Below are 72089 nucleotides of genomic sequence, written 5' to 3'. Positions count from 1 at the left end.
CCTCGAAGCCGTCCGAAAGTCGTTCTCCATGGCCTCCCCAAACTCCTCCCACGCCCGAGTTTTTGCCTCAGCAACCACCAAAGCCGCATTCCGCTTGGCCTGCCGGTACCTATCAGCTGCCTCCAGGGTCCCACAGGACAAAAGGGTCCTGTAGGACTCCTTCTTCAGCTTGACGGCATCCTTCACCACCGGTGTCCACCAACGGGTTCGGGGATTGCCGCCACGACAGGCACCGACCACCTTACGGCCACAGCTCCGGTCAGCCGCCTCAACAATAGAGGCACGGAACATGGCCCATTCGGACTCAATGTCCCCCACCTCCCTCGGGACATGGTCGAAGTTCTGCCGGAGGTGGGAGTTGAAGCTACTTCTGACAGGGGGCTCTGCCAGACGTTCCCAGCAGACCCTCACAACACGTTTGGGCCTACCACGCCTGACCGGCATCCTCCCCCACCATCGAAGCCAACTCACCACCAGGTGGTGATCAGTTGACAGCTCCGCCCCTCTCTTCACCCGAGTGTCCAAGACATGTGGCCGCAAGTCCGACGACACGACCACAAAGTCGATCATCGAACTGAGGCCTAGGGTGTCCTGGTGCCAAGTGCACATATGAACACCCCTATGCTTGAACATGGTGTTCGTTATGGACAATCCGTGACGAGCACAGAAGTCCAATAACAAAACACCGCTCGGGTTCAGATCGGGGGGGCCATTCCTCCCAATCACGCCCTTCCAGGTCTCACTGTCATTGCCCACGTGAGCATTGAAGTCTCCCAGCAGAACGAGGGAGTCCCCAGAAGGTATGCCCTCTAGCACCCCCTCCAGGGACTCCAAAAAGGGTGGGTACTCCGAACTGCTGTTCGGTGCATACGCACAAACAACAGTTAGGACCCGTCCCCCCACCTGAAGGCGAAGGGAGGCTACCCTCTCGTCCACCGGGGTAAACCCCAATGTACAGGCTCCAAGTCGGGGGGCAATAAGTATACCCACACCCGCTCGGCGCCTCTCACCGGGGGCAACTCCAGAGTGGTACAGAGTCCAGCCCCTCTCAAGGAGATTGGTTCCAGAGTCCAAGCTGTGCGTCGAGGTGAGTCCGACTATATCTAGCCGGAACCTCTCAACTTCGCGCACTAGCTCAGGCTCCTTCCCCTTCAGAGAGGTGACATTCCACGTCCCAAGAGCCAGCTTCTGTAGCCGAGGATCGGACCGCCAAGGTCCCCGCCTTCGGCCACCACCCAACTCACACTGCACCCGACCTCCTTGGCCCCTCCCATAGGTGGTGAGCCCATGGGAAGGGGGACCCACGTTGCCTCTTCGGGCTGTGCCCGGCCGAGCCCCATGGGTGCAGGCCCGGCCACCAGGCGCTCGCCATCGAGCCCCACCTCCAGGCCTGGCTCCAGAGTGGGGCCCCGGTGACCCGCGTCCGGGCAAGGGAAAACGGCGTCCAAAATTTTCATTCATCATAGAAGGTTTGAACCGCTCTTTGTCTCATCCCTCACCTAGGACCAGTTTGCCTTGGGTGGCCCTACCAGGGGCATAAAGCCCCGGACAACAGAGCTCCTAGGATCATTGGGACACGCAAACCCCTCCACCACGATAAGGTGGCGGTTAAAGGAGGGGTATTTGAATGATTATGTTTTTAAAAATATATCTGTATTTAGCTTTTAAAATTTTCTTCTTCAGACATGTATGATCAATCAGCAGCAAATAAATTTCTTAGTTCAGCCTTGTTAGAAATTAGCCTATGAAAACATAAGGCTGGGTGACAACAAATGAGTGCTGAAAAAACACCAGTTAATGAGAAGACATACAGGGGCCAGCCTTGCTAACAGGTAAATTTACCTAGTGAAGTACTAGGAAATGGAGGCACAAAATATTTTTTAATGATTTTAGAAAAGAGAAGCAAGTTGTAAAGGCCACCCTAGTTGCCTCCCAAGGGAATGCTTGCCTATCAGCACTGGCACATGGATGAAACCAGTCCTGCAAAGGCTGCTACTCTACAGAGGATGCACTTGCACATACACCCACTTAGCCTCTATAATAATAATAATAATAATAATAATAATAGTCATAATAATAATAATCATAATAATAATAATAATAATATATTATTATTATTATTATTGTTATTATAGATTTGTTGATATGTATTAATTTATTTATTTGTGCATGGTTGCACACATATTAAGAAAAATGTGCCATTCTATTCAATCATCCATCCACGCACCTATTTGCTCCACCCTGCTTATTCCATTACAAGTTTGCCAGCAGAGAAAGTCTACCACAGCAGCATGTGATACAATGCAGAAGAGCATCACTTCTTGCATTCAATTAAATTTAAAAAGTGCCAGCTGCCATCTTTTTGATTCCTAAAGGAAGTGTAACAATGCTCCACCATAGCAAGCTTGCTGCAGCTTTTATGGCTTTCTCGGCAATGAGCACTGCTCATGCAAACAAAAAGCTGGTTATGAGCTCATTATATACTGTAACTGAATCTGACTTGTAGCACACACCCAAAGTGTGAAACAACCAGAAGTCAGTAAAAAGGTATATGGGGTGCTATAGTATTTATTAGCATGATCAGCAAAGAGGAAAGTTCAATATGTAATAGTCACTAATTAGTTTTATATTGCATTTGCAATTTTTATTTTCTCATATTACAAATAAGAGGCTCCCTTATTTTAAATTGTATGTAGGGTTTACTCAGTCAAAGTGGCCATCCTCAATACATTCATTGGCAAACACACCATAAACTCAAGTCTGCTGTACTGGATGGGATGAACTGTAATATGTAACAAGTATTGTAACACTGTAAATTACTTAAGCCACTTTAATTTTCATGGCTTTCACCAAGACTGATTTATTTGTTAAACTGCAGTTGACATTTCATTAGAACACTATGTTTAAGTCACGTATACCTGGTACATTCCCACATTTACAGCATAGCGCAACACAAACTATTATAGGGGGCTAAATAGCACTGTGACACTTTTCACATAGACCCTTATGTTAAATAGCATGTCAATTTTGCCAGGAACAACACAGGTAAATCTGTCAGATTTATTGGAACACTTTAGAAGGATGAAGTAGGTTATCCATCCATCCATCCATCCTCTTCCACTTATCCAAGGTCGGGTCTCGGGGGCAGCAGCTTGAGCAGAGATGCCCAGACTTCCCTCTCCCCGGCAACTTCTTCTAGCTCTTCCGGGAGAATCCCAAGGCGTTCCCAGGCCAGCCGGGAGACATAGTCCCTCCAGCGTGTCCTGGGTCTTCCCCGGGGCCTCCTCCCGGTTGGACGTGCCTGGAACACCTCACCAGGGAGGCGTCCAGGAGGCATCCTGATCAGATGCCCAAGCCACCTCATCTGACTCCTCTCGATGCGGAGGAGCAGCGGCTCTACTCTGAGCCCCTCCCGGATGATTGAGCTTCTCACCCTATCTTTAAGGGAGAGCCCAGACACCCTGTGGAGAAAACTCATTTCAGCCGCTTGTATTCACGATCTCGTTCTTTCGGTCACTACCCATAGCTCATGACCATAGGTGAGGGTAGGAACATAGATCGACCGGTAAATTGAGAGCTTTGCTTTATGGCTCAGCTCCTTTTTCACCACAACAGACTGATGCAGAGCCCACATCACTGCGGACGCCGCACCAATCCGCCTGTCGATTTCACGCTCCATTCTTCCCTCACTGGTGAACAAGACCCCGAGATACTTGAACTCCTCCACTTGGGGCAGGATCTCGCTCCCAACCCTGAGAGGGCACTCCACCCTTTTCCGGCTGAGGACCATGGTCTCGGATTTGGAGGTGCTGATTCCCATCCCAGCCGCTTCACACTCAGCTGCGAACCGATCCAGAGAGAGCTGAAGATCACGGCCTGATGAAGCAAACAGGACAACATCATCTGCAAAAAGCAGTGACCCAATCCTGAGCCCACCAAACCGGACCCCCTCAACGCCCTGGCTGCACCTAGAAATTCTATCCATAAAAGTTATGAACAGAATCGGTGACAAAGGGCAGCCCTGGCGGAGTCCAACTCTCACTGGAAACGGGTTCGACTTACTGCCGGCAATGCGGACCAAGCTCTGACACCGATCGTACAGGGACCGAACAGCTCTTATCAGGGGGTCTGGTACTCCATACTCTCGGAGCACCCCCCACAGGATTCCCTGAGGGACACGGTCGAATGCCTTTTCCAAGTCCACAAAACACATGTAGACTGGTTGGGCGAACTCCCATGCACCCTCCAGGACCCTGCTAAGGGTGTAGAGCTGGTCCACTGTTCCGCGACCAGGACGAAAACCACACTGTTCCTCCTGAATCCGAGGTTCGACTATAGACTTTTCCAGGGAGGCTGAGGAGTGTGATCCCTCTGTAGTTGGAACACACCCTCCGGTCCCCCTTCTTAAAGAGGGGGACCACCACCCCAGTCTGCCAATCCAGAGGCACTGTCCCTGATGTCCATGCGAAAAAAACAACATTAAGCCCTTTCTTGCAGTTGAGTTTTGCACACCCCAGAATCCTTTGCAATGCTCTTTCACACAGGCTAGATATGTTGTGCTTAAGCAATTTCCCGCATGCTCCTAACAGCAAAGCTCTCAAAGTGGATGCTGCAGTGTATCCACTTCATATCTGGGGCAGCCTGCCTTATCGGTAAAACTGTACCACTGTGTAGGCCTGTCATTTCCAGGGGAGTTTCTGTACAGACTCTGATTCATTTTTTCCAGTTGATGTCATTCTCTTCAATAAAACACATTCAGTCCTGAAATGTAAGCTTTCCTGTAGGTCTTGTTGTTAGTGGATTACAGAACAGAAAATCCTTGTGCGATGAGCACTCTAATTCATAACTAATGTAGACAAACAAATTAACTAAATGAGTTACATCTATAGTGAAATGCATCTCATTTTAATGCACTGTATCAGTGCATGTTTGATGTTATCTGCCATATCATTTAATCTGTCTCACAAAAGGAGGAACCGGGTTTTGCTGTTTAGCACATTATTTCTCTGCACAAAGTGCCTGTCACCACTTCTGCTAATGGCAAACTGAGTTTTTCATAAACACTGCTGATTTGCCTATCTTAGCAATCTGCAGGCTAGAACTGTAAGAACTGTAAGTGCTTCCTGCACTTTGCAATCTGGAGTGCAACCAGTTCATTGGTCTTTATGGTGGACTTTTGCTGCTTCAGATCTTAGAGATTTCTTACAAAAAACAACTGTGAGCCTATCCTTTGGCTACACATTGTGATATTTGCCCGGACACCACCAGTCGGAGACCACATCTTTATCAAAATACTTCTTTTTATTTGTCTTCCCACAACACACAAGTCAGTCCCGCACAACTCCACAGTGCCTCTAGCCCCAGTCACCTCTCTCCTGGGCTTTCTCTTTCCTCGTCCCTGGGCCACCTGTCCTCTCTCTCCAGGAGCTTCGTCCTGCTCCTGCTCCCGACTCCAGCTCAATGACAGGAGGGAGGCGGCCCCATTTATCCTCACCCGGATGAGCTCCAGGTGCTCTACCTGACGTCACGTCCTGGTGTGGCGGAAGCGTCAGGAGATCACCCGGAAGCACTCCGGGTGACCCTGGAAGGATCGTCCTCCATCTGTGTGGCAGAAGTACATAAGTCCCGGACGCCATGAGGCTCGGGGTGCCCCCTGGCGGCAGGGCCAGATTTATATGAAAAGAGGCTAAAGGCTATTCCACTAATGAGGCCCTTTCACCTTCCATTTTTAAGTTTGTAAATTACATGAGAGATAATAAAATTTTGCTAACAATTTGAATGTAGGCCCCTCTTGATCTTGAGGCCCTAGGCTGAAGCCTAGTTAGCCTATAGGAAAATCCGGTCCTGCCTGGCGGTGAACAGAGGCCCCAACGGTCCTGAGCCTTCCTGCTTCCCTTCCGTGGGCCTCTTCTACTCCAGGGCAGTTGCCCCCTCGTGGCCCGGAGGACAAATGTGCCCCGTCTTGGTCCTTCCAGGCATCCCGGCCGGGTCTGACCCCCAGCCATGTACGACAACATGTTTTGTTACTAAGTACTGTGTCAGAAGTGCTGGCTTCATGCTTGAATTGCCGAGAACATCACAGCACACAACACAGTGAGGTCTTGGTTATTTCTTTGTCCAAGTGTAAGTAAACCTAAAAGTAATATAATTTGTGTAATGATGGTTTGTAGTGGTTCTTGCTAGAACTCCCAGTGTTATCCATATTAAACTCTACAGCAGAGCTAATGCTGATGACCATTATATTGTCCTCCACAATCTGAACAGACATGGCAGATCTGTTGAAATTTGTATCAGTCTGTTGTGCTACAGATGGACCACTTGCAATTTCAGAAGAAGTAGGACCAAAACAATGAGATGTTCGAACAAAGACAGGTTCAAAATTGTAAAGAATCAAAAATACTTTCATGTAAGCCTGTTCTGTTTAAATCCCCCATGGCTTATGTTTAAATTCCATTCTTTAAATGTTTTATGTTTATATTCCATTTATTTTTGTTCCCTTTTTGTCCTTCAATATTATCAACAACAACATTTATTTATATAGCACATTTTCATACAAAAAAGTAGCTGTAAGTGCTTTACATAATGAAGAAAAGAAAAATAAAGAAAAAGTAAGAAATTAAAATAAGACAACATTAGTTAACATAGAATAAGAGTAAGGTCCGATGGCCAGGGAGGACAGAAAAAACAAAAAAAAAACTCCAGACGGCTGGAGAAAAAAATAAAATCTGTAGGGGTTCCAGGCCACGAGATCGCCCAGTCCCCTTTGGGCATTCTACCTAACAAAATTGAAATAGTCTTCTTTGTATTTAAGGTTCTCACGGAAGGACTTGATGATGATCGTCAAGCAGACTTCTGGCTTTTAATCCATCAGTGTTGGAACATCACGGTGCTTTGAGTAGATGGTGGTGGCGCAAGCCGCCACCATAAAGAAACCGGAAAAAGAAACAAAAGAGAGAGTAGGGGTTAGTACGGATTTTAGAGCCACCATGAATAGTTATTAAAATGAATTGGATATACAGAGTATCAGGATTAAATTAAAGTTATGAGAAAGCCATGTTAAAATAATGTGTTTTTAGCAGTTTTTTAAAAATGCTCCACTGTATTAGCCTGGTGAATACCTATTAGCAGGCTATTCCAGATTTTAGGTGCAAAACAGCAGAAGGCCACCTCACCACTTCTTTCAAGTTTTGCTCTTGGAATTCTAAGGAGATACTCATTTGAAGTTCTAAGGTTACGATTTGCAATATAAGATGTCAGACATTCCGATATATAGGATGGGGCAAGATTATTTAAGGCTTTATAAACCATAAGCAGAATTTTAAAGTCAATCCTGAATGACACAGGCAACCAGTGTAGTGACATCAAAACTGGAGAAATGTGCTCGGATTTTCTTTTCCTAGTTAGGATTCTAGCAGCTGCATTCTGCACTAGTTGCAAATGGTTTATGTCTTTTTTGGGTAGTCCTGAGAGGAGTGCATTACAGTAATCTAGTCAACTGAATACAAACGCATGAACTAATTTCTCAGCATCTTTCCATGATATAAGAGGTCTAACTTTTGCTATGTTTCTTATGTGAAAAAATGCTGTCCTAGTGGTCTGATGAATATGTGATTTAAAATTCAGATTACAGTCAACAGTTACCCCTAAGCTTTTTACCTCCATCTTGACTTTTAATCCTAATGCATCCAGTTTGTTTCTAATAACTTCATTGTATCCATTATTGCCAATCACTAAAACTTCAGTTTTCTCTTTATTTAGCTTTAGAAAATTACTATTCATCCATTCAGGTGAATCATTTATGTTGTTCATGTTTATTATTTAAATAATTATGTATTTTATAATAATAATAATAATAATAATAAGTTTAATTTATGTAGCACCTTTCATACACTCAAGGACATTTTACAATTCAATACACACATTAACAAGACAGTAGAAATTACATACATGAAAAAGAATAATACTCATTGAAAATATGTGTTTTTAACAGAAGTTTGAAATTAATAATAGATTTTTCCTCGCAAAGGCGGAGAGGGAGAAAATTCCAAATTTTAGGGGCTATCACTTTGAAAGCTCTGCCACCCATAGTTACTAACTGTATTTAGGTACAGTGAGTAACTTAGCGTCCGATGATCGTAATGTATGGGCAGGAGTGTAAGGAAGCAGCAGCTCCGACAGATAATGAGGGGATAATGAGGGGCTAACCCATGAAGGGCTTTAAAGGTGAGAAGGATAATTTTATATTTGATTCTTGAAGAAGAATCTTTTATGTCAGCCAAGGAACTATATACTTTCTATGTATGAGAGTACGTTCTGTGAAGTCCCTTGTGCTTTTTTGGGTGTTTCTCCAAGACGTGGGTCACCCGTCAATCTCTGGGACTACGCCCAGCCCTACAAAGGCTTATGGGAATTGCAGTCCCTTACAGTACATTATATGCACTTGGTAGTTGGTGAGTTCTGAGTTATTTGTAAATGGATTACAGGCTTACAATATTATTCTGATTTGTTTTTGGTTTATAATTCTTACATTAATTTGAATAAATGCTTATTAGATTTTTATAATAGACTTCATCAATTCGTTATACAAGAAATCACCATATAGGAATGTCTACACAAAAAATAGAAAACCTTAGAAAAAATAAAAAATGAATGAATTCATAACAATGACTTCTTCATGTCTGGACCTTTCAACCTTGATACAACACTTGATTCTGATATGTTTCAGTCATGGTGTGTTCCCTGGCATTCCCTGGTGTTTATTTTCCAATTTTGTGACTTCTTTGTTTATTTCAAAGTATTATCATTATTTCATAATATTGTTCTGTTTTTGAATAATTTATTATCCATTTGGAATATTTTATTCTCTGTGTTCCTTTGTGTTCTTATGGTTTTACCCCAAGAGGTGGGGTCACCCTGACATCACCATTCTTAAGATTTCCCTCTGCATATTTAAGTCCCAGAGAAAAGAATCTGCATTACAGTTTGGTACGAGTCTTTTTGTAAGCTTTGTTGGTTTTTTGATTTCTGGTTCCATGAGCTATTCTCTACCCTGGTACTTGTATTCTGCTTTTGTATTTTGATTTTAGATTTACTTACTGAAATGTTTGCTGTTTGCTGAAATATTTTGCTATATTTTCTGTTTTTGTGCATGGTGGCACAGTGGTAGCACTGCTGCCTCGCAGTAAGGAGACTGGGTTCACTTCAAGGGTCTTTCCTGCGTGGAGTTTGCATGTTCCCCCCGTGTCTGCGTGGGTTTTCTCCAGGTGCTCCAGTTTCCTCCCACAGTCCAAAGACATGCAGGTTAGGTGCATTTGCGATCCTAAATTGTCCCTAGTGTGTGCTTGGTGTGTGTGTGTGTGTGTGTGTGTGAGCGCCCTGCCCAGGATTTGTTCCTGCCTTGCGCCCTGTGTTGGCTGGGATTGGCTCCAGCACACTCCCGTGACCCTGTGTTAGGATATAGCGGGTTGGAAAATGACTGACTGACTAAATAAATATATTCATTTGTAATGATTCTTTGTTTTAATTTATCTTGTTAAGCCAGAATTTTTCATGGGTTTTCTCACTTAATTATCTAGAGAGAATTTGGGACTCTTAAGGCATTCAGAAATTAAAAAGCCAGTTTTAAGTAGACCTCAGTTTTTGTGATCTAGTTAGGCCAAAGCCTGTAGCTAGTTATTTGGGAACTGAGTGGTTTGGGGTTATTTTGTACCGGCAAATGGAGACCTTGGTCTGCTTTTCTGCCTTTTTGGAGACATCAGTCGCTTTTTGTTATGATTTTGACTACGTGATCATGAAAGATTTTTACAAAGCATTTATATTTAATCAATAGTTAACACTGGCTAATGTGGAGCTTAGCATTTCTGCATCATCGAGAAAGCATGCAAGAATCTGCATGAAGAGGGCAGATGCAAGAAGCATAAGTGAACGGATACATAACCTAATTTTATTACTATTATAGCTACATAATTTAAATTCCCATGAAAACATTCAAGCTATTTAAAAAATGTTTCTGTAATTTAGCCAAAATGATATTTTAATCCCATCTGTGCATGTCAATTTCAAGATGAACAGTTTCAAAAGCAATTATCTGGCATACCACTTGCAGGTTTTTTGAATACACTAATGGTATACATATCACAGTTTGAAAACCACTGGTCTATATAATTTGATATCTAGAGACTTCTACTAGTAATAAAAGTAATGATTCATTTACATTAGGTTAGACATCAGAGTCAGAGAGCATGAATCAGCTTTTATTTTACTTTATTTCATATAAATCTTTTTAAAAGCTTCAGCTGTGCTCATCTAAAATACAATCATTTCCATTTTTGGCTAAACAGACAACAGTGCTGTCTTTGTCATAGAGTTCCCTCCAAATCGAAACGTAAGTAAATGAAAGTTAGCTATTGCACCCTGATCCACACATTAAGAATTTTAGTGACTTTTTTTTTTTAATCAATCAGTCTAGCTGATTTTGTAGTTAATCACTACTGCTGCTATTACTACTATAATAATATAATAATGATTCAGTTAGAACATTAAAATTAGATAGTATCTAGCACTGACTTGAAAACGTTAGGTAAATAGTTTCTTGCAATGATCAATTATGTTAAGCATAGCTAGTGACATAGTGATGTTTCATGGTTAACATTGTAGTGCATATCAGAAAAAAAAGAATCAGATGGCAAACTAGCTGAGAAATCTGTCAGGAAGTGAAGTTCATGTAGGCTAAGAATTAAATCTCTTTTGGTGAACAATAACAACAATGCATGATATAACTGTTGTTTATTCTTTTCTCTAAACATTGACTGACTTTGAAGCCAGGGGTGTTCACTTACGTTATTTTGCAACTGAACTGATTCTGATTTTCCAACTATTTAGCTGAATGGAAATGTTTTTCCTTTAAGCTAAGCCAAAGTTGGGATTTATTGACTACTAGCTGGACATGTATGACTGACAGCGAGTTATGGCCAATGCAGTCCTCAGAATAAGTCATTTTTAGGTATCAATTGTAAGTGCAACCACTTTGAAATATAACTGACTCCATACGAGTACCTTTTGTTGCATTTCACTTTATTTTCTTGTTAATGAGTTCTTCTCATTTACAGGTCTTTTATTCTAAAAATTTAGAAAAGAACGCATTTCATCTGCTTTGAAAAAAAATCAAGAAGTAGATATTGAACATGGTCCAAAGGAAATGTGAATGAAAAAGGAAAATGTTAATAAGAATAGCTTTGATGTGTTTATTTCTTTTACATTTGTTATATTTTTGGTGGTTATTGAACAAGTCAAAGTTATTCAAAAAGCCAGTCCAGGATAAGAAGAATACCTTTATTGACACATATACAGTATGGAGCCACTCAGTACATGGAAAGAGATAACTGACTTACAGATGGTGGTAACACTTGTTAAATGCACTTGTCAATTACAGAAGAGCGTGTGATATATTTGCTAGTTACTGATAAACAGTACCCTTGGTGTCAGGAATCTGTTAAACTAAATTATACTAGTTCTCTTAACAATGCTTAATGTTGTGCTGAAGTAGAAGCAGGACTGGGTCACAGATCAAGAAGCGTTTATTAAAATGCTTTCTTAGAGTGTCAAAGGGAAAAGCTAAGAGTTAACAAGGACAGAAATCATTCAGTATAATCAATTTGTTAATATTATATTTGTCAGTAATAATTAACTTTAACAACAATCGTGTAGGAGTCAATGTAAAGTTGAAAGACTTGACAGCTATATTAGTGAAAATATGAATTACAAAATATACATACATACCATTAAAAGAAGGTGAAAAGGACTATCGGTAAGAGAGCTGATAACGAAGAGCCACAGGAGATACAGATTTCAGTACTCAAAACACCCGATTCAACAAATTTGCCTAATAACACCAGTAGAAGCATGACGAGGTTTCAAAACAATGACTTTCTGACTGCACATGTAAATGATTAACTAAAGCAAGTTAACATTGCTTTCAAATTAGAAAATCAAACATGCTATGTCAGGACAGCCACTACATTTTGACACACAGTATGAGTAACTTTTGGAGAGCTACATTCCACTATTATTAACTACAAACCTTTTAATGAGTTGTCCTCAGACATGTATTCTCATTTGAGAATCACAACTGGTTCTGGAAGACTAGCCTGTTATGTTCATATGATTTGTGGACTAAACTGCAGCATTCCAAAGCACAAAGTTCACACAAACCATGTATTTTTGTGTCTTCTCCATTTTGATGGCCAGTGACTTTTTATTCTTATATCAATTTATAAACAGATGATGTAGTAAATGTGTATTTAATACTATGATTCCCAAAGTGTATAGCACACACCTGCAAGGAGGTCACTGAAGGCCTACAAATAGCGTGTGGGAAATCAGTAAGAAAAAAATGCAGATTGGAATGAAAATGAAGAGGAAAACAAATTTGAGACAAAAAATGTTTCATGTGGGAACAATTAACAAACTGCATTACTAGACTACTGCCGTAAGCTATTATGAAGCCAAAATCAAGTGGAAAAGTTATATGAGGTCAGTGAAAGTGTAGTAAGCATATACAATTAGATCATTAATATATTTTTTGTAGGGGAGGAAAAGCAGACAATGTAACAACACAGACAGCTAATTCACGTGGAGGGTTAAAAAACAAAAATTAGAAAATATGACAATGTGTATCTTCTGCTGAGATTTTTGAGTTCTGCAGTGGCTAAAGAGCAGAGACCACTGTGTGTCTTGTACATGAAAACAACAGTAGCTGATAGCATGAAGTCCAGCAAATTAGATAGTGGAGTAGTTAATACGTGCCACTACAACTGATAAGGTGTCAATTATTATTCATGAGACAACAGCCACAAAAACTAAAAGCCAATCGAGACATAGAAGTGACCTATCTAATGATGTGGAGCAGCATATCATTAGTAAATTAAAATGTAAATACTTTGCTCTGTAGATGGATTTGATTTCATCCAATTTATTGATACAAAGTCATTTAGTGAAGATTTACTGTTTTGTAAGTATGACTCAAAACTGCAACACCAGACAAAGTTTTTAGGATAGTCGACTCCTACCTGACTAAAGCTGGACTTTAATGGAAAAACTGTTCAGTCACGCGACTGATGGGAGAGTAATAATAACAATATCTATCCGTTAATTCATTTTCTGAACCTTTCTATTCCATTATGGATCACTGAGTGATGAGTACAAACAGTTGCATACATAGAGCAGGTCTGGTAGGTGACAAACTATTCAAATATGAAAAAAATATGCAAACCGAAAAAACTTTAATTAAATCAATATTTATTTATACTTTTACTAGAAGCAATACTAACTTGCAATGCATTTTAAAACAAAAAAACAGACAACATGATGTGGAGTTCATGATACAGTTTATGTGATTCAAAAATGAGAAAAAAGTGAATGCCATGCTTGAAACAATCTGAAATCTAAACTGATAATTATCAGTGGTGGACCTCTGAATTGCTCCACCTTTATCCTGTTTGTTGTATTCTTCCATGAGGTTCTCCTGTATATACTGAAATAATTTAACATTATGCTCAACTCATTTCTGCTATGTGTATCTTTCAAAATGTATACATTGCTAATGGATACAACTCTTCAAATGAAAAAAAATATAAATGATTGCTTTTTGCTTTGTTAATATTAAATCGATTAGAAAGATAGAAATATTTCTTTAAAAAAGTCCATTCTTCTAAATAAAACAAATAGTTTAAATAACTAAAAGCAAGTTCTTAGAAACAGAAAATGTGACATTATTGTTAATATTTACTCTATGGTAAATAAAATGCACAAACAAGCAAAAGAAGGCAATTTTGCAATGTAATAACAATCATAATTTTTATTGCTAATTTGAGCTTTAAAATACAAGGGACATTCAAAAACTTTCTGCACTTGTAATAACTTTATTTATTAAGCAATTTCAAAAACAAATTACATCACTTTTCTACGTAGTCACCTTCGTTTGCGATGCAATTTTCCCAGCGTCGTACCAAATTTTTAATGCCCAATTACTTCTCCTCCCACCTTCACCGTTTCCAACAAAAATATAAAAGTGCTGAAACCTTTTGAACGACCCTCGTATATTTAGTAAATAGTATGCTTTATTTTGCACTACACTGTCTAGTTAGAATAACATATTACACAAATATGATCCAAACAATTTAAGAATTTGTACTTTATGAGCCTGGTTCGACTTGCAGGTTTCGTACTTCAGGTGGGCAGTTCAGGTTCCTTTGTTAAATTATAACAGCTGGCCTCTCACAAATGCACATTTTCTTTGAGCGACCCAAGCCAGAGGAGAAATTTCTCTTTGATATGCAGGCATGAGTGCCACTTCGTTCAAAAACATTTTGAAATGCATATCTGAAAAAAATGAAAATGGACCCTTTAATATTTGCAAAGCTATTTGAAGAAGCTCACACTAGAAATTTGATCATTCAAAAAACTGAGAGCTTTGTTTAGATAATACTAAGGAGTGCAGCACAGTTGTTCCCCATTGGGGCTTGACAACAAAATTCTACTATAGATATGCATACATTTAATATTATTTACATTATTTGAATCAATCTCTTTTCATCCATTTTTTTAGCCATACTTTTTCTGATATCACCAAGAACTACTGCAAGTAATGTGACCTAATTGCTCCTGTTCATGTCTCTGTTTTAATCTATTTAAATTAGGAATCAATTTTAAAATGAGTTCTTTGACAGAATTGAACAATCACGTAGCATATTGTACAAGAGTATTTAAAAACATGTAAAAACATAAAATCATGTTTAAAGTAAACATAAAAATTCAGGCAGCCACAAAAAAACAATGATATTGTACTCTATTAACAAATGATTCAAATGTTATTCTTACCTTTTGTGTAAAATCAAAATAAGATTATATCTCAATCAACTCCATTTGGTACCCTCACTAATTTAATTAATATATGTTTTTACTAAGCCTTATGTCCAAATAATAAAGCATCATTTTTAGATTAGGAAAAGAAGTAAATCAGCTTTGTTCTTTCTCCCTCTTATTCCATGCACAATCTATATAACCTTGCATGCCTCATTTATAAAGTACTGAAACAAATCTAAGTTTTAGTACAATCTAAGTTAAGTAGAAATTAGGGCCTTTTAAATGCTGGTGAATGTTTTTGAAAGCTTTGTAATGCTAAGTACTTTGTTATCTGGTACTTAAGATTATTTGTTACTTAGTGAGTGTTTCAAGATACTCTTTGTAACTAAATTACTACTTAATCTCAGTCATAAATTAACAAATGAACCATCCTACTCATTATTTTTAACATCTTTGATTATTTGGACTTTTGTCTGCGATTCTGTCACACAAGAGATTGAAGTTGCCTTAAGTAGATCATAAAAAACACACTGATCTGAACAACATAATAACAATTACAACAACAATAATAATAATAATGAGTTGATGTTACAATATAAATATAAAATTATAATGTAGGCTACAGACTAAAACTAAAGGCACTCGTTATATCTTGAACACCTGCAGACAATCTGAGTACATAACGAGTTAACTACTCAAACTTGCTATGTAATCAGTCACATCATTTAAAGTCAGAATCACCCTTTATTACCAGCAATGACAATGGCAGCTATCCAGGGAATTGTGCAACTTAACCAGAGATGCAGATGCAGCCAAAAAAGACAAGTCACGAGTCTAAATTCTCTTTTGCAGATGGACAAGAACCCCTTAGACCACCTCAGTAATCGGCACCTAATAAAGAAATACAGGCTGCCCATGAGTGAATAATGACCCTCTGGTGTAGGACAAACTGGAAAGAGAAACACATCAGAATTTTGCCCTCGGCACCTGATGCTAAATGTTCAAGTGATATGCAACCAGCCATCTGGGTCTTTTAACAGACATTGTGGCCAAGGAATACAATTGATGTTTATGTCTGCTTTGGCTCAGCCTTGGAGTGTGTCAGATGGCAAGGGATGGCGCATTTTCTGTTGGCTGGATACTGGGAGACACTGGGTATCCTCTTTTTGAATACCTAATTCCAGTGTTGAATCCCCAAACCTTTGCTGTGGAGAGGTAGAACACTATACGTCAAACCCAGGTGCTGTTGTGGAGTGAACTATGGGCAATTCCGCACGGGGTCTTCCATGAGCCTTAGAAAACATCCATCCATCCATCTATTTTCCAACCTGCTGAATCCGAACACAGGGTCATGGGGGTCTGCTGGAGCCAATCCCAGCCAACACAGGGCACAAGGCAGGAACCAATCCCGGGCAGGGTGCCAACCCATCACAGGCCTTAGAAAACAGCACTTCTTAAGTTTTTTCCCACCTATATACTGTTGTTTTAACTCCTTTTTTGTGAAGTGTTTTTTTTTTCTATTGCTACTCACCATTGTTCTTTTTTGCAACAAAACCTATGCCATGTTTTGAGCCCATTTATAGATATTCGACTAAAAGGTTTAATTTTAAAATACAGTATATGTCTGCATTTCATGTTTTATATTTTGTGATTTTTGCATTTTTTAATTGATTTTTTAATTATTTTTTTTACATTTGCTCATGTCTGGTGTGGTAATATAATATATATTTGGCAACTGAAATATGTGCAATAAATGTTCCTGTTATTGACAGTCAGCTTTTCTGATATGGAACGCTAAGCAGGAGCCTGAAAAAGAAGTACTTTAAACTCATTCGTTACATGTCAAATAACGAAAGGCTATTGTGAAACACTCACTCATTCTCTACCTAAGTTGTTCATTATCTTGTTCATTATTCACCAAGACAGATCACTTTCAGGAAACGCACCCCTCATCTTTTTTAAGGTCATGCTCCATCCTTTACACAATGCAGTGCTTCAGTTGTATAATCTCTTTATAGTATCCACATTACAATTCGCCATTGCCCTTCTTGTGCCTTTTTGAAAATATCCTAAGCTCACATTCACTGAAGCTGGCAGGAAATGTTTTCACACACAATGCTATAAACCATGCTCTCTTCTCTTCTCCCTTTGCTCTCCCAGCACTGTCTGTGTAGTAAAGCCCCAAAGCTGGGATTATATTGCCATTTATTCACCTGGCCTAGAAATTTGCATCTTGATATGTCCATTAGCAAGTTGTAAAAATAACCAGCAAATACTCCAAAATGCGAAAGAAAACCTTATCCAAGGAGAACAAAGACAAAAAGCCAAACAGAAACCTTAATGAATATCGAAATATGGGAAAAATCTCATAAGGAAATTTATTTCATAATTTGCTCTGCTTTACTTAGATAAAGTTAGCATTACTTAAACATAATTTCATATTGTTTTAATCACATGGTGTGGGTTATGTTTTAGATGCTATAATAGACAAAATTTATTTAAGTGGTATAGCATTCCTTACATAGCCTCTAAGCTTTACAATGATTGGCCAGCAACAAAGTAAATGGAGATATCAGGTTCATATATTTAAAAATTACTTTACTTTCATCTATTCCTCATATAGTTACTAGTGCAATTAGATCATTAATATATTTTTTTGTAGGGGAGGAAAAGCAGACAATGTAACAACACAGACAGCTAATCCACGTGGAGGGTTAAAAAACAAAAATTAGAAAATATGACAATGTGTATCTTCTGCTGAGATTTTTGAGTTCTGCAGTTCATGCTGCATTTGTATTTTAAAAATAATAATAATACATTTTATTTATATAGCACATTTCCTTTTAGCATGTCTTAAGCTGTTAATTTTTACTTTTTTTGCAGATGGCCTTATAAATCAGCTAGAGGCAAAATATGGCAATGCAGAACAGAAGCTGGTCTGTAAGGTGCCACAGTTGTTAGTGCACTGGCAATGCAAACAGTTTAATAAAATGGATATTGTCTATGAAGTAATTAATGCTGGATATTAAACATTACTGAAGGACAGTGGGGTAACATAGAGTGTAGGTCAGCAGACCCCCATACTCCCTATTTGCAATTACAAGAGACAAGTTTACTGAGGGTAGCCTGGCCCTTTAAGGAGATTTGGGGTTCAGGATTTTCACCAGGGTGTGCAAATTGTTAAAACTATGATTAACCTAACAATATCTGTACCACATTTTAAATATAAATATAAACAGTTGCTATTTGGATTTAACAAGTTTAATGAATGTTTATTTCCAAACACAAAGTGATTGCAATACTGAAGTCTTGCATCTTTACTGAAAAGCTGGTGTAGATGAAAAGGTCTAAGTTTAGATTTAGCCAAGCTGATTACTCCATGATGTGGACATTAGGATACTGTAAGAGCAATGTTTTATGCTAATTATTCCAGTAATAATAGAACAGTGTCTACATTTACATTTTCACTGTTCGTTTTTGTTGGGTCTAAATGTGAGCAGGAGGTTTTATGTCTATTTATTTAGAAACACTGCAAAGATGGACATTAATTCTTTTTTCAAACTGACATTGTGTCACCGAGAATTAAATCTATTTCATCAACATTATGTCCAAGGCTGGAGTTCTGGAAAGTGTACTAAAAATACACTTTTCACTGCATTGATTTACCTCTGTGGAAAAAAATAACCTGCCACTGCAACATTTTTCAATATGTCTTAGAGTATCCAACAGACATTGTATTTGACGAGTGACTTTGCCAGACCTTAAGATTTATTAATGTCATTTCTACTTGTTAAGAAATAGATAAAACACTTAATGAATATGTGTGTTGGTTTAACCTTGAGTCATGGTTACATCCTAAATAACCTATTTGGAAACAGAGCAAATGAGAAAAGGCATAAGAAAGAGTATTGCTCAACAGATTAAAAACAAAGTGTTGAATCCAATACATATTGCCATTTATCTAATATATAATTAAACACTAAGGTCTGTGTGTCTGGTCCCTCTGAATAATATGATTGCTCAGTTTGGCTTTGGTGTGATTGGTCAATTTTGCTTTGGTGACACAAAGAAAGGGGAATTGCTAGTATGAGACACACAAGGAGGAGTAACGGTATTGGAGGCATGCTGAGAGAGTCGCCGTCAAAGATGGCAACTATAAAAACACACAGGAGGTGAGAAAAGTGCCTCCGAAATAATGACAGAGACTGAGAAGCACGCTTTATGGGAACATGGTCAAAAGAGGGAGCATGAGTGAAGAGACATTCCCACATGCAAATACAGAGGAAAGTTGCTGAAGGTACATGCAGGGCAACAGATAATAATATTCTTAAATTATTCTATTATCTGTCTTAAAACAGGTACTGTGACTAGTATTTTAATAAATACCGCAGGCAATCCCAATCACTGAACATAGTTTTTATAGTTTCAGATACTATAGTACATCCTTATACCACTGAAGAAAAAGAAGGAGGTACTGGGTTTTTCCAATTAAGCAATATAAAACTGCTGAGTGGGAAACATAACAAAAGCAGTTACATTAGAAAAGTCATTGAGGAAGGGTGTTTAATTCAGAATAACTCCAGAGAGGGCAATAAGAATGGCATAGTACAAATACTGTATATTTTCTAATCTAATCCACACCCGAATCTAATCCGCATTCAGTTTTTGGTGATTTCTTAAATGAAAAAAAGTTAGTTTGCAGTTCTAATCTGTACCTTTCCTTCAAACTCTCCTTGCCAGCTCACGACACAATATTTCAGTGTTAGATGTTGAAACTTGGAAGGTGCTTGTTCCAATTTGTCGTGTACCATAGTTATGGAAATCTAAAAGACTCTCATATATGGCAAAGTTCAAACGTGAAGTTATTCGGTGCACAGAAGAGAAGGGAAACCGCAAAGCCGCTGCAATTTTTGGAATTGATGAAAGCAACGTTCGACTGTGGCAGAAACACGAGGCAGTGATCAGCAAGTGTGAGGTGTCACAAAAGAAATTTACTGGATCCAAGAAAGGGCAATTTCCTGAAATTGATGATGCAGACTTCACATTCTTTCAAGAGAGACGCAAGACTGGACTGTTTGTGAGTTATGATCTACTTCGCGAGGAGGCGATGAAGAAGGTCATATCTTTGAACATTCCTCAAATTCATTTTAAAGCCAGTAAAAAAAAAAGCTGTTAAAGCCATTGCGGATCCTGCCAGTGAGTTAACAGAAACTGGAAAAATCAAATGCGTAGCTCCTTCAAAAGTAACATGGTGTGTGTTGGCTGCATGGTAAGCCATCCTGGAGAGCATTATAGTCAGATCTTTCAAGAAATGTTGCATAAGCAATGCTTTGGACAGATCAGAAGATGACAATCTATGAGAAAACAATGGCGAAGATATATGATGATAGTGCCTGAAAGGAGAGCACAGGCAATGATTCAGTTATGAATGATAATGGCGAGCCGGGTGAATAATAAATGTTGATACTTTTTCTCTTTGCTTTTATTTTTAATTCCCTTCAGCTGAAAGACCTACCCCAAGAAGTGTAATAGCTAATAGCGCAAATATATTGTTCTTACGGCATGTACAGCTCTTGACCACGAATCTAATCTGCATGCGATTCTAATTTGCATTTGATTTTTTAGCCCTCTGAAACTGTAAGAAGGGTGCGGAAAATATGGTACTCAATATGGTATATACTGGTAAATGTCCAGTAGACTGTGTGTTCAGGAAACACGATAAACTGGTCTCTGATAGCACCTCCCAGAGGTTTTAAGAAGACCTAAAATGAGAGGGGTGTGTGTATGATATATAACCTGTTTGAATATGTTAATTCATATTCAGAAAAAATTAAGAAAGTGGAATTCCCTCTCTGAAGTGTGTTTTTCCACTCCTGTCTGCAATTGTAAAGATTCTCCACCTTACATTAAGACATCCATAGCAAAACTGTTGTGTAGACATTAATGTAATTTTAAAGTTACTCCTCTATCTGTAAGGATGCTTAATAGCAGTGTCTTAAGAGTAGATCAATTTAGTTTCTAAAACTGATACTTTAATTATATTTACCAATATCTCTGACTAGCAAGTCAAGAAAAATGTTTCTACAGCAGGCAGTTTTTCACGCAGAGGTAAATCAAAGCTTTGAAAATGTAATTAAAATATACAGAATATTTTATATGAGTTTTCCTCACTGGATATTTCAATAAAAGGAGAAGTTCCATTAAGGGATGTAAATGACTGCACCAACAGTGACTCAAAATACTGCCCATTTTAGTAAGAGATCTTTAATGGCATTTTAGCAACTGGATTTTTTGGTATACATTATTCAGGGAGCTGCAGAGTTAGATGTAATGGATTGTATAAGAAGGTTTCTGGCTTCTAGATAAACCTGAATAAAATTACACTAATGCACTAAATTACACTAATTACACTAAATTACACTAAAATACACTAAATTTGAATAGTCCATTTTTACTGTACCATATAAATGTTCATATTTAGGAATTTAAGACTACACAAATATTCATGAAGAAAATTAACCCACAATATTAATTAACAAATGTTTATTAATCTTGTGCCAATCAAATAAATATGTATCAATACCTCTACAGTATTGCATTGACCTGATTTTTATACTTAGGTATTTAGGAACAGCCAACAAGATATAAGAACATTTTATACAATGGAGAAAAAACATGATAATGAAATTCTGAGTCCACATACTATGTTTTCCAGTTTATAAAACAATAGAGTCTAGTTTCTTAGAAATGTTAACCATGCAGAAAGGCAATTACAGAGTTTAAGGAAAGAATGCACTGTGAACTAACATGCAGCATACTGTCTAATAGTACAACGACAAATAGGTTATTATAAAAGTAAGAGTGCAAGAAATACATTATTAAAAAGGAATTTGCATTTAACATTAAAAACCCTAAAAGATCAATTGCACTAATACTTGAATCCTCTTTTAGAAAGTATAAAGCAGGGCTCTTCCAATTGGATAAATACACATTCTCACATCTCGGAAGAAATGATGAAGTCAAAATAAATAACTTTTCCAGTTCCTAAAGTTTTTAAATATGTTCCCATTTACATAATTTGTAAGATTATGGGTGGTGGTATCCTCATTTAATTAGAAAAAGGAAATGACCCCATCTGTGGCAATCTCTCTTTCAGAGGTGTATGGCGGAGAAAGGTTTGGTGTTACTGCACTAAATTATGCCACCTGATCATAAAATAGATTTTAACAACAGATTGGGTGCATTTTAAGAATATCATCCCGTTCCTTTTAAAAATGTTATCTTGTTACCTCCTAAAACTTGCAAATTAGGAATGTTATCTTATATCCAGAGTTGCATTTAATTGTGATTATTTTAGTTAAATTTTATAATCAGTGATATGTTTCTAGTTGATTTCTACCAAATTGTATAATAACTGAAGAAAATTACATTTTACTACACTACTGTTCCATGCTTACTTCCTTTTGATGTGTTCAGGTAAGTCATAGACCAGATGCAATATGCTCCTTGACTGCAACCTAGCAATCCTGAGCTTTATATTTACCTCTTCTGTCGCATTCTTAAATGTATAATAACTTTTTCCATCAGCACCAGTGGATTATAAATTATTTAATTAACCAGAAGGGAAGTACACTGTGATAGTATACTGTGTGAAGAATGCCTCAAACATTGATTGATTCATTGATTCCTTTAAACACATTCTTAAATAAAAAAAAATAAAAGGCTATACCTACCTGTCAAGGGGTGATGCATCAACCCACTTCCAAATTTGACTGGAGTCTTTCCTTAGTCCAATCCAATAAAAGCCCTCTGCGTTCTTCAATATATTTTGCAGAAATTCCTAATGGTAAAGTCAGCCAGACAAAGTCTGTCAATTTTTATTTGAAATACTTGTTCAAGTCTATTCATGGGCAAAAGGGTTCCAAAGCTTGCATTACTCACGAAAATAAGACTATGTGCTTAGTATTGTAACGTTTTTAAATTATTCAATAGTCTGGCTTTTGCATAGATTTTGATATTATTCAAAGGTAAGTGTATTATTGTGAGTTATAACGACCAAAAAACAAAACAGGTACATTACAGAATTGTAGTGCACTAGGAAAGCAACAGATGAACTGACATGGACAGACAGAGCTAAAACAGTATAGAAAGAAGTAGACTAAGTACAATAGGTGTCACTTTCAGTAACTGCTACACTATGGATAAACTGTACATAGTCTGTAAACCAATTTTTAGTTTAATAATTTTTACTAAAATTGATCATCTTCCAAAAGTGCTTTATGTCCTCACAAGTACAGTGTACTTAAATATAAACAGTGTAAATACAGAGAGTACAAAATTAAGCCTTTCAACAGGCTGTTTGATTACATCTTGCCTGAAGAAGGGGCCTGAGTTGCTTTGAAAGCTTGCATATTGTAATCTTTTTAGTTAGCCAATAAAAGGTGTCATTTTGCTTGGCTTTTCTCAACAGGCTGTTTGTTAATGCATAGAAGTCAAAATGAGTTGAATGTTTTAATGCAGCGGTTGCCAACTACGGTCCTGGAGGACCACCATGGCTGCAGGCTTTCATTCTAACCCCTTTTTTAATGAGTGTCCTGTTTGTGCAGCTAATTATCTTCTTGTGAATTCATTTTAATTAAATTGCTTTTTTTAAGATTTGTTCCCCTGAATTTATTCATTGTTCCTCTGAATTGCTTCATTTCTTTCCTTTAATGGCACCCAAACAGAAATAAATGTAAAGTGAGGGAGCTAACAGAAAACCAACTAAGTCAGGGCCTCAAACTCCAACCAATTTCACTCCAACCAGCTGCTTAATTAGGTGCTGATTCTTGTTTTTAATTAAACCCATTCTTTAATTCTATGGCTTGTTGCTGCTCTCGTGGTGCATTAGCAGACATTTCTGAAATTGTTGATTTCTCTTTTCTAAGAGCTCTGTTAAAATGTTTTGGGGACCTGAGCAGATCGACATTCCTGAGACCTTCATCTTTCTTTATTTTCAGATATTGTATGATGGACACCAGTTGTTTTGGCTCATTTTGTATCTCATTATTGTTTGGCTGCTAATTAAGGACAAAGAAACAATTAAGGGGTCTTCAAGAGCAAGTCAATTAAAATTAGTTCAAAAGAAGTTAATTAGCAGCAAAAACAGGTCACTCATTAAGAAAAGGGTTAGAATGAAAACCTGCAGTCACGGTGGTCTTCCAGGACCGGAGTTGGCGACCCCTGTTTTAATGTTAACAATTTATTTCAATTTCTGTTAGATAGTAAAGACTGTTAACTTTAACTTCTGTAGTTTTGTCTGTTCAAAAAAGTTTTGCTGTGAGTGGCTGGAATCCTGTGTTATGCTCCAGATTTGATCTGATCGAAAATCACTTCCCATGATTTTTGAACAGATCTCGCACCCTTGGCTTGTATTTCTGTCTTTTTCAGTTGTGTTGTCATAGAACAAGATACCACCAGCCAGGACACTTTCTATGCTTATCCATTTACTTGACTCACATATCCTCTGGTGCTTCAGAAAGAAAAGGTGTTTGTGTCTTTGTCAAAATATACAAATAATAGAATTAGAACTTATTACAATGTACTTTCAAACTCTGGCAAGAAAGCATTGATTCTATGAGTTTAAGCACTATAGAATATGTTGTTCAAAAAAAAAAAAAGAAATTATAAAAATTGCTCGCTAAGTTTAATATGACTTTTATGACTATAATATATGCATTTTGCAAATTTCTATCTCATATGTTAACAGAAAAAATCTTTAAAAACTAACTTTTAATTAGCACTGTTCTCACGTTCTCAGCAAACACCATGCACTACCAGAAACTGACAGTGTTTAGTTTGTATGTTAGGAGTACTGCACTGAGCTGCAATTGAAACTGGAAAGGAACTAAGAGAAAATAGAAATGGCAACTTAAGAGTTGATAAATGCAGACTGCTCAGCCTGAATTCACAAATGGGAGTTCATCTCATGGACTTTTATGGCTGATAAATGGCTGAAAAACTGCCTAATTTGTCTGAGTGGCAACAGAGAAACTAGGAAGATATTAGACAGTCGTTTTGAAGCAAAATCAGTGACAAATTCTATCAAGTAGTAGAAGGTTTAGAGCACAATACAGAACAAAGATGGAAAAATGTCTAAAAAGTACAATAAACAGTGCAATGCACTGTACAACAAGCAATAGAAAGTTTTTTTTACATATATATTGAGTATTTCCAATATAGCAATTTAAGCAGAAACAAATTCACCTATTCTGGGACCTCTCCCAACTCCCAAGGTATTCATTTTTTAATGGCATTATACTTTGCAATGCTTAAAAAAAATATGAAACAAAAACAAAATGGACCAGCAATTTTGGCATAACACATGCTAACTTAATAAGTGTTTCTGATATGGATGTCTGCAACACTGGAGCGCCACAAGAAACAGTCCTGTCTCCTTTTCTGTTCACTCTGTACACCTCAGACTAAAAATATAACACCAGGTCATGTCACTTGCAGAAATTCTCAGATGACTTTGCACTTATGGGATGTATTGATAAGGGGAATAAAACAAGAGTAGGTGAGTCAGGTGGAGAACTTTGTTTCTTGGTGCAGATGCAATTTGTCTACAACTTAGCATCAACAAAACCAAGGGACTGGTTATTGACTTTCACTGAACTAAATAGCCTCTGTGTCCAGTTACTATTCAGGGATTGGATGTAGAGCTGGTCCACGTGTACAAGTACTTAGGGGTCTACATAAATGACAGGTAGGACTTGTCTCATAACACAGAGGTACTACAGTGCATCCAGCAAGAATTCACAGCACATCACTTTTTCCTTCTTTTGTTATGTTACAGCCTTATTCCAAAATGAATTAAATTCATTTTTTTCCTCAGAATTCTGCACACAACACCCCATAATGACAACGTGAAAAAAAGTTTACTTGAGGTTTTTGCAAATTTATTAAAAATAAAAAAACCGAGAAATCACATGTACATAAGTATTCACAGCCTTTGCTCAATACTTTGTCGATGCACCTTTGGCAGCAATTACAGCCTCAAGTCTTTTTGAATATGATGCCATAAGCTTGGCACACCTATCCTTGGCCAGTTTTGCCCATTCCTCTTTGCAGCACCTCTCAAGCTCCATCAGGTTGGATGGGAAGCATCGGTGCACAGCCATTTTAAGATCTCTCCAGAGATGTTCAGTCGGATTCAAGTCTGGGCTCTGGCTGGGCTACTCAAGGACATTCACAGAGTTGTCATGAAGCCACTCCTTTGATATCTTGGATGTGTGCTTAGGGTCGTTGTCCTGCTGAAAGATGAACCGTCGCCCCAGTCTGAGGTCAAGAGCGTTCTGGAGCAGGTTTTCATCCAGGATGTCTCTGTACATTGCTGCAGTCATCTTTCCCTTTATCCTGACTAGTCTCCCAGTTCCTGCCACAGAAAAACATCCCCACAGCATGATGCTGCCACCACCATGCTTCACTGTAGGGATGGTGCCAGGTTTCCTCCAAATGTGACGCCTGGCATTCACACCAAAGAGTTCAATCTTTGTCTCATCAGACCAGAGAATTTTCTTTCTCATGGTCTGAGAGTCCTTCAGGTGCCTTTTGGAAAACTCCAGGCGGGCTGCCATGTGCCTTTTACTAAGGAGTGGTTTCCGTCTGGCCACTCTACCATACAGGCCTGATTGGTGGATTGCTGCAGAGATGGTTGTCCTTCTGGAAGGTTCTCCTCTCTCCACTGAGGACCTCTGGAGCTCTGACAGAGTGACCATCGGGTTCTTGGTCACCTCCCTGACTAAGGCCCTTCTCCCCCGATCGCTCAGTTTAGATGGCCAGCCAGCTCTAGGAAGAGTCCTGGTGGTTTCGAACTTCTTCCACTTATGGATGATGGAGGCCACTGTGCTCATTGGGACCTTCAAAGCAGCAGAAATTTTTCTGTAACCTTCCCCAGATATGTGCCTCGAGACAATACTGTCTCAGAGGTCTACAGACAATTCCTTTGACTTCATGCTTGGTTTGTGCTCTGACATGAACTGTCAACTGTGGGACCTTATATAGACAGGTGTGAGCCTTTCCAAATCATGTCCAGTCAACTGAATTTACCACAGGTGGACTCCAATTAAGCTGCAGAAACATCTCAAGGATGATCAGGGGAAACAGGATGCACCTGAGCTCAATTTTGAGCTTCACGGAAAAGGCTGTGAATACTTACGTACATGTGCTTTCTCAATTTTTTTATTTTTAATAAATTTGCAAAAATCTCAAGTAAACTTTTTTCACGTTGTCATTATGGGTGTTGTGTGTAGAATTCTGAGGAAAAAAATGAATTTAATCCATTTTGGAATAAGGCTATAACATAACAAAATGTGGAAAAACTGATGCGCTGTGAATACTTTCCGGATGCACTGTATATAAGAAAGGGTGGAGCAGGCTCTTTTTCCTTAGGAGACTGTGTTCCTTTAATGGGGGAATTGACTTCCTTCACATTTTCTACAATTCTGTGATGGCCAGTGCTATTTTTAACTTTGTGGTGTGCTGGGCTGGTAACATCACTTCAGGAGAGGCCCACTGAATCAACAAGTTAATTAAAAGGGCAGGCTCAGCTATGGGACACCCTATGGACCCGCTGGAGGTCATGGCAAAGGATAGAATTAAAATAAAACTGAGTGCCATTATCAACAATACTTCACATCCTCTCACTGACACACTAACACTGAAGAGAGAGAGAGAGAGAGAGAGGTCAGGAGCACGCACTGGTAACAGCACATTGCCACACTAACCACACGACAAACCAACTCAGGATCCAGATTAGGACCTGAGTGCAGCCATGCAACAGGTGACACCTCAGCACCACACTAGTTCAGATGGAGTGGAACAGTGTGAGGCAGAGGACAAACTCAACTTTAATGAGTGGAAGGAGAGGAAAGACAGAGAGAAGGAAGAAGAATATTTTTTTGTAATTGTAGGTGTGTTTCGGGCTTGTGGGGCTAAGAGGTGCCCCCTACAGGTCACAAATGTTATGTTATTATAGCCCACCTCTTTAAGATGGTGGCTTGCATCCACCGCTCTTTTGCTCTTTTACATTAGAGGGAGTTAACACTAGAATTACCAGAGTCTACGAAAAAACTCATAGATCCGGCCCACCTTAAAACCGTTCTCACCTCTCTTCTGTCTTCTAAATGTGCCGATTAAGAGGAGCAGCGAGCAGCCGGCTATTCCATCCCCCACCGTCGCAGAACGTTCACTAAGTTTTCCCAGCTCATGCCTTGTTTGATTACCTGGGAGTGACTGAACTGCTGGAGTTTTAGAATAGAAATAATAGATCGCTATTTGGAATACATGCATTTCATGCGTGTTTCGTTTCTACAGTAATCTGTGTAAACACATTGCTAAAACAGAAACTTTTTCATATTTTAGTAATAAATGTTACAAAATGTAGGCATAAACTATAGAATGTGTAAAGCCCGAGTTCCTAAGATCAACACTTCCACAAAAGCTTCACACACCATATAACAGCTTCTGTGGCGTAGCGTGCTAAGATTTGCCTCTCAGACTGAGTAGCTTTTCTCTGCCTCACAAACATGAGTTCAATTCCCCGCTGGGGATAAAGTGTTACTTCTTTTTTTTCTTTTTAACCTCAAACGGACATAAAATTTGTAAATTGGTATGCACTGTCAGTTAATGAGATCGTTATATTTTCATGTGGGATGCTCCTTTTAAAATATTTTTTTAACAATTGAGACTGCAATTAACATGAACAACTGTCCTTATAACTTATTTTTTTCAAGATCCATAACACACAGACAGACAGAGCACTGCGTAATACAGAGACAGACAGGCAGAGATATACAAACAAACAAACAGGGAAGGCACATGTACTGAAAGGAAAAAAAATCAACATGTGCATTGTTTCTGCAGCACTGAATAAGCTCACCCGCTCTAACATCACCCCTCCCCCGATCTGGCTCTCTAAGTAACAGCGCAAGTACAGACGCAAACCAAGTGTAATCAAGAGTACTGGTTCGATCCCCACTCACTCCTATATTTGCCGTTTTCAGTAGTAAGCTGCTCTTTTTGTTAATATTATACAGTACACACATGCACTTGATTTGTGTCTGTACTTGCGCTGTTACTTAGAGAGCCAGATCGGGGGAGGGGTGATGTTAGAGCGGGTGAGCTTATTCAGTGCTGCAGAAACAACGCACATGTTGATTTTTTTTTTTCTTTCAGTACATGTGCCTTCCCTGTTTATTTGTATATCTCTGCCTGTCTGTCTCTCTATTACGCAGTGCTCTGTCTGTCTGTGTGTTATGGATCTTAAAAAAATAAGTTATAAGGACGGTTTGCTGACTTGGAGCACCACTGCCTTACTGTGCCACAGAGACGCGAGTTCGATTCCCAGCTTTGAAGAAAGTGTTTTTTTTTCCTCAAACGGACATTGAATTTATAAATTGGTATGCACTGTAAATCGTTAACTTTAAAATGTCAATCGCGGTTATTTCTGTTGATTAATTCATGCTTTTTTACTTAGAGTCAGAAGAGGAGCTTTTTCAGCTTATTCAGCTTCTGATCTGACTCAAACAGCGCAAGTATAACTTCACACCCAACCTGACGCTGTTCATTTTCAAATAATATTGCATTACTTCGACGATGTTTTCTGATTGGTACTATTCGCGTCATAAAATGATTTCTTCAAAACGTCACATATATTTGTCTCTTTCTTTTTTTAAAATGTGCGTTGTAGCACTCAGCAACTGGCCACCTGCATGTTCTTGCGCACACTAAATAAGACAGCGCTATATGCAATCATCAGATTCAAATGTTAACAGTTATATAGCACAGAATGGAAATCAGCAGTTCTTAGCATTCCACCTACTGTAACTTGCTTTCTTTTTTCTTCGGTTATAGTCTTGAATAAAAGTGCACTTGTTTTGTTATACTTTTACATCAACATATGTTCCTGTGTTTGAGCTACATGGGCATGCTCAAAAAATACACGTATAATGCCACGAAAAGTGCATGCAGACACTTCAGTTCGCAAGCATTGGTACGACAATGCAGTCACAAGTACACTGCAGAGCTTTAGCGCGTCTTTATGTGAAAACAGCATCAAATGGGGAGTGTCTGATGATTGCATATAGCGCTTAAGTTACTGCTTTTTACTATGCTTTCCTCTGCATGTCCTGGAGTACAAAAGAAACAGCATACAGCAACACGTGGGGACTGGCAATACTGGGGGAAAAAAACACGCGGTCGTATGTATCGTGATACACTGCAGAACTATAGCGCGTCTTTATGTAAAAACAGCAGTGTCAGGTGGGGGGCGGTAGGGATGGATCCTGAACGTGACTGAGACAATGAAAAGTGAATTTTAAAAAAATAAAGCTAACCTTTACAAATATCATAAATTACACCGGCTGTTACAGACTGAAATCAAATGTATCTTTTTATTCTAAAATAGTGACAATAAGAACACTACTCAAATGGGAGTTGTGCAGGATCGAACTCATGACCTTCTGATTCCCAGTCAGCGACTGATACTGTTACGCCACAGAAGCAGTGATAGTTAAGTTATGTCAATGTCTCACACTAAGACGGGTTTTTTTGGCGGTGGCTTTTTTTTGTACCTTTTGTGAAAGTGTTTCTTTGATATTTGGACTTCAGGCTTCATACATTATATAGTTTATGCCTACATTTTGTCATTTGCTACTAGAATATTGTAAACCGTTTCTGTTTTAACAATGTGTTTACACAGATTACTGTAGAAATGCAACACATATGAAATGCGTGTGTTCCAAATAACAATCTTATTATTTCTACTCTAAAACTCCACTTCACTCCCAGATAATCAATCAAGGCATTAGCTGGGAAAAGCTCGTTTACGTTCTAAGTCGTTGGGGGGATGGAATAGCCGGCTGCTGGCAGCTTGTCTTTATCAGTACATTTAGATGACAAAAGACGCTGGCGGAGAGGTGAGAAAGGTTTTAAGAAGCGATTTAAGGTGGGCCGGATCTACGAGTTTTTTCGTAGGCTCTGGTAATTCTAGTGTTAAATGGCATTTCCAAAACTACCTTAACATCAGGACACTTCTTGTTGTTCTTTTGACTTCATGTAACTCTTAGCATATGAGGTTTTGTCATTTGGTCTGCCCTTTCACTCCTTGCTCAATATCTAGAATTTTCCCTGGCCCACAGAAAAGATTTTGCCCTACCTCTCTTGGTGCTTTTATCACCTTGTCTTTACTGTGTGGTGGATTGCCGGCTTTCTATTCCGGCTCTCACCCCTAGGCCGCCAGGAGGAGCTCTCCCAACAGCTTGAACGTCCCCCGAGTTCCAGCAGGGCCTCATGGACTATGTAGTTTTTATACGCAGCCCTGCTGGATACCTTGGTGGCCACCAGTAGTCGCTATAGGGGGACTCGGAGGCTCGTATGTGCCCTATAACCCGGGAGTACGTCATCGTCACGTGACAGGAAGAAACGACGTGCTCCCGGGTTGAAGAACAGGACTGTTTACCCTGACCCGGAAGGAATAAGGAACTGTGGACTGTTGGACAGGAACACCTCCGGGTCAGGGTGTATAAAAGGACTCTGGGAAGCCCAGTACACTGAGCTGAGCTGGGAGGTAGGAGGGCGAAGTGTCTGGGCGAGGAGGAAAGAGTGTATTGAGTATTGGTTTGTGGTTTATATGAGTGTGGAGTGGAGGGTGCTTTGTACACTGTGCAAGAGTACAATAAAAGAGTCTTGTGCTTTTACATCGTGTTTGAAGTGGTACCTGAGGGTTCAAGATGTGGACAAAGGCCTTATCTGCTACAACTGTTACTCAGGGTACTCCTTGCTTTGGAGTGACCCTCTTTATAATGATTGAACATTTGGGAAACCAGCTATTTTTGCACTTCACTGTCCCCAGTTTCCAAATATCCCACTCAAAGTTTGCACATCACTGTTCAAAGGCAAAAAATTTCAAAATTTTTTGTACTTTTTCATATATTGCTACCAAGGACACAAAGTGTTTAGACACTAAATATAAACCTCTTTAGTGGTGAGCACAATAGCTAAATTAAGTAATAAGTTAAAACTTGAATGTGACTCAGATAGTGTAATATCTAATGTTTTCTCTTTAATTAATGCAGTTAAAAACTACAATTACATTTGATGTTAGTAGTCAATAATAGTTATTATTAACTATTTGTCACTCTGACGTCACATTTGATGAAGACCATGGAGCGGCTGCTGCTTCACCACCTGAGGCCACAGGTCTGCCACGCCCTCGACCCTCTGCAGTTCGCATACCAGGAGAAGGTGGGAGCGGAGGATGCCATCATCTATAAGCTACACCGATCCCTCTCCCACGGACAGAGGCAGTGGTGCTGTAAGAATTATGTTTCTGGACTTCTCTAGCGCCTTCAACACCATCCAACCTCTGCTCCTTAGGGAGAAGATGACAGAGATGGGAGTAGATTCATACCTAGTGGCATGGATCGTGGACTATCTTACAAACAGACCTCAGTATGTGCGTCTCGGGAACTGCACGTCTGACATTGTGGTCAGCAACACAGGAGCGCCACAGGGGACTGTACTTTCTCCGGTCCTGTTCAGCCTATAAACATCGGACTTCCAATACAACTCGGAGTCCTGCCACGTGCAAAAGTTCGCTGGCAACACTGCTATCGTGGGCTGCATCAGGAGTGGGCAGGAGGAGGAGTATAGGAACCTCATCAAGAACTTTGTTAAATGGTGTGACTCAAACCACCTACACCTGAACACTAGCAAAACCAAGGAGCTGGTGGTGGATTTTAGGAAGCCCAGGCCCCTCCTGGACCCCGTGATCATCAGAGGTGACTGTGTGCAGAGGGTACAGACCTATAAATACCTGGGAGTGCAGCTGGATGATAAATTGGACTAGACTGCCAATACTGATTCTCTGTGCAAGAGAAGACAGAGCCGACTATACTTCCTTAGAAGACTGACATCCTTCAACATCTGCAATAAGATGCTGCAGATTTTCTATCAGACGGTTGTGGCGAGCGCCCTCTTCTACGCGGTGGTGTGCTGGGGAGGCAGCATTAAGAAGAAGGACACCTCACGCCTGGACAGACTGGTGAGGAAGGCAGGCTCTATTGTAGGCATGGAGCTGGACAGTTTGACATCCGTGGCAGAGCGACGGGCGCTCAGCAGGCTCCAATCAATTATGGAGAATCCACTGCATCCACTAAACAGTATCATCTCCAGACAGAGAAGCAGCTTCACTGCTGTCACTGTCCTGCTCCACTGACAGACTGAGGAGATTGTTCCTCCCCCAAACTATGCAACTCTTCAATTCCACCCAGGGAGGTAAATGTTAACATCATACAAAGTTATTGTCTGTTTTTACCTGCATTTTTATTACTCTTTAATTTAATATTGTTTTTTGTATCAGTATACTGGAGTATGTGATTTTCCCCTGGGGATTAATAAAGTATCTATCTATCTATCTATCTATCTATCTATCTATCTATCTATCTATCTATCTATCTATCTATCTATCTATCTATCTATCTATCTATCTATCTATCTATCTATCTAGTTACAATTAATAATACAAAAAGTGCACAGTCTTAAATTATTTAAATGTTTTTAAATTTGTTTCCCTTAATTCATTAGGATATGGAATGACCGTAGCAGGGGGTGGTAAGAAGGCCAGTGGGAGGGTTAGGACATTTGAAAGTCTTTTAACAATTAATGTCATCATTTCATTTACTTTCTTTAATGTATTTGAGTTTAATTTATGTAAATTTCGCTATAGCAGATGTTAGATTAGATCTTCATATGTAAGATTCTAAAAAAGCCAGCTTTGCTTTCAGCACTTTATTAAGACTTACAGTTTGCGGATTTCCCCTTTTTAGCTTAAGATTTTGTAGCTAGAGATGGTTTTAATGCACAAAAAATATTTTTCTATCTTACCAATTCACTCTTTTCTTTAATCATAACGAGGTCCGCTTTATGTGAAATACAAAAGTTCCTGCTGTCCATCCATGTTTTATTTTCCGTAGAAATTAGGTAACATTTGTTGAAATTCTGCAACCATTCAAATGGGCAAAATGAACAGTTCATATCTACAGAAAAAAATAAACACAGTATAAAGTAAACCAGTTAAATACCGAAATGTCCTTGTCTGTCTAAAGAACCTGCTTATCCTGAGCAGGGCCACAGGAAAGATGGAGCTTATCCCAGCAAGCATCTGGCACAAGTCAGGAACAAATACTGAACAGGGTTCTAGACCATTGCAGGGTGAGCACACTCAAATGCAAACACTCACTAGGTCCTCTTTAGCATTACCAGTTCACCAAACCTGTATGTAAGGAAGCCCATACAGACAAGGGTAGAACATGCAAACTCCATACCTGGAACGCAAACTCCGGTCTCCTTGTTGCGATGTAGCAGTGCTACCATTATGTCCCTGTGCTGCCCCAAAAAGTAAAAGTAAAACTGTGCGAATAAAATCCTACCGAAGAATAGCACTGTCTAAGTGTAAAGCCTACTACCAACCCATAGTACAGTATCTTTAAGGAAAAAAAAACATGAAGCAATAAATTCATGAGGTTTTGTGAGCTCCCAATCTGTGGAATACCATTGTGTCAAACTGAAATAAATAAAACGGCAATCATGAAATAAATAATCGCATGAAAAATTACAGTGATATATGAGTTATTAAACTGTGAAAAGACAATTATTCTGAAATACAATGTCATCATTTTATTTCAGTTAAATAAAGTAGTTACTATTACATAAAGTAGTTACTATTACATTATTGCAGGCTTTACATTTAAATTGGCTTATTTTTGAAGACTGATTTCAACAATGGAACTATTTGGAATGGGAAATATCAGAATGGCCATTTTGATACCAGCACTATTTATTTCACAATGCCTGAATTCATGTAGGTTTCGACAGTTGTCAATCAAGACAGATAAATTAATTAATAGACTAATTGTCACATCTAAATTAATGGAAACAATTATTAAGGGAAGATTAAGCAATTCATAGCAACAACAGGAGTTTTACTGAACAGTCAGCATTGATTTAGAACTGGGAGGACATGTTTAACCAACATGTTGGAATTCTGTTTCTGTTCTTGAATTCTGCTTCTGTGTTCAATTTTGGGACATGTTGGCTATGGATTACTTTTTTAGGCAAACTTTTTTTTTGTTTGTTTATTTAAGATTAATTATGAATTCATAAAGAGATGTTTTTCATTTTCTGACTCACAAAATATTTTTGTGCTTTTTGAACTTTAAAATCCCGCTCCCCATTTTTAAGCCTCTGTATGATCCAACCTGCAGGTTGCATTTGGGGGTTGGGTGACCTGGGGAGAGGCTCTTCTGGTCAGGCTATTGAAGGGCCTGGCCTGCTTTCCGGCTCCTTTTGGACGCCTCATACCTCTTTTGCCACGTTCACGTCTCCTAATTGTTAGGTAAGGGTCTGTATTTATGTGTATTTTATATTTTATTGTCATTTCTGAATGATTATTTGTTGTATTCTTATGTTTTTTGTTATGTTCAAAATGGTGTACTGTCCCTTTAATTGTTCTACCATTCCTTGTGTGTTGTGGGTGCAGCCCCAAGATCCAAGGAATCCCTGACATTATACCTTTTGAGCCCTAACTCTGGCTATTTAAGGCCAGAGCTGAGGAAGCTAAAATCAGGAATATATTCTAGTGTGAAGGAGTTTTTGTGAGTATTGTCTTTTCTTTGTTTTTGCTGGTTCTTTGGCCCTTTTCTCTGGTTATTGGATTCTGTTTTCTGGATTTGCAGATTGGGACTTCTTTGCCTAGGATTGCTTTTTTTTTTTTTTTTGCATCTCCTTTAGCTTATTTTTATTTTTTGAGCATTTTGCTTGTATTTTTCTACTTCTTAAAATAAATACTTTCTTTATAAATATCCCTTGTTCCTCATATAAGGGGCTTATGCTATATTTTGGGAAATTTCTAATTATTGTGCCATTATCCCATTTTTGGAGAATATTTGGCTAGAAGCCAGCAGTTACCAGTTTTGAAGACAGCTAGATTTTGAGTGAATGTCCTTGGACAGCAGGTCCATTTAGGAGGCCTCAAACCTATTTTGTTGTGTTTAGGACTCCTAATCACAACACTAATCATAATAAATATTTACAAAATTTACAGAATTATTGAAAACATATTTTAAAAAATCATGAAAAATAAAAAGAACAAAACATATGATGATGAATATTAACCAGGGAGTACACCCTGGCTGAAACATAACACCTGTCCCTGTCTAAAAGATTACTATTTAGCCCTATCTGAAGAGCTTTCATGCTTTTTAAGATGAATTGACTATATTGGTAAAGCTCTGATGGATAATGGCCATTCAAAATATTTACATAGATGAAGAGGTTCTCAGGAGTTTAAGATTGTTTAAGCACTGTGTCCACACAGAAGGTCATCTGGCAGCATTTCACCTGGAATTCCCAGCCAAGAAAGTTCAACATTAACTTGTGCCTATGTAATTTCTTTATGAATGTCTTCTTGGACACAGTGCTTAATTAGTCTTAATCTACCAATGACTTCTTCAGCAACAACATTTAGAAAACTAATGTATCATTAATTCTTCTCAAAATAGCATCATATGCTAAATGATCTCTTTCTACTTCACTTGTAAAACTAACAATTCCTAACTCTAAACTGCCTCCATGGGGGTATTTTCCGTACGTTTCTTAAATCATCCGAGATCAGGTGCCTCATCTTGGATAAGTTAATGCCGGTGACACTCATCCGGGATAAGTCGGTTTTCAAACGCAGCTGTGTATTAGATTAGTCTAGCTGGATCTAATCATATGAGATGAATGCACGCGCCCGTGCTGAGTGAAAAGCCCATATATTTTGAGTCTAGAAAACACGATCAGCAAGTCTTTGATAGGCTGTAACAAAATGACAAAAGAACGGGCATATTTTTTTTCACACACGCGGTGCAGGACCTTTTATTCGAAGGACATGAAGAATTTCAAGATTTAATATGCACAAGGGGTAACACTGCAAAAGCAGCCCAAACCAGAAAAGACAGCTGGCAAAAAGTGGCTGACAAATTAAACGCGTGTGCATTGTACTTACTGAAAGCAGCGTTTCATTTCCTATGTGTCAGAGTAATTATTATTTAAAATGTCATAATTCCAGATCACACGTGAGCACAAGGAGGACACGAGAACAGGTTAAAGTGAAGTACAAGAATATACTTCAAACTAGTAAATATTGGTATATAACTATTTAAAGAATTGTTGACATAAGGAATCATATATAATGTAAAGAACATTAATTTTAAAGCTAATAAGAAGGCAGACAAGCAAAAAACAGGTGGAGGTCCACGCGGTCCAGACCTAACCCCTGCAGAAGAGTTGGCTCTCCAGCAAAATGCCCATCGCCCTGTTTCTGAGGGCATTCCAGGGGGAAGCTCCTCCTCAGAACCAGTGGCAGGATGCAGTGGTCACTTCATTTCAGGTAAAGCATGGTCATTGCATATATTTGTCCTCAATGTGTACCATAGGTATGTTCCATATAGCCCTCTTTTTTGTTGGGTCAGTTGCAGGGAATGTCATATCCCTTGCACCTGTGTCTGACCAACAAGATATTGACGAAGGTCAAATATTTGATGAAGACACTGTGTCTGATTATTCATCAGGAGGAGAGATACATTTTCCAAATAATGTTTGATCAGACTCCACTGTGATCAGTCCCATGTGCCCCAATCACATTTGGAAACCCTGGGTAATGAGAATGTTAGGCTGATTGTGATATTCTTTATGGAACTGTGGGTGTTTTTACCTGTGTATTAACTACCTGCAATGGCATGAAACGCCTCTTTTGTCTGCACACGCAGGTGTCCAGGAAACACTATGAAAACCCGAAGGAAATATTTCACAGCCAAACAGACTTTACGAATTGCAAGGCAAACTGCACTTTTAGATAGATTTTCCGCATCTCCTACAGTATATAAAAAAAGTGCAGCTTGCAAAAAACCTCAAAGCAATGCATGCTATCTGTGTGGTTGTGAGAGCCCAACTTCGCCGAGTTTGACTTTGAATATAAGGTCCTAATAAATTTTTGAGGTACAGTATTCTCCCTCGGCTAAAGCAGTATCTTTCGAAAAGAATTTCCTCCGGGAGCAATAAAGGATCTTGCCGATTGCGCAAAACCCTTTCTATATGAAATTCTCTTCTTATATCAATTGGTCGCTCATTCATGAACGACGAAGTCATGACTAAATGAATTCCATGCACGGACACTGATTAAGTGTGTGAGCTAATCCTTGTGTACATTGAACAAACCTGTTCCAAGGTTTTGACAACACATCAAGCAAGAGTTTCGAAAAACCGACAGATCCAGGATCAGGCCAAATCGTCAACAATTACATCCGGCTAAACGAGTAATCCACGTACGAAAAATACTCCCCATGTCTATGCCAATTGGAAATCAGTAGCACTAAAGCTCTTTAGTAGCCAATCACATACAGTCAGAGAATAGTAGTCAATGGCAAAGGATTAACCAATAGGAACAGGTTCATTCTGTTTGTTGTTGTCTTGAATGACAAGTGGCAAAAACCACCATTAAAGGAGGCATTTAGAAGTAAATTGCACTGGCATTGAAAGGGCCAATGGAAATCTGCCACCCAGAAAAATGCGATTTTTATATAAAAACAGTTTTTAAAAACAAGGCATTTGAAAATAAAGTTTGCAATAAATTTAAATGTAAGTTAAGAAATGTAAGAAAAGTAGTTCTAAATGACTTTGTTACTTTACTGCCTATAATCAGACAAAAGTAATTGACAGGAAGTAATTAACCAATAAGAATAGGTTCGGCCTGCTGGTCTTAATTGACAAGTGACAAAATCATCCTGAAAAGAGGCATTCTGAAATACTGTTGCCAATAAAATAGCAATTCACAAATGTCACATTCCAAAAAGTTGCATTGTTAAATAAGATTAATCTTTAAAAATACTGTAAGCTCATTTTAAAATAAAACCTGCAATAGTGTATGGTATTGAACCATAATAAAATGATGACATTGTATTTGATAATAATTATGAGACTTTTACTTATGTTTATTTCACCATTTAATGACTCATTAATATATATTGTTGTAGTTTGTTAGGCCACTATTTATTTCAAAATTGCCTTTTTGTTTATTTCAATTTGGTTAAATGGTATTCCAACCACCCTCTACCCAATACAGATTATTTTTAAAAATACATATTTGTGCAATTTAACATAAACCTTAAAATTTAGTCATTCAAAACAAATAGGGCTACAAATAGGGCTACAATATTATAAGCAGTTTAGTTTTCATTCTATTATAGCATTTGAAGATGGTGAAGTCAACAGTAGATGTGTGACTCTTTTGTTTCTGTGGATGATCTCCCTTACAGTGGGTTGTTGCCTTACCTCCAGTGACCACCTCTTTATTACAGGTTTTCTTCAGATGGTCCTTTAAGATGTCAAGTCCGACACATCCATTAATGTTACAGTCATGTTGTCCTTTATTAATATCACTTTTGCATTCTTGAAGCTGAGAAGTTAAATCTCTGATACACTCATCAGTTGTGCTGTTTATATTACAGAAGTCATAGTGCTCTAATTTTGATTCATTGTTCATTTTGCCGTCTGTTTTCTGTATGACTGAGGAAAAAAATGGATTCAGATGGTAAATAAAAAATCCACAGATAACATATAATGGAAACATAGAATAACTGTATTTAGAAACAATCACAGTGACTCGCTGAGTGGTAGTATTATAATGCAGTTTACATTTCTAAAGCTTGGACTTCTTTATTTTACATTATGTTTTATATTGTAGCAAAATATCAGCAATTACTATTAATAAAACAAAGTTACTTTCAGGATTTTGCATGGCACATTTTCTGCTATGGAGTTCATGACAGATTGTCCAAAGTCACTAAATAAAGTGCAGTTTTGTTGTTTAAGATTTGTTCATATAGAAGAAGAATTGAAAAAAGTGTAACAAACCACAGATATAAAGAAACACATTTTTTCAGGAAATATGGACTATGCTTGAGTCGGTGTTGAATCTTGTTACCTGTCAATATTAGGAGATGTATGGCTGAATCCAAAGGAGAAGAATAACATAAACAGTTATACAGTATTTAGTAATAATAATAATACATCTTTACATTTATATAGTGCTTTTCTCACTGATCAAAACAATTTACATAGTGATTTGGGAGCCACCACATCCACCACTAATATGTGGCATTCACCTGGAGGATATGATGTCAGCCATCTTGCACCAGTACACTCACCACACATTAGCTGTTTGGTGGTGAAGGAGTGAGAGATAGTTAGACCATTGGAGACAGGGAATGATTAGGAGGCCAGAATGATTAGGCCGAGGGGGGAAGTTTAGTCAGAACATCAGGATGCACTCTTTTCAAATAATGCCCAGGGATCTTTTATGACAACAGAGAGTCAGGACCTCAATTTTACTTCTCATCTGAAGAATGGCGCCATTTTTACAGTAAATTTACCCCATCAGTGTACTGGGGCATTGTAATCCACTTTCAGACCACAACATAAGCGCCATCTCCTGGCCTCATCAACAACTTCTCCAGCAGCTTTTCCTAGATGGTATCCCCTCCAAGAAGTGGCTGGGTCTGAACATACTTAGCTTCAGGTGGATGACCTGTTTTGAAGTACAGATTGTATGACTGCTGATAAATGTGAACTAAATGTAAACATAGTTATTGTGTCCATTTGTATACGCAAGAATTTAAATTCAAAAATGAATTTATTTATACTAACATTTCCAAGGGAACAGTGAATGATAACGCTATAGCAAAATGCATAAAATACAGAGGTTCAAAAACAAGACTTTCATGTATTACGAACATATATATATAGAGAACCCTTACCAGAATTTAATATTTAAAAATCATTTGGTGTTGCCAGGCATGAATGTGAGACTTGTACAATGCTGATTATATGTCATTCATACTAGAAAGGAACTGCTACAACTAATGCATGCATACCCAATGAGTGGCCATTTTAGGTAGGGATAAACATGTGATGAGCTAGTGATATTTGTATTTTTTACTATCCTATGTGATAGTGTCATGGAACCTTTACATCAAACATTAAAATAAATGATAGACTAATTAATACTGGCTAATGGGTGAATCTCAGATCAAATTCCCCTTCTACATTTTTTGTAAGATGCTTGAATTTGCCATCTGAGTTTTCTCATTTTAGGTTTTTGTATAGGTTTTCATTTTTATATAAGGGACAGGAATTCTTGAATTCCACGCCTATCACATGTGTGTCTGTTGCTTTTATCATAAGGTTTTTCAAAAAGATGTATCCTTTTTGAAAAATTATTTACACATTTCAGAACACATCCACTGCGGTGGGCTGGCACCCTGCCCAGAGATTTATTCCTGCCTTGTGCCCCGTGTTGTCTGGGATTGGCTCCAGCAGACCCCCGTGACCCGTTGTTACGATATAGCGGGTTGGATAATGACTGACTGACAGAACACATCCATGTAAAGCTATGTTGTCGTGTACATTTATCCATACATTGTAACTAAGGGCTGAGTAATGTTCACTGGAAATGAGTAAGAAGAGAGAAAAGGAATAATGGATTATGTGTTCATGCAGATAAGTAAAAGGTCAAAAAAGCCCAAAGGGATCTCTGCATTACTTAATTCCTTTACTGAAACCTTCAACAAAAAAATGGTCTACAGTAATCCCTCACTTATCGCGGGAGATAGGTTCCAAGGCCGACCGCGATAACTGAATTTCCGCGAAGTAGGGACACCATATTTATTTAATTATTTAACGTGTATTTGAACGTTTTTAAACCCTCCCTGTATTGTTTACAACCCACCCTTTACTATATTAATAACAGGGACAACTGCTAAGCAATATGAAATCAGTAGATAAGTTTACACTTACTGTATAGCGAAGTACACGTAGCAGCTTGTAGGCGGTCATGACGTTATCGACCTTGTTGCAAAGATTCCTAAAGCAGATTCCATCCAGACTACTGCCTTATCACGTCCAGTTGCAACTCGTTTTGCACCCTGGTTAAAGGACACTGCGGCCGTAGATCTTATATGCTTTTCCTCCTTTTTAAATAAAAAGAATCGTGGACTCATTGATGCTGTGATGGTGTCCTGCAGCGGTGTAGCTGTTCCCTTCATTCAACATATCCAAAACTTTTACCTTTTCTGCAATCATTTGCATCTTCTGTTGGCGCTTGGACACGGCCCCTCAAGCAGTAGCACGTTAATGCTGAATTAGTGAGATGAGACTTCCTGGTTAATGCAGCGCTCCATCGCTGAGCCAATCAGCAGCACACAGGAACTTAACTGCGTGCTCTGATTGGGTAGCTTCTCAGTCATCCGCCAATAGCATCTCTTGTATGAAATCAACTGGGCAAACCAACTTAGGAAGCAAGTACCAGAAGTAAAAAGACCCATTGTCCGCAGAAACCCGCGAAACAGCGAAAAATCCACGTTATATATTTAGATATGCTTACATATAAAATCCGCGAAGTCGTGAATCCGCGAAAAGTGAACCGCGAAGTAGCGAGGGATTACTGTACTTTTCTCAGATCAGTTCTAGTCAAATGGTGATTCTGCTAACCAATTCAATCAAATATCTCGGTCTATACATTTTCCACTTATAATATATAATAATCTGAAATTATTGTCTCTTAAAGGTGCTAAAGATTTGCTAACATCATTGTCCTCCCTTCCTTTGTCATTTCTCACCATTATTAAAATGATGATTTAATTTTGGGGTAAATCAAACATCAGTCAGAGGCTGGATCTCTTCACTCCCATTTATTAAGGAACAATAAGATTCCTTCTGTTAAAAAATCCTGTTATGTCCATGCAGATGCATCACAGTTCTTTTGTTCCAAGACCTATTTGGTTTACCATGGAATTGAATGGATGGCTCCCAGATCTCTCTCATATTTCTCCTTTAAAAATGTAAAACCCGTCAAATTTGGATCCCATCCTCTAATCTCAGTTTATGTTTTAGCAAAGGTCTACACCATTTTTCCATAATTTAGTCCTGAGTATTGCTACAATCCTACCTTGTTTAATTCTTTGCTATTTTTATTAATTTTTGTTAAGTTGCTTTGGCTTATTCTGTACTTTCTACAGCATTTTATCCTAATGATACTTGATACTAAAAAAAGTGTTAAAGAATATAATGGCTGGGTTAATAGTAATGTCTTTGATTTCTCCAAAATTTTATGTGATTTTTATCTTGTATCTGATGTGAAAAATAAATTAAATAATCCATACCTAATATAAAAAAGATGATGTTGATAGTCAGTAAGATAGACATTACTGCAGTTAGGGCCATGACTGATCTGGGCAAGGAGCTTGGTTTTGTTGAAGAAACTAAAAGAAAACAAAAATGATTAGATTATGAAAACATAAAATTTACTAGTTTTTAGTATCTCCTATTTATTATTTAGTTATAGAGATTTTTTGTGGTTCTTAACAAATAATTAGTAAACACTTCACACTTAAAAACTGCCCTTTACTTGCATGTTCTAGTGGTCAAAATGTTATTCTGAAAACCACAAAAGTGTCGTTTAAGTCAACATCACTGACTCACTATGTGACACTAATCAGGTCACTTAACTGGCTGAACTTCCAATGTGAATTTCGTTTAAACATTTAATAGTTGTACTTTATCTATAAAACACTTTGAAAGAGCATTCATCATGGAAAGTTACTTTATAAGCTTTAATTGTAACATTTTCTTAATTGCGGTATTGTTTATGTACAGATTACTTTGTATTTACACAAGATAACTACAGAGTAAGCACACATTACATTTGTCTGGATAAAAGACTTTCTTACCAACCGGCTCCAGACTGTGAGACTCGGACCCCACTACTCCTCCATTCGCACACTAAACACCGGTACCCCACAAGGCTGTGTGCTGAGCCCCCTTCTGTACTGTCTCTACACCCACGACTGCCTTCCGGCCCACAACAACAACCTCATCGTCAAGTTTGCTGATGACACCACAGTGGTCGGACTCATCTCAAAGGGAGACAAGGCAGCTTACAGAGAGGAGGTCCTGAATTTGGCAGCCTGGTGTTCAAAGAACAATCTGGCTCTGAACACCAGGAAAACCAAGGAGATCATTGTCGACTTCAGGAGGCACAGCACCGACTTAGCCCCCCTTTACATCAACGGCGAGTGTGTGGAGAGGGTCCATACCTTCCGGTTTCTTGGCGTCCTTATCTCCGCTGACATCTCCTGGACAGACAACATCACAGCAGTCATCAAGAAGGGTCAGCAGCAGTTACACTTCCTGAGGGTCCTCATAAAGCACAACCTGGACTCTAACCTGCTACTGACCTTCTACCGCTCGTCCATCGAGAGCCTGCTGACGTACTGTGTCATAGTATGGTACGGCAGTTGCACTATGGCAGACAGGGAGAGGCTTCAGCGAGTAGTAAAGGCAGCACAGAAGATCATCGGCTGCCCTCTCCCCTCCCTGATGGACATTTACACCTCCCACTGCCTCAGCAGAGCAAAAAACATTATCAAGGACAGCTTCCACCCTGGCTCTGATCTGTTTGACCTGCTGCCCTCAGGGAGGCGCTACAGGTGCATCACAACAAGGACAAACAGACTCAAGAACATTTTTTTCCCAAAGGCCATAACCATTCTAAACTCACACATGTACTGACTAAACAGTCTAACCCCCCAACCCCTGGACTTCCTTCTATCCATCAACTGTGCAATATCCAGTATCTAAATGGTACTGAATAATAACTGTGTAATATCTGTATACTGTACAATATCAATACTCTCAGGGTCCAACATCCACTACTCACTGCACATGATCACCATTATTGTGCAACATTTAAATTATGTGCAATAACCCAATAGTGCAATAGTTATTTATTCTTTCCAGTATTTAAATAATGTGCAATAACTCGATTTAGTTATTATTCTTTCCATTTGTATATAGCGTCGCAGAACTTTTTTTGCAACTTTTTGCACCATTTGTTTATTTGTTTATTTACTTGCTGTGTTCTACATATATGTCTGCACTGAAGGAGCTGCCTTTAATCTCATTGTAAATGTGTATAGTGACAATAAAAGGCATTCTATTCTATTCTATTCTATTATTCAAATTCTATTCTATTATTATAATGTGTTTTTACAGTGTAAAGAGAATAATAGCATTGGTAGCAAATGCACCCAGTTATAACTTATAATGTAAGTAAAATGTTCAATTTTGCACTAAATTTATAACAGTGTGCCTTTGCCTCAAACATTTATTTTCTGACAGGCTTACATAAGTGTGAAAAGCTAAGGGACAGAGCCTACTCTGTCATGACAGATGCCTGCCATGAATGTCACAGTAGTTCACTACATGGCACATAATGTTTCTTGGAAATGCCTAATCATAATTTCCACAAACACTTGGACAATGGACAGATCATGGGCTTTCAAGTGGAAGACTGGATGTCTTCAGTAAGTTTCACATTTATGATTCTCACAGATACTTCCTGAAAAATGCTTTTGCTTTTTCAAAATATATATAAATGTGAAGAACCATGATAATACTGAATAAATGAACTGGGCAAATTTCTAAACATGATGTTGATGTTTTATTGTCTTCACGGTATATTTGACATTCTATTTCTTTACTACCCACTCAACAATTTGCGTACTTTTTAATTTGTGTTGGGTTCACCACTGCAGTTTGAAGCAGTGATTAGCTCTGTTTCATCAAAGTCCTGAGTTTTAATTTTAATCTGGGAAGCAGGTATGTAGATTTCAAATTGAATTTATTCATTATTCACTGACTGACAGAACACACTAGATTAGATTAGATCATTATTTTAATCCCAAAGAGAAATTTAGACACATACAGCAGCAGAAACATAAAAAGACAAACTCATAGGACAAATAATACAATCAATTAATCAATCAATCAATCAATAACGTAAATGGTGCAGAAATTGGTAATGAACTTGACATTGTAAAATGAATTTAAAGAGTGTCAGCATTTAGTTTGCGGCATCAAGAAGAAGCACTGAAATGCTTGATAGCACTAAGCAGAAAACATCCCCAGAAGCGCTTCTTAGCACACTGTGGTGCAATGAGCCTGTGACTAAAAGTGCTCCATAGAGTGCCTCCTGGAGGGGATGGAGGGAATTTTCATGATGGCGTCCAATTTTGCCATCATTCTCTTTTTCACAACAGCTTCCAATGTGTCCAGGAGTCACCCTGTGATGGAGCAGGGTTTCCTTATGTTTGTTCAGGCATTGTGCATCTTTTGAACCCAAGTTGTTTCCTTAGGATACTGCAAGCATAGAACACCACACTTGCTACTACTGATTATGGAACATTTTCAACAACTTGTTGCATACATCAAAAGACCTGAGTCTCATTAGGAAGTACAGTCTGCTCTGGCCCTTCCTGTACAGTACCACTGTGTTGTCAGACCACTGTAGTTTGCTGTTTATGTGAACTCCCAGGTACACCACTTCCACGTCCTCCCCTTGGAGGTGTTTTTGCACGTCAAATGTCCATCACCAGCTCTATTTCTTTGCTAATGTTGAGTTGCAGGTGGTTCTTCCTGCACCACAAGACGAAGTCTTCCACAACCTTCGTGTACTCCAATGTGTCTCCATTATTATTGCAAAACTGTGATGGAGAAGTCATTATTTATGCTTTATTTGCCAATATGTGTTTCTTTTCTTTTTCCATTGATTTTCTAACCTTCTAACAAGCTTTAACTTGTGGAAAACCAAGTGCTTATCATGGTAGCATTTGGGTGCAAAGTGGGAATAAACTTTGAAAAGATTGTCAAAATATCACTGGAAACACTCAATTAACCTATCAGGCAGGTCTAGGAATACCAGACAAACTGGGATCATGGAGGAAATTTCAAGCAGATACAATAACTGGGTTGTAATTTAAAGGCAGGATCTCAGGTATTTAAGGCAGTAATTCCAATCATAATGCCATCTCTTATTACCATTGGTTTGTTTTTTTATTAAATATGTTTAAGTTCTAAAGTATTAATTATGACTAACCAACAGAAAACTGTACAGTTTATGATATACAGATTTATTACAAATATTTTTCTAGCACTCCTTATGCAAGCTTTGTTCTTCTTGTCCACGAGTTTCTGTCATAATACTGTAGGCACCATCTTCCCATTTCCTTAATCTCAATACTGGAAATGGACTCAAAATGATTAAGGAAATAAGTTTCATTAAATATATTTTTACTTGTTTCTTTTGACATTTGTTTTAATGATGTTATCTTCAACTGTATGGACAGCAGTCAGAATTGCATGTTTGTTTTATTTTTTTGTAGTTAGGCATAAGGCATCAAAATATTTACTTTAAAGGGCTCTTATCAGCTTCCAGTTAGTTGATGTGAAGATTAGAGAACATGCTCTTAGCTTCTACTGTTGACCTTTTATTGTAAAGAAAGCATTTTTTTAATACATTTTTATCTAAATTGAAGGATGTGGTCAGAAAGGAAATCACAAAGTCTGAGCACCTTTTTGTACTGTAGAACTTTTCTTCAATACAAAAGATCACTGCTTTGTGATTTTCAATTAATAACATATTAGTATTCTGTTTTTGCTCATGACCAATACATTAGTCATGTAGTATCCTTGATGTGATGGGAAGCAACACCTTAGATGATTGAAGATCATGTAAAGGATGTTTAATAATGTAGTCATAGCTGAGATCAAGCAGGGCTAATAATCTTGATAGTGGTGAAGCACGCAAAGTAATCACATTCATTCCTCTATTTTCTGATCTTTCATTTATTTTATTCTGCTTTTTAGCCAATGCTCCCATTAGCAAGTCAAAACCATATCTCAGCCCAACACCTCCTTGTTAACAGCCGTAGTAACTCTTGCTAGAATGCTGTTTCTAATTTATGGAAACCAGTGTGAGGCAATGTGAGACTGAGTGAGAGACAATTGGTGGCTCCTGATGTTAATTGTTACATGAAAGGCAACAGAACTGTCTACACTAATCCATTCATACAGTCATCCAATTAAAAAAATATATATATTTGATCAACATAGTATGTAACTTAAAAGGATGGAAAGTTTGGTTGATGGACATGATTTCAATCATTTATTTGGCTCAATGAAAATATCATGACCTTTCACTTACAGATTCATTCAGATTCCAAGAAACCCTTGGGGCCACTTTTGTCCCCAAAATACTCCACAACCTTTAAAATTAACAAACGACTTTTACAACCATCTGTATTTTCCTTGAATACAAGCATTCATAATGCAGTTGCATACTCCACAGTCAATCCAGCTGTTTACTTTATGTATTCAGCTCATCATCTCTACACTTCTGCTTGGCAGGGCTATCTCAACGCATGGGCATGCTGGGCAGTTGCCGGGGCCCCCACGAGAATAGGGACCCCATCCTAATCTATGTATGTTGTGACTTGCTGATTGGTTGTGCATGTAGGGTCCCCAGTGCACTGCTTTGCCCGGGGGGCTATAATGCTGATAAGACGGCCCTGCTGCTCGGCAATAGAATAAATACTTTTCCTCAGGGGCATATTAAACTGGAAAAAAATTTCCATATAATAACAAGTCCACTTTAATTCATATGTATATGGTTATACTGTGAAATACCAATGTTTATGAAAGCAAACATAGGCCATGCATATGGTATAGGCAATTGTCCTATTTAAATTTTGAACGTGTTACAGTCCTACACTCCCTATAGAAGTTTAAGGTCACCCAATGTAGAATTTCATGTTGTTCCACACACTAGCAGCATGCCACTCAGTGATCGAGCTTTTAGTTCTGTAGCTCTCAGATACTGGAACTCCCTGTCTCCTTGTATTAGACTGTCTTCTTCAACTTCTGCCTTAAAAACAAACTAAAAGACATATTTTTTAAAGCTTATGTTTTTATTTGCTAATTGTATTTTATTGTTATTTTAATAGAGTTCACTAGTGTCCTTGAGTATCATGAAAGGTGCTTATAAATAAAATGAATTATTATTATTATTATGGCATTTTAAGAGCACCTTAAATTACCACATATCTAATATTTTGTTAACTGTCTTATTTTCTAAAAAAAGGTTTAAATTTTACAAAAACTGACACGTGACTTTAAATCTTGTTGTTAAAACCATGTTTGTGAATTTCTAATTCACCTACAGTTTTTTTTCAGTATTTTGGTTTATTCAAGTAGATGACAATGATGCCTCTTGGCTAATTCAATGATATTCTACCTACAATTACCATTTTGAGGTGGGTTTTGTAAGACTTTGACCAAATCATTTCCCAATATATTTACATAGCTTAAATTACTTTATACTAGTTAAGAAGCCTGTGGTGGGTTGGCACCCTGCCTGGGATTGGTTCCTGCCTTGTGCCCTGTGTTGGCTGGGATTGGCTCCAGCAGACCCCCGTGACCCTGTGTTCGGATTCAGCGGGTTGGAAAATGGATGGATAGTTAAGAAGCCTTATTCTGTATTATAATATGAATTCATATTATTTAAAATTAGAACCTGGGAGAATCAATGTTTTCAAAAATATAGCCTTCTAGAGCTCTATATCTTTTCAGATATACTGTATATCCCTATATTCAGTACCAATACACCAATACACATCAACAAATCTTCCATTAAGTACCTCATTTGTCTGGAATGTATCATAAAAAAATCAAATCAATGTAGGCTACATTTTAAGGTAGAGGAGCTCTTATCTGCTGTCCCTATACATGATATTCATTTATTTAAGCCCTCACTAACCAATGCAGTATTCAATCTATGGAAGATGCTTGGGTCTGCGATATTTAGGGTTCTCTATATTGATACAATAATATATTTGCATATTTGAAACAATTAATCTCCAAATTTAATCTTTCAGCAGCACATTTTTTCTTCTATGTAAGATTTAAAACATTTTTCAAAGCAACATATCCAGCTTTGCATATCTTTTACCCTGTATATGTCAATGAGGCAATACTAGCAAGTGTGGGTGAAGATTAAGACAGCACCTCTTATGGATAATATCAAGGAATTTATTCTTTAATGATCTCCGGAAATAGTGGAAAAGGGATCTTTCAAATAAAATTCCAGAAAAAGAATAGAATTCAGACTAAATACATTTTTTCTTCAACCGCACATATTTCAAGGTGGCATGATGATGTAGTAGTAGTGCTGCTGCATCGCAGTAAGGAGACCTGGGTTTGTGTCTTTGGGTGTCCCTGCATGGAATTTGCATGTTCTCCCCAAGTCTCCATGGGTTTCCACTGGGTGCTCTGGTTTTCTCCCACTGTACAAAGAAATGCAAGTCAAGTGGATTGTTGACACTGAATTGGCCTTAGTATGTATTTGATGTGTTGGTGTGTGTGTTCGGCACCAAGTCCAGGCTTTATTCCTGACTTGCTCCCTGTGCTAGCTGGGGTTGAATCCAACCCCCCCAAAGCGGTCTGGATTAAGCCGGTTAGAAAATGATATGAGAAATATCTCATTTAAATTTACCTAAAATGTGACCAGGGCAAGATTCAAACTGTGAGTGATGTCACCAAGTACAATAAGTGTATCACTATGCTGCGTGTTTTGGGAATACCCAAAATTTTCACCATTTTGTGCAAATATTTTGGTAGATCTTGAAGACAGCCTTAAATTTAAAAAAATCTCTTTATGCCTTAACAGCAGAATTTGGAGTAATACCAGATGGAAAACTTTTTCAGAACTAGACCAGAACTCGGTTAATATAATTATCAAGTAAACCTGCCAGGGTCATACTTAACCTTGTTAGTCCGGTAAGAAACAACACTTTTAAGTGGGGATGTCTATTTTTATTGCTGTCAGTATTGCTAAATGCTGAATTTTTTGTTTTTGGATTTTTTTGGAAACATACTATTGTACTTGCTCTATCTTTTTTTATTATTATTATTTTGTGTTCTATATTAATTTGTTGTTTCCAAACAAAAGCAATTCAAAAAAATCAGCTCGCTAGCAAATCAAGCAGTCAGTCAGGAATATGTTTCAATAATTAGAAAAGTAGATTTAGTTTTTCTTTTTTCATATTAGCAGAGTTTAAAAAAGGACACAATGCAGATGCTTTCCCAGTCACTTTGAAATATGGGGTGGATAATAATTTTTGAACAGATTGTTCCTTTTATTTAATAATTTAAGTAAGTGACATTTGTTTTAACACTTGCATTTGAAAACATAAATTCCATAAAGTAACAAGTTCCATATTTAAATTACAAGCAAATAAAATGCTAATTTTGCTAATAAAAAGATGTGTTTATTTTGTGTATATGTACAGTTAGCCAGATCATACTGCTTTCAAAGTGATTATTAAAGTTTTTCCTCAATTTTGATGGAAAACAAGACCAGCCGACATGTAATAAAGCACACTGAAAGTTTGAGGATTAGGGTAAAGTTTATAATCGTGTACCACGGAACATGCTATCCATCACATATTAAATGTTTTATTTGATTTAGTTTACCTTTTTTAAGATGTGTAATCAAGGGCAAACATTTTAAAGACCATCCCACTTCTGGACTAGTTATCAATTGTATATTTTAATGCACACTCTCTTTAAGTTGTTTTTGTTAATGAATGAATGAATGAATAATTATTTTTCCTAATTTCCATCATTGCAGCTAATCAATTCCAATACCTACAGTACAAACACATTCTTAATTAAAATAGATGAATATTATATTTATTGATTATATCAATTTTTTGCATAATAGTTTATCAGGATTCAGACTTTCAAAGAAATTACTTTATTATTGAGCCACCTAGATAAAGTGATGATTTACTTTTGAATTTAACTCAGTTAAAATGAAAAACATATCGCCAGCTAAGACCAGATTTCTCTATACATCATAATAATTAGTTTTTGTAATAATAATAATAATACATTTTATTTATATAGCACCTTTCCCATGTTTGTGGTAAACAGCATTTTGCTGTGTGCGAGTGCAATCAGGATATATAAAATGCTATTGCACCATGTTTGCAAATGGTCTGCAGAATATGAAGTGATGAAGGACAGAGTAGGCGCATTCTGCAAGGTTTAACTTTTAGAAAATATTAATCACATGAAACAGTAGCGTAATTATGCAACGCTCACTTGTGCATTTTCTAGTGAGAAACCTAAGCCTTATATGTGTATTTATTGGTTTTTTGTTTGATGAGAAGTTGTTACTGGCAAAAGTAAAACCTTTCTAATTGTTTGATCTTTTACTCATATGTTATTATAAGATACAACAGTGAAAATCTGGCGGTTGAGGAATTTTGCCATGATTCGAATCCTGCAATTTAAAATGGATTGGTGGATGAATGGAAAAATCAAAAATCATTCTTTTAGGCAAGATGTTTAAAGTAAAGGTAGCCCCTTTATGTTTAAAAGATACAATTTGTAAACTATAAATGTACAGCATAAAGAAAGCAAAATGTTGCTAATACTTTGAATTGTGGTGTTACAACCGTGAAATATATATATATATATATATATATATATATATATATATATATATATATATATATATATATATATATATATATATGTATATATATATATATACACTCACATTTCTACATACCATTAATCTTTATTTTAAATATGTCTGAACCTATTTATATATTTATGAATTATATATTTTATATATTTATGAAACAATCTTTTTCCTGAACGGCCTCTCATACAAAACACACTCCTATACAGTATATACTGCAGAGTTGCAGTTTGTCTTACCTTTCTTATGTTTTTGTGGATTTTCTTCAGCATAGGCATCCATGGCAGACATCTCTACTTTGCCCTTCAAATGTCTGTGTGTCAGAAAGACTCAGCAGCTAAGGTAGAGAGAAAGCAAACAGTGGCATGAGGAAATGAAAATGTATGCTCTGCTCTCACTCAAATTCAGCTGTTACCTGAACCGAGTACCACGATTTTTTTAACAGTGTGGTTAATGTAATAAATAAAGAGAATAAACACAAAAAAATACTGTGAAAATAAAGAATTCTGAATTTTTTTACTTTATTACTTTCTATTACTATGTTTAATTGTGTTCTATATTAAACTTTAAAAATAATTCATTAGAATAGTGTGTAATTTGTTCATTTCAAAATATTATTTGTTTTGTAAATGGCCAAGCAAAGCCAAACAGAAATTAAAAAAAGAAAGCAGGAGAGGGAGCAATAATTTTAATAACAAGCGCAGTAGGTTTATATTTGATTTTTTATAGTTTATATGTGAGGTACCTGAAAGTAATTGTAACATAATAAAGCATTTACCATCACATCTCTTAGATTCACATATTCATTCACTGTCTGATGATGCCTTAGTCTTCACTCCCCATTCAAAGAAAAATTTGACCATCAAGAAATAATTGTAACACAAGGACTTCTCAAATACTTTTAAGTGTTGCAAAACCAATTGTTGATATGATTTTATTATACTGTACTTTTATTTTCTTTAAACATACTAGATACATTTTGTATTCAACATAGTGTAGAGAAAAACAAAGACCATTAGAGGTTCAAACAGGTTATTTATACTCTGGCTACATTACAACATAAAAACATTTCTTAACAAAATAAGTGCTCAGCAGAAGAAATAACAGCTTTGTAAAGACATTTATTTATATTTTTTTAATCTTATAGATGGCTGTAGTCTGCATCGTTACATAAAAAGCAAAGTCCAAATAGAAATTCATGGAGTCAGGAATTTAGCATAGGATTCTAAAGCAAGGAGAGAGTAGTGGTAACCTGTGTCATGTCCTAAAGATATGCAGTGAAATCTAAATGATTATTATTATAATTATTTTGAACATTTTGTGAAAAATATTAATAGTATAACAAAATCATCCTTTCAAACATTGTGTTTAGTGATAGTTCTGTATTTAGTGAGTGGTACAATCTGTTCTTGCATTTTACTGTGTAGTTTGTACTATTGTATTGTGTTTTGGAGGTGGCAGTGATAGACTGGTCATCCAACTCTGACGAGGATTGCTGAAGTTCTGCTCTGTGTATTGCATTTATTCCATTTTTTTGACACCCATTACACACCTAACCTACCTGGAAGGGGTCTCGCTTTGAATTGCCTTTCCCAAGATTTCTTCTCTTTTTTTTCCCCTACAAGGGTCTGTATTTAGGAGTTTTATTCATGTCTTATTAGAAGTCAAGGCTTGGGGAGTGCTGTCAAAAAAGGGCCTGTTAAAGTCCATTGCTGCATGCCTTCTGCGATTTTGGGCTGTACAAGAAATAAATTGTTGTTGTTCTCTAATCAGAAAGATTGTAACCTCTTCTTCCACAGCGTGTCTATTTTTAAGTCAATGTAAAAAAGATAATCGCATTTTTTTCAGGTCGCAGCAGGTTGGGGGGAGCTAGGAAAAGGCTCCCTATTACTCAGAAGTGTGAAAGAAATTTAGAGACAAAAAGACCAAGATTTAAAAGTGAGTGGGAGAATATTTTGATTTTTAATTTTAATATTTCAGCTTAATATAAGCAGGTTTTTCTAAAGTGTGAGAGTGAAAATTTGATGAAGTGCTGAATCTTGGAAAAGGACATAGTCAATAGAAAAAAATAAAGTAATAACAAAAAAATATTTAATTAATGTAGGTGCATTTTAGTTTTAAGCAAATTGAACTTGATGTTTGCGTCCATTGTGAACACACTGGATAGGGGTGACTATCAGCGCACAGAGAGATGCAATGTTTTGGCTGTACAGTATATCCTTCATCAGGTCGCATACCTGAAGGCTACACCGTTAAAATGCTTTTAAAATTTTTTAACCTTGTTTTGTATTTTTTTCATTGTGACATATGATTACCTATTTTATTCCTTGCACAGATATACTCTGATACAGCCCTTAACTAATTTCATTGTCAATGATGAACCCATTGTCAGACATTTATGGTGTATCAGACTTTTGTATTATTTTACCAGTCTCAGCATGCTATTTTTTTCTTTTACTGTCATGTTTTGACTTTTTTTGCATGTTATGCATTTGTTAGTAAAACTCCATAGCATATTGATCTAATAGCTGATGTGTGTTTTTAAGAATAAACTGAATTTTAAAAATAAAAAAGAAATACATCTATATAACTTTGTGACACTGCAATCAAATCATATTTTTATATTTAACAAAAAGTGGTTTAATATAAAAAGGATGTTCAAAAAGTTTCTGCACTTTTATATTTTCGTTGGAAACTGTGAAGGCAGGAGGAGTAGTAATTGGGCATTAAAAAGTTGGTACGACGCTGGGAAAATTGCGTTGCAAACAAAGGTGACTATGTAAAAAAGTGATATAATTTGTTTTTGAAATTCTTAATAAATAGTTAAAAAAAAGTGAGGAAACTTTCTGAACGACCCTCGTATGGACCTTTTTTACTCTGAATGTTGTAATCAGGTGGCACGGTGGCACAGTGGATAGCACTGCTGCCTCGCAGTTAGGAGACTCCCTGCGTGGAGTCTGCATGTTCTCCCCGTGTCTGCGTGGGTTTCCTCCGGGTACTCTAGTTTCCTCCCACAGTCCAAAGACATGCAGGTGAGGTGCATTGGTGATTCTAAATTGTCCCGTGTGTGTGTGCACCCTGCCCGGGGTTTGTTTCCTGCCTTGTGCCCTGTGTTGGCTGGGATTGGCTCCAGCAGACCCCCGTGACCCTGTACTTAGGATATAGCGGGTTGGATAATGGATGGATGGCTGGATGTTGTAATCAGGCTATGGAATGAAATGGTAATAATGTTTTTATAATCTGCATAGCCTATGTTCCTTATACTGATAATTATTATTTCCAGTATTTAATTTTATTCCTTTACCCTTTCATTTACCTGTCACAGTGTAAAATTTTACTGTTTTTAAACTTTTTATATTATTTTGTCTATAGCAGACTTGGTTTGTCCTTTCAGATTCAATTCTCTCAGTAAACATTAACTTCAAGAAAATTCACTTTAGTTGGCTTTTGAAGAAATCTTTTTATCACTGTAATTTATTGGGGGTCTTTATACTGTGTATTTGCCATTAGTTGATCTCAGAATCAAACATATTTAACAATGTCTGGTAGAAGAGATACCATTCATCTCTTGACCATACATGGGCTTCATAGCTCACTCTTGGCATGGTGGTCATTCATTTGATCTAAGCATATCTTTTGTGTCATCCACAGTGGATCATATACTCATCATCCATCATATCCTACCCTATTGGTTTTGGGCCAAAGGAAGGAGGAATGAGGCAGATGGACAGAATAGTAATGAAAGGATTCATGTTACAAAAAATGAATGCCATAAAATGAGAGACCTTATCTGTAAAACATCAAGCAAAGCAGAAAAAGCAAAACTAAAAACTCACTCTAAAAAGAATATTAAGACAAACTAAAAACAATAGAAATTAAATAAGAGAAAACACAGGAGCTAAAATGTTTATCATTTAATGAGTGAGCAATTGAAGTGATTGTGTTTGTGATCATGTTGCTGCCTGAGACAACATTAACTCTTCCCTTTGTTTTACTTAGGAGGTTTCTGTTTGTGCCCCTTTTTCCCTGTTAGGAATGCCTTTTTGCTGAAAAAAATGGAGAAAAAGCTGCAATAAGCAATATGTCTTGTTAAAGCAATGTAGGCCCCTGTTTAATGTCCCATATAGAAATGAAGTATGGGCTTTAACAAAAGTGTTCCTATGTAAGGGCACTTTTTTTGTTTTTAACAAGCCCACCACAATTTTCTGCACTGAATTGAAGCTACATCTCACTTATCTAGTGTAGACAAACATGCCTATTGTAGCTTGGAGACGCCAAACTTCAACAGAATTCTATGAAGAAAATTGTTCACGATTTAAGAAACACAACAAACTGAACTTTCATTGTTCAACCAACCTACAAACACATAATTTTTAATCACTGCCTGAACGAAACTACCAATAGTTGATACTAAATGTGCCCGATTGGCTGTTATTGTAAGTTATTCATTGAAGGGCTCTGTTTAAATGTTGAACCACTAACCTTCTAGAGATTCAAATATTTAAACAATGCAGTTCAATGAATAACTTTTTTGCATATTGTGTAAATAACTGCTTAAATTGATCAAATAAGGGTAGCATAATGCTGTTGCTTGTAATTTATAAAAGTATACAGATTTTGTAACTTCTAAATAATTCTGTTTTGTGTAGCATAGTAGTGCAGTTGGGAGTCTCAGGAGAATATTTCTGCTGATGAAGCCAGGACTGGTGGCTGCATCATATGGCCAAAGGCTGGTTTGACATTCTTTTGAAGTTTAGTAAAGTGTGTAAGAGACGTGAAAATTCAAAGTAGTATTAAAGTCAGACATTAACTTAGTGGTTGCATCACAGTTGTGAGGTCTTACTGAAAAATATGCAGCTGAGTAGCTGAATTTATTAAGAAATCGATGGTAAAAGAGGGTGGTCTTTTTTCACTTACTTTAAAAAGAGTGATCCTGTTTTTAGTCATCACCTTTTCCAGAGGAGGATTTCTTGAACTTTCAAAAGCAAAAAAAGTGTTGCATTCTTAAAAAGGTTAAGAACTTCTAATTAAAGTGTATGTGTACTACTGAGAGTACTTGGCAGGGCACGAGTGGCATATATTGAGGGTGCACAACATCAAATGTCAAACCACAATAAAATAAAGAGAAAGACCAGGGCTCATGACGAGGGGAGTGATTTTCAGAGAATTTACACAACTGTTTGCAGTCTGCTTGTATCTTGACTGCAACCTTTGAACTGCAATCATGTTTGTTTTCTGGAATTCTGGGAAGTCAAAATGCACACAAAATTATTTTACTTTTGCTACTAAAAGGTTTGAACCGCTCTTTGTCTTTTTCTTTCTTTGATGAAAGAAAACTTTGGACGGCGTTTTCCCTTGCCCGGACGCGGGTCACCGGGGCCCCCCTCTGGAGCCAGGCCTGGAGGTGGGGCTCGATGGCGAGCGCCTGGTGGCTGGGCCTGCACCCATGGGGCTCGGCCAGGCACAGCCCGAAGAGGCAATGTGGGTCCCCCTTCCCATGGGCTCACCACCTAGGGCCAAGGAGGTCGGGTGCAGTGTGAGTTGGATGGTGGCCGAAGGCGGGGACCTTGGCGGTCCGATCCTCGGCTACAGAAGCTGGCTCTTGGGACGTGGAATGTCACCTCTCTGAAGGGGAAGGAGCCTGAGCTAGTGCGCGAGTTCGAGAGGTTCCGGCTAGATATAGTCGGACTCACCTTGACGCACAGCTTGGACTCTGGAACCAATCTCCTTGAGAGGGGCTGGACTCTCTACCACTCTGGAGTTGCCCCCGGTGAGAGGCGCCGAGCGGGTGTGGGTATACTTATTGCCCCCCAACTTGGAGCCTGTTCATTGGGGTTTACCCCGGTAGACGAGAGGGTAGCCTCCCTCCGCCTTCGGGTGGGGAGACGGGTCCTAACTCTTGTTTGTGCGTATGCACCGAACAGCAGTTCAGAGTACCCACCCTTTTTGGAGTCCCTGGAGGGGGTGCTAGAGGGCATACCTTCTGGGGACTCCCTCGTTCTGCTGGGAGACTTCAAAGCTCATGTGGGCAATGACAGTGAGACCTGGAAGGGCGTGATTGGGAGGAATGGCCCCCCCGACCTGAACCCGAGTGGTGTTTTGTTGTTGGACTTCTGTGCTCATCACGGATTGTCCATAACGAACACCATGTTCAAGCATAGGGGTGTTCATATGTGCACTTGGCACCAGGACACCCTAGGCCTCAGTTCGATGATCGACTTTGTCTTGGACACTCGGGTGAAGAGAGGGGCGGAGCTGTCAACTGATCACCACCTGGTGGTGAGTTGGCTTCGATGGTGGGGGAGGATGCCGGTCAGGCCTGGTAGACCCAAACGTGTTGTGAGGGTCTGCTGGGAACATCTGGCAGAGCCCCCTGTCAGAAGAAGCTTCAACCCCCACCTCCGGCAGAACTTCGACCACATCCCGAAGGAGGTGGGGGACATTGAGTCCGAATGGGCCATGTTCCGTGCCTCTATTGTTGAGGCAGCTGACCGGAGCAGTGGCCGTAAGGTGGTCGGTGCCTGTCGTGGCGGCAATCCCCGAACTCGTTGGTGGATACCGGCGGTGAGGGATGCCGTCAAGCTGAAGAAGGAGTCCTACAGGACCCTTTTGTCCTGTGGGACTCTGGAGGCAGCTGATAGGTACCGGCAGGCCAAGCGGAATGCGGCTTCGGTGGTTGCTGAGGCAAAAACTCGGGCATGGGAGGAGTTTGAGGAGGCCATGGAGAACGACTTTCGGACAGCTTCGAGGAGATTCTGGTCCACCGTCCGGCGTCTCAGAAGGGGAAGCAGTGCAGTGTCAACACTGTATATGGTGGTGATGGTGCGCTGCTGACCTCAACTCGGGACGTTGTGGATCGGTGGGGGGAGTACTTCGAAGACCTCCTCAATCCCACTAACATGCCTTCCAATGTGGAAGCAGAGCCTGGGGACTCAGAGGTGGGCTCCCCCATCTCTGGGACTGAGGTCACCGAGGTGGTCAAAAACTCCTCGGTGGCAGGGCCCCAGGGGTGGATGAGATACGCCCGGAGTTCCTCAAGGCTCTGGATGTTGTAGGACTGTCTTGGTTGACACACCTCTGCAACATCGCATGGACATCAGGGACAGTGCCTCTGAATTGGCAGACCGGGGTGGTGGTCCCCCTCTTTAAGAAAGGGGACCGGAGGGTGTGTTCCAACTACAGAGGGATCACACTCCTCAGCCTCCCTGGAAAAGTCTATTCGGGGGTCCTGGAGAGGAGGGTCCATCGGATAGTCGAGCCTTGGATTCAGGAGGAACAGTGTGGTTTTTGTCCTGGTCGCAGAACAGTGGACCAGCTCTACACCCATAGCAGGGTCCTAGAGGGTGCATGGGAGTTTGCCCAACCAGTCTACATGTGTTTTGTGGACTTGGAAAAGGCATTCGACAGTGTCCCTCTGGGAATCCTGTGGGGGGTACTCCGAGAGTATGGGGAACCGGACCCCTGATAAGGGCTGTTCGGTCCCTGTACGATCGGTGCCAGAGCTTGGACCGCATTGCCGGCAGTAAGTCGAACCCGTTTCCAGTGAGAGTTGGACTCTGCCAGGGCTGCCCTTTGTCACCAATTCTGTTCATAACTTTTATGGACAGAATTTCTAGGCGCAGCCAGGGCGTTGAGGGGGTCCGGTTTGGTGGACTCAGGATTGGGTCACTGCTTTTTGCAGATGATGTTGTCCTGTTTGCTTCATCAGGCCGTGATCTTCAGCTCTCTCTGGATCGGTTCGCAGCCGAGTGTGAAGTGGCTGGGATGGGAATCAGCACCTCCAAATCCGAGACCATGGTCCTCAGCCGGAAAAGGGTGGAGTGCCCTCTCAGGGTTGGGAGCGAGATCCTGCCCCAAGTGGAGGAGTTCAAGTATCTCAGGGTCTTGTTCACGAGTGAGGGAAGAATGGAGCGTGAGATCAACAGGCGGATCGGTGCGGCATCCGCAGTAATGCGGGCTCTGCATCAGTCTGTCGTGGTGAAAAAGGAGCTGAGCCACAAGGTGAGGCTCTCAATTTACCAGTCGATCTATGTTCCTACCCTCACCTATGGTCATGAGCTATGGGTAGTGACCAAAACAACGAGATCGCGAATACAAGCGGCTGAAATGAGTTTCCTCCGCAGAGTGTCTGGGCTTTCCCTTAAAGATAGGGTGAGAAGCTCAGTCATCCGGGAGGGGCTCAGAGTAGAGCCGCTGCTCCTCCGCATCGAGAGGAGTCAGATGAGGTGGCTTGGGCATCTGATCAGGATGCCTCCTGGACGCCTCCCTGGTGAGGTGTTCCGGGCACGTCTAACCGGTAGGAGGCCCCGGGGAAGACCCAGGACACGCTGGAGGGACTATGTCTCTCGGCTGGCCTGGGAACGCCTTGGGATTCTCCCGGAAGAGCTAGAAGAAGTGACTGGGGAGAAGGAAGTCTGGGCATCTCTGCTCAAGCTGCTGCCCCCGCGACCTGACTTCGGATAAGTGGAAGAGGATGGATGGATGGATGGATACTAAAAATATTGTTCTACAGGGAATCAAGGATAAAAATCAAAACTTTTTTTTGTTTGTCAAGTGAATAAAACAAAAGGCATTTCATATTCTGCAGAGCTGTCAATTAGAATTACTGTAGTTATGCGTATATTGATGGCATAATTCAGGAGTGTTTTATTAATTACTTTGACATATCAGGAGTGTGACTCTGCTGAAAACTCTGATAAGCTAAGTAAGATTATAAAAGTATTTTCTTATACTAAGCAGTAAAGTATAGATGGAGATGAGGTTTTATGTTGCCTATTATGTATTTTCCATCTATTAAGCTACACACAGATATCTTGGACATGAATAAAAAAGTAGACAAATTTGACAGTAACATAGGAAGTGTCTCAGCATAATTGTGTAATGTTCTGAAATAGCGCACTTCTGAAATTCTGTGAAGTACAAGATGAGTGTGGCAACAGAAAATGGTGTTTATTTTGTAAAATCAGACAATAATATTGTTCCTTAACATTGTGATCATTCTGCCTTTATTTTAGAAATCATGCAGCATAAATGTAACGTGTTTATGCTGTAAGAGCCAATCTTAGAAAGTAATGCTTTAAGTTAAGTTAAATTCATATTAGTGTTTGCTTAGTCATAGCCATAGACATAGCCTTTTACCCCCTGTAAGTTAATATGAGATAGAATTTTCTTGCTATAACTAAGATACAGTGTGTTAATTCAGTTGTTATGTAGAATAGGTCTGAGTGCTAGCAGAGACCGAAAGACCCATTTACAGCATAGAAATGGGATAGCATACAGTATTCTGGCTGTTTTGAAATGTTTCAGAAACGTTTAGAAGTGATTTTGTAACGATTAGAAATGGTTCAACTATAAACAAACTTAAAGAAATGAAACAAGATTTATAAGCTTTAAACAGAACTTTTCTTTTTTTTGCTATATCAATTTTCTCTTTTTTTGTGAACTGTTTTACTTTGAATTTTTACTAAAGCTTTTTAAAATGAAGATATTTTGTCTGTGGAATTTTTTAACACATCAAGCTTTTGCTGAATCCCATTTACAAGCTGGAGGAGCTGAACTTTGGTAATTTTGGATAAACGCAGCTTTTATAGTGATGTGCTGTGATGTGAACTCATGCTCTTAAGGTCAGTTTTATATTTCAAATAGCTCCATAGGCATTCCTTTATTTTCTCTTTTGTCTTAAAAATGTGTTTTGTTAGGAAAATTATTCACACGTGCAGTGGAGGGAATGTAGTGTCTTTTCTGATAATTTGACATAATAATGTTTGCTAAGGATGTGAATAGTTTAATGTCCCAGCAGTTACACCCGACTGTCCAGTGAAATTAAAAACAAAGAGATAAAAGTGGGCACCAATTTCTGTCCAAAATTTAAATGTAAGAAATTCTGTCTTGTAAAGTGCCATTTTTTATCTTTGTGAGCCACAAAGGTTTGTACATCTCACTGTATAGCATTGTACTGAGTCAGAAACAGACAGTAACATTTTTAAAGAAAAGGACAGAGAGATAAGATGTATTCAAAATTGGAGCTAAAGTCATTACTGAATAAGTTATATTACTAGGGAAAAAAATTCTCATTAGAATTTCCAAACCAATAGTACAGTATATTTATTGTTAATCTCAGATAATTCAGAAATGCATATGCCAACCTTTATACAGTTGCTCCCATGATGCCATGTTCTGTGATTTCCTGGGTGATCCTCGATTGTATTGCCATAACAGCTGCCAAAGCAATTGTTCTACGATACTGGCACCCATAACAAAACAAAATGTCATTGTGAAATAAATGCTAAACGTTTTCAACGTTTTTTAAACTATTCTTAAAGGAAAATAAAAGTCAGAATCAGATTACTTAAATTTAAAAAAATCTTTACTTCGCATATAGAAGTCTACAAAAAGAATTAAAGAAAAATGATAATTATCACAAGTACGGCCAGTTTTTGTTCTCCAGTATTGGACATTGTCTGTGGATATGTGCATTTGTTCACTGAGTTTCTGAAAAATGATAGGTTGTCTTAATTTTAATGCACTTATTTTTATTTTGTGAAGATTATTATGTGTTTCAACAGAATACTGTTCCAAGTGTTAGTGGAGAGTCAGAGTCAGAATTAGATTAAACAGCAATCAACAAGTTTCTTTCAGCTATCACAGCACATCTCTGAAACAAGTTTTTTTGCTCTTTGACCTAGAAATGCAATTTGCTTTTCTTAAAGTCAGTTAGGCATTGTATTCACTAAAGCAGCATCTACAGTATTTAATTAACAGTTCCTAGGTTTCAGTTTTTTTAAATGTAGCACATTTAGCACATAACTCCATCTATGTCCTATAAAACACATAGAATTAATAGAGATTATTTCAAAATGTAATGAAACTTACGCATCCTTGTTAACATGAATGTAACTTTTAGTCATTACATTGGAACTCTGGTTCAGAGGGGTATGTAATAGTGGGATTCATTGAGGGTTTGTTACAGGGAAACATTAAACATGGATGCAAAAGAAACTGGAAGTTTCACTGCTGTGACTGTCCTTTATCCAGTGCTGGAGTACTTCAGAAGGACTAGCCACACTTCTAGTAAAACACTCTAAAGAGACTCCTGTGTGTCTCAAATGAGCTGAAAAATGGTGTGGTGACGATGTGAGTTTTTAGCATAAGAACAGTGCAGCTGCTCAGGCTTGTGAGTGTGGGAACGTTCTGCTTCAAAGCGATGCAGATGAGGTGTTGAATGAAGAGGTGAGCTGATTGCTTGTTATGTGCAGGTGCAATCAGCGCAGTTGTTCTCGATCGACCATGTTCTGCAAGCTATAAGGCAAAGCAACTGCACAAACAAGGTATAAAAGGAGCCTGGAAAAAGGGACAAAGAGAAATAGAAAGAGAGGTCAAATCAAAGGAGAGAAGAGAAAAGTCAGAATTGTGGCATAGCTTGTACAGTGGAGATGAGGCATGGTGGTTGGGGAAAAAGCTGCGTGTGGAGTAGTAATGCACCAGGGGTTATCTGGCTCCTGCTGAGCAACAAAGTAGAGCAGGAAAAGCCAGTTGCTCCAATAGGTGCAATGGACACTGAGGGACACTGATGGGAGAAGTAGGTAGGGTTTGCAGGATCCCCAAGGATGCCGAGGGATGGCACGAGCTAGTGAAGGTTGACCACACTTGCCTGAGGGTGTCTCCTGCAGCTGAACATGCCTCAAGAATAAGCAGAGTAGATGTACATACAGAAGGATGCAGTGAGGTTTGTAATTCTTGTATGGACTGATCTTGACTGTGTTTTTACCCGTGATTTTAACCTGTTTATGGATGGATTATGTATTGCCTTGTTTTAACCGCCACATGAAGATTTGTTTTATTGTGGATTATTTATTTTTAGTGAAGACTGCACTGAACTTTGTTTTGGACACTTTATTATTAAATAAATTTGCACAATGCACTTTGCACCATCTCTTGTTGCTTGTTTGATTAATCATTACACTCATTTGTCTTGGTTCATGGCAATTGATGACCCAGGTCCAAGGAGTAAATGGCAGAAAAGGAATCTATGAATCAGAATTCTTTTTTAATATGACTAGATATAATTTGAAGAGTTGCATGAAAGTGCTGTACTATTCTCAATAGGACCAAAATAAGTGGGAAGACAAATGGATTCAAAAACCTTAAGAGGGCTCTCTTTGAGTATCTTCCTTCTACAGCTAATGTAGTTGGCAGGACAACTGACTCATCTCTAGGAGCTAATTGAGGGAGTCCTATATACCCTTACAGAGCAGCTCACCACTCAAAAGGAAGCCACTGTCATGAATACCTTGCAAAGTAAAGGGGTCATGAAGGAACAGGTTAAGAAAAAATGACCAAGAGATGGAAAGTATAAATGGAGGCAGGCTAAAACTGCAATCTTTAAGTAGTACATGGTTAGAACACCAGAGGAAAAGAGGAAAGAAACAAAGCTGATGTTCTGCGCCAAAAAACAAAACCAGAGTCATGGAAAATAAGTTCTTACCTTTAAAATCTTTAAGTAATGGTTATTCAGTAGTGAATTAAAAGATTGCATGCCTAAAGATGCAATTGCAAATATGAAGGTTTTGACAACATTTGTGATGACAGTGGCAACCAACACTGATAAACAATATTGCTCTAATTCACTGCTTGCTCTTCAAAACTCTAAATAGAATAGAATAGAATACCTTTATTGTCACTATACACATGTACAATGAGATTAAAAGCAGCTCCTCCAGTGCAGACATATATGTAGAACACAACAAACAAATAAACAAATGGTGCAAAACGTTCCAAAAAAGTTCTGCAACGCTATATACATATGGAAAGAAAAAATAACTATTGCACTATTGGGTTATTGCGCATTATTTAAATAATATAAAAAATATTGCACAATAATGATGATCATGTGCAGTGAGTAGTGGATGTTGGACCCTGAGAGTAATGATATTGTACAGTATACAGATATTGCACAGTTATTATCAGTACTATTTAGATATTGGATATTGCACAGTTGTTGGATAGAAGGAAGTCCAGGGGTTGGGGGGTTAGACTGTGTAGTCAGTGCATGTGTGAGTTTAGAATGGTTATGGCTTTTGGGAAAAAACTGTTCTTGAGTCTGTTTGTCCTTGTTGTGATGCACCTGTAGTGCCTTCCTGAGGGCAACAGGTCAAACAGATCAGAGCGAGGGTGGGAGTTGTCCTTGATGATGTGTTTTGCTCAGCTGAGGTAGCGGGAGGTGTAAATGTCCATCAGGGAGGGGAGAGGGCAGGCGATGATCTTCTGTGCTGCCTACTACTCTCTGAAGCCTCTCCCTGTCTGCCATGGTGCAGCTGCCGTACCATACTATGACACAGTACATCAGCAGGCTCTCGATGGACGAGTGGTAGAAGGTCAGTAGCAGGTTGGAGTCCAGGTTGTGCTTTCTGAGGACCCTCAGGAAGTGTAACTGCTGCTGAGCCTTCTTGATGACTGCTGTGATGTTGTCTGTCCAAGAGATGTCAGCGGAGATAAGGACGCAGAGAAACCGGAAGGTATGAAGCCTCTCCACACACTTGCCATTGATGAAAAGGGGGGCTAAGTCAGTGCTGTGCCTCCTGAAGTTGAAAATGATCTCCTTAGTTTTCCTGGTGTTCAGAGCCAGATTGTTCTTTGAACACCAGGCTGCCAACCTCAGGACCTCCTCTCTGTAAGCTGCCTCGTCTCCCTTTGAGTCCGACCACTGTGGTGTCGTCAGCAAACTTGACAATGAGGTTGTTGTTGTGGGCTGGACTGCAGTCGTGGGTGCAGAGAGAGTACAGGAGAGGGCTCAGCACACAGCCTTGTGGGGTACTGGTGTTCAGTGTGCGAATGGAGTAGAGGTGGGGGCCGAGTCTCACAGTCTGGAGCCGGTTGGTAAGAAAGTCTTTTATCCAGACACATGTGAGAGGGGGGAGGCCAAGAGTGACCAGTTTGGTGATAAGAATGTCAGGAATGATTGTATTAAAAGCCGAGCTGTAATCCACAAAGAGCATCCGGACGTAGCTCTGCTGCTGCTCCAGATGGCTCAGCACAGAGTGGAGAGCTACAGCGATGGAGTCTTCTGTGGATCTGTTTGTACGATATGCGAATTGGTAGGGATCAAAGTCTTTGGGGAGATAGTCCTTGATGTGCTGTAGAACCAGTCTCTTGAAGCACTTCATGATTAACGGAGTGAGGGCCACAGGGCGATAATCATTTAGGCTGGTGATGGGAGATTTCTTCGGCACTGGTATGATTGTGGCTGATTTTGGGCAGGGCGGAATGACTGCCTGGGCTAGGGAGAGGTTGAAGATTTTGGTGAAGATAAGGGTGAGCTTGTGGGCACATGCTCTGAGCACCCTACTGGGTACTCCATCTGGGCCAGCAGCCTTCTTGAGGTTCACTGCCAGGAGCACCCATCTGACATCGTGCCCCTTTACAGTGAGTGAAGTGGTGCAGGAACCTGGTGAGGGTGGGAGCAGGGCTGGAGCAGGTGAGTGCTGCTGTTGTGATGATTCAAAGCGAGCAAAGAAGCAGTTTAGCTCCTCTGCTGGAGGCGTACTCAGATCTCCTGTTGTTGCATCACAGCCTTTGTAGTTTGTGATGTTTTGTATTCCCTGCCACACCTGCCGTGTATTGTGGCTGGACAGGTGGGACTCTATGCTCCTCTTATGGTCCATCTTGGTGTTTTTAATTCCACTTTTCAGATTGGCTCAGGCAGCCCTGTACAGAGCTCTGTCACCTGACCTGAAGGCAGCGTCGTGGGCTCTGAGGAGTGTACGGACCTGGCTGGTCATCCAGGGTTTCTGGTTTGGGAAAACCCGAATGTTTTTGTCTACAGTCACATTTCCGATGCAAAACCTGATATAGTCCAGTACCATTCCTGTGAATGTTTCCAGCTCTTCGTGTTCAAATATGTCCCAATCTGTCTGTTCGAAGCAGTCCTATAGTTTGGAGAGTGCATTTTCAGGCCAGGTTGTAACAGTCTTTCTGGCGGGCCTGGCACTGCATCTAAGGGGGGTGTAGGCTGGGGAGAGCAGGAGAGAAAGATGGTCGGACTGGCCGAGTTTGGGGAGGGATATGGCTCTGTACGCTTGATGTTGGAGTAAACATGGTCCAGAGTGTTCTCCCCTCTAGTAGAACACTTAACATGTTGATAAAATTTCAGGAGTACAGTCTTCAAGTAGGCCTTGTTAAGTCCTCCTGCAATTATGTGAGCACCATCAGGGTGGGCTCGCTGCTTTTTGTTAATGGTGTTCAGCAGGAGAGAGAGAGCCGTGTTTACATTGGCATCAGGTGGAATGTACACAGCCATGACAATCACTACTGTTAGCTCTCTCGGTAGAAAAAAAGGCCGGCATCTTACAGACATGTACTCGAGGTCAGGGGAACAGTGTTTGTCTATAATTGTCCCGTTGTTGCACCAGTTCTCATGCACATAAATACAAAGCCGGATTCCTTTGTCCTGTCCCAGCGGAGCAGAGTGCGACCTGCTAACTGCATGCTAGCATCGGGTATCCCCGGATGAAGCCAAGTTTCAGTGATAATCAAAACACAGCAGTCATGAACATAGCGATTTCCAGCAAGTTGTAATTCCAAGTCATCTGTTTAATGCACCAGGGATCTGGCATTGGTGAGATACAGGCTCGGTAGAGGTGGCTTGTGTGGTTGTTTCTTTAGCCTTAGCATAACACCGGATCTGCGGCCCCGCTTCTGCTTCCTTTCCCTCCTCTGTCTGCGCCGTCTCCTAGACCTGACAACAATCCACGGAGAGCCCGCTGGTCTCGCTATGTTGTCTGGGATGTTGTGTGTGTGATGAAAAACACTCGAAACAGATGTCTGGCACTGGACACCAATGTCTATAAGGTTCTGATGGGTGTAGCAGATGTTTGTAGAACCGATAATGCACAAACAAGCAAGAACAAAGTACAAAAACAACAAAAAAGAGCACCGAAAAGGAGAGCTGTGAGCTGCTGCGACCATGCGCGCCGCCATACTTGTTGCCATATAAATGGTGGTAGGCCTCAAATCGGGACCTGTATATCCACAAAATCCCTCAATTAAAAACGTAGATTAGGCTTGGCCCAAACCAAAATGCTGGTTTATAGTGTGTACAAGTGCAATAATGTGTCAGCGACCGTTAAATACAGAGAAAGATAGGACAAAAATAAAAAACTTCCAGCGGAAAAAAAACAAGAACAATAATTCTAAAGATTTATTAACAAAAAAGAGAGAAACCTCCAAAACAAAACTGAAGCAACTGATATCTAAAAAGCATTTGTCCACAGAAAGCAAACCAAAGGCTAACAATTACAAAAATCAGTACCTTAATCAACGCCAAAATCCCCCAATAACGGAACAATCCAGTGTAAGAATGGACGCTGTATAGCGCCTGACCCAACACAGATTGGACACAGGAGGCACGTGTAAAATAAAGAAAAACTAATTTATTTTCTTCCCCTGTGGGCACACGTCTTCCCCGTGTCCCACAGGCAATACACAGTCCCAAATAAAGCATACCAAGTATCACCAAGCACACTTCTTCTCTCTCTGGCACCATCACTCCTCCCAGGCAACCTTATCCTCCTCCGCCCGACTCTGGCCGCTGAGTGGTGGTCGCTGGCTCCTTTTATAGTTCACCCGGAAGTGCTCCAGGTGCTTGATCACCGAGTTCCGGCTGCACTTCCAGGTATGCTGCCCACATGGGCTTAGGAGTCCCAAACACAGCACCCCCTGGCGGTGCCTGTGGGACCCAACAGGGCTGCACCTAACTCCAATTCCCAGGGAGCCCTGTGAGAAACTGAGGCACTGCTCCACCCCAGGGGGGCGGCCATCTAGCGTCCAGGGGGAGGTATTGCAGTGTCAAGGGCTGCTCCCCCTGAATATAGTGTGCAGGGGCATCCCGGCTGGGCATGGACACCAGCCATCTGCCACACCAGCCATTTCGCATACATACAAAAAGTGAACAGAAACTAAGAAACATTAACAATAAAAATGCTGAAGCAGTCCTTTGAGGGGCTGCTGGCTCATAAATAGTGCTGGGGACAGCATCAGGTGGCCCTGTCACCAGCTTTAATATATAAAGTTCAAGACACCATTAAAAATATATAAACAGAAGACAATATACAGTGATGAAAACTTGATAGCTTGTGGACATTTCAAGCATGTGTTGTCCTTCCATGTAAGATACAGGACTTTTTTTGTTGTTTTAATGTAATTGCATTACTTTTGCCAATGGATTGGATCTGGTAGCGCAAGTATTATAAAAACTCATGCCTACACAGAGACGGCTGTTTTGGTGCCAGAATAAATTTAGTGGGGGCACTGGCATGTACACTGAGGGAGCTTGGTGTGGGTGGTTTATACGTGATTACAATACAAATAAAACCCATAGCATTTTAGGTTCACAATAAATATGTATGAGAGTGCATAAGCAACAGACAAGGGGAAACATAACTTCATCCTGCACTGTGCCACTACTTTGAGGTAGAAGCCAAAAGCAGGTTGCACTGGTCAAACATGTAAATAAATAGTGCAGTGTTCAAAAACGTCCATAAATAAATAACCCATAAAAACAAGTGAAAAAAGAGGGGGTTAAAATAATCCCATAAATACATCCATAAAAATGAGGTTAAAATCATTAAACTGGAAACAGTCCCTTTTTAAAATCCCGGTTTAACAATATCTTTGAAGAAGAACAGTCTAAATGTATTTGGTGCCCTCATATGTAAAAGCAAATTAGTAATAATGTGCTTTTGAAAAGATTCACTACAGGGTTAATCTGAGACATTCTGACTAATATATGGCATTAAATGAGTATTAGGTTCCTCAGTAAAATTTACAAATTCCTATAGTTGACCTATTATTTTGTATATGACCAGTGACAATTCTCTCCACCATAGTTTCTTAAACTATGGGTTGGGATGCCTTCCTTTGGGCTGTCAAAGTCATAACTCACCATTGTATTTAATGGAAAGGGTTGCTTACGATTTGTGTTGCATCTCGTGACAAGTGCCCGTAGGCATTTATTTTGAGCAATTGACATTGCTCAGCTACATTTTGGGGGAGTTCAAATTGACTGTGTCAGCAGTGACAGTCCAATGGGGACTCTCCCTGATCTGATGGTTGTCACAGATTGGGTCTCAAAGACACTCTTCTTCTTCTTATTTTGGCTGCTCCCGTTAGGGTTTAGGGGTCTTTTCCATAGAATCTCAAACACACTAAGAAGGGCAAAATTGATCACAAGAGAATAAAGAAAATAAAGTTTAAGAAACACTGCTCTCAGCAGATAAAACATAATTCCCTTTGAATACATCTATATCCTTGATGTCTAAACATGCCTCAGCCCTTATTATTTTGCACCATATGAAACTGTGTTTGAGAAATTTGCATAATTTCCATTAGGTTTTGTTTTATAGCAGAAATGGGGGAGCTGCAGACACAACCCTTATTCAGAAGTTATCAAGGTCAATGCACTAAAAGATAATAATGGGAAGATGATCAGTCCTGCAGGAGTCATTGCAGAAATTAAAGAACATGACCGTCTTGCTTAGTTAACCAAATAGAATGAAGAAGGGGATGTGATAATAATATCTATTAATGAATTGATTTTTCTGAACCTTTTTAATCCAGTATGGAATCTTTGCATGATGATGAATAAGAATTATTGCTTGTAGAGTGCAGGTGTGATAAATGTCAATAAATTGCACACACATATATGGAAGAAAGGCACATCAAAAAGTTTTGTTTGAAAACATTTATTTATATTATTGCTGATAACAATCCAAAATTTCAAGGCACTTTATAACAGTAAATGAACAATATAATGTGAGGTGAATAACACAGTTTATTTGATTTCAAAGTGTTGAGCAAACACACACCAAGTTTTTCTTTTTGAATAAGATATAAATGGAAGTTAACTAAAAACAATTTTAAATTTGATCTAAATTCATAATTATGTATCTAATTATTAGTTTTAAATGGTAGATACACTAGTTGTTTGTTAAAATTACTCAAATTAATTTCTTAAAAAGAGGCATGATTATTAACAATTACTGTATGGTACAGAAAAAACAAACAGGCAAAAAATACACTTGAATATTATCCAGAAGACTAGACAGCATATTATTTTGATGTTTAAATAAAGTGCAGCAAATGCAAGTGAGCTGCAGTTTTACTAGGCAGCAATAATTCTAATCTTTAAAATATATTTAATACAAGTACTTTGTTAAGCTGATTTAACTTGTATGTTTCATACTTCAGGTAAGACTTTTATTACACCGTAACAGATGACCTTTGACAAATGCACATTTTCTGTGTGTAGTGCAAGCCAGATGAGGTTATTTTCTTAGATATGAAAACATGAGTGCCACCATGCTTAGTAGCATTTTGAAACAAAGATCTGAAAAAGATGAAAATGAAACATTTACTACTTGAAAAGTGCTTGAAGGAACTCACAACAGAAATACGAAAATTAAAAAAAAAATAAAACAGATTTTATAATATAATAATAATAATAATGAGCACAGTACAGCTGTTTCCCAATGGGATGTAGCACCATAATTCTGTTATAGACAGGTTAAGGGTATTTGAATCATTCTCCTTCTACCCTTTATTTTATCCATAATTCTTCATCTGAGATCATAAAAAGATCTAATTAGTATGACCACATTATTTCTGTTAATAAGACTCTTTGTTAGCTTCTAGTTAAATTGTGTCACCA

General features: G+C 38.8%; 1 protein-coding gene across 1 annotated transcript; it reads right to left on the bottom strand.

The window, feature by feature from the left end:
* Positions 1–13942: 13942 nt before the first annotated feature.
* Positions 13943–43255, bottom strand: LOC114657642 (natural killer cells antigen CD94-like). Its single transcript, XM_028809517.2, has 5 exons — positions 43164–43255; positions 39277–39510; positions 33790–33941; positions 22596–22702; positions 13943–14379 (listed from the first exon to the last, which is right to left on the bottom strand). The coding sequence occupies exons 1-5, from the start codon at positions 43222–43224 to the stop codon at positions 14253–14255; spliced, it is 681 nt and encodes a 226-aa protein (XP_028665350.2). The 5' UTR covers positions 43225–43255; the 3' UTR covers positions 13943–14252.
* Positions 43256–72089: the final 28834 nt, after the last annotated feature.

This window comes from Erpetoichthys calabaricus, chromosome 9, assembly GCF_900747795.2.
Source record: "Erpetoichthys calabaricus chromosome 9, fErpCal1.3, whole genome shotgun sequence".
Classification (NCBI taxonomy): domain Eukaryota; kingdom Metazoa; phylum Chordata; class Cladistia; order Polypteriformes; family Polypteridae; genus Erpetoichthys; species Erpetoichthys calabaricus.
This window is presented reverse-complemented; position numbering and strand designations above follow the sequence as displayed.

Excerpts from the sequence above, each read along its gene's own strand:
- LOC114657642 (XM_028809517.2), bottom strand. The coding sequence starts at position 43,224 with ATGGCCCTAACTGCAGTAATGTCTATCTTACTGACTATCAACATCATC. Across the intron at positions 22,703-33,789 it reads TTAAAGAAAAGAGTGAATTG|GAATTTCTGCAAAATATATT; the intron begins GTAAGATAGAAA and ends CTTTACCATTAG. Across the intron at positions 14,380-22,595 it reads GATGCATCACCCCTTGACAG|ATATGCATTTCAAAATGTTT; the intron begins GTAGGTATAGCC and ends CATTTTTTTCAG.